Genomic DNA, 70,590 nt, shown 5'->3' with positions numbered 1-70,590 from the left:
TCTATACCAATGTAACTAATTACAACCTTAATTTTGTATCAATATACAAAGATCTATAAGAGTAGATTCAATAATCTATCCTTTTTTCCTATTGTTCGCATATTAGTTCTATATCCCCCTTTTTACATAATAAAAAGGAATGATACAGTAAAATCATTTACAAAAATTAAGTAATTTTTGCTAAGCTTTCTGCAATGTCCAGTTTGGTTGTACTTGACAGTCTTATGATTAAGTATTTTTGAGTTCAAAGTTTTGTAAAATGTTCACGTTAGTCTCACTTGAACTCAGCATTTTGAATGTCCTAAGCAGTCGGTAGTCTGAAGCTGATTTTTGGCAATCCTGACTAGGCAGAACATATCAGTCAATTCAAGGATGTCCACTGTTGTGCAGAACTAGGCAGCAGAAGAAACATGGAGTAGTTTTTTCTAATGGTTGCTGTTTCATCATTGGGGGCCCCATCATCCTCTTGGAACCCTAAAAGGTTATTGTTAGGAATGGTAGAACCTAAATACTTTAAATGCCATATTCATCAGATCTCAGAAAGGTTTGAGGACCACAATCTATTGAGTGCATATGAGGTATACACACTTTGTTTCTAGTTGCTTCAGATTCAAACCTGGAAACACTTACAGGAAGCTAGATGAAGCTTATTTCTAAAATTAATTAATAACTACTAGTATCACAACAGAGAGTTTATACATACACAGTATTTTTATAGGTTTTGAGATAATCTACCTTAAAAAATTAGAAAGTAAAATGAAAACCATAGGATTATGAAATCAGTGGCAATTGAACAACCCTTTATTTTTTTTGTTTTCCTCTCTCCCATACCAGGCGGCTCTTCTGATATGAGACAGAGATTTTAAATTTTCCTTAAACAAGCATGCATGGGTTTAGAGAAGAGAGAGACATGTTCCAACACCGAAGCCAGCTTTAATTATTAATTGAATTGGGACTACATAGAGACCATTTGCCACTATGTCTGCATAGGGCAGAAGAGACAAGATAGAGGTGGGCAATACCACTTGGCCAAATTACTCTTTTACTTGTCACAGAGACACCCTCTTTCAAAACAAACAAACAAACTTAAAAAGGAGAAAGCCCATGGATCACCAGAATTCATGGCTGTCTGCTTTGTGTCTGGGGACCATGTGACAGCTGCTTCACACTCCTGCCTTCCCCTCCATTTTTACCATATCTGACCACAAGCAAAAATAAATCTTTCCTCCTTTTTGGTGCTCCTCATCAAGTATGTGGTCACAAAGACAAGCAGAGTAACTACCCCAGTCCTTCTCTTGTCCAAGATGGCTACTGAGTTCACCACATTGTGGACATCAGAAAGCTATTTTGGGGAGCAAGGGCAGATGGGGACTGGGGCTGGATCTCTGTGTCAGGAGGGAGGGCCACCAGGAAGAACACATGAGCAGGGTCAAAAGAGGGGACCAGTGTAACTACTACAAACAGAATGACTACAAACAGCACTTTCTTAGAATCAGAACTCCACGTGAGTGGCTTTTATTGCAGGCTGATTACACAAGTGAGGAAGATTCACCAAGTTTAATAAGGATTCCTTTTCCCAGACTTGGAGAACTCAGCCCACATCCAACATTCTCTGGCCTTTCACAATACACAGTTGGATTCCCACATACAAACAAAAAACATAAAGTAGAATTTTTAAAAAGCCTTCGGTCACCTTCAAGAGGAGTAAAACATTAATCCATCTTCCAGAAGCCCCAGGGACTCCCACTGAAGGATCACAGTGCACTGGGCACCATGTCTTCTCTGTCCAAGCTGAGAAGTTCAGGAGGGGATGGAGAGAGATGCTTGGACACTTGGCCACAGAATTGTTAGAGGTGATTCTAATGATTCACTAGAACCTAGGTGGTTCTAATCATAGTGGCATGGGGGGATCTATAACAACACACACGCACACACACTTCAAATCTAAGCCACTTAGGAATGATCCCAAACACATAATCCTTTCCTTGCTGGAGTTTATCTGGAGATCATCTGCAGGGACCATTGTACAGAAGCAAAGAGGCCAACCATGCAGCTGGACAAAAGCAATGGAACCCACCTTCACCCAGTGCCTGGCTCCCAAGCCAAGGCCTCCTGTTTCCATTCTGTCTGCAGTTTCTGCCACAAAAAGGTTCCCTCTTTGGAAACAAGCAAAAATAAACAAACAAAAAGAAGTATGCACAATTTTACATATTCTTCTTAAAAATCTGTAAAAACAATCGTATCCAGAAGACCAAAGTCAGTATGATATTGTCCTTAATGATGCTCTCTCTAAACATTTTTCTCTCTTCAGATTTCCTTTCCAACAGGATGAGTTAAGTAGGGTGACCATATTGACTCAGAAGTTCTTGCTTTTAGTGTCACCTTCCCGTGATTCAAAATCAGCTGCTTTGCATCTAATGGGAGCATCGAATACATGTATCCACGTAACTTGACATCCAAAGAAGGAGTGAAAGAAGACCAGAAAAAGAAAGGGGGACAGATAATTTGACTTTATGATGATAATTACCTGGATACAAAGGCACTTATAAGAACATTCTATGCTGGATACTATCTAGAAAAAGTAACCTATGTTGCTGCCTCAATACATCTGAATACTAGAAACTGGCAGGGGAAAAAGTCTAGTCTATGAATAATGGCCTCTACAGCCCTGGAAGAGGGTTTCTTTTTCTTTTTCTTTTTTTTCTTTTTTCCTTTTTTTTATTAGAAAAGGCAAGTTTTTTTTTTTTTCTTAAGAAAGAAAGTCTCCAGCCTTTTCCAAAATGGTGCTAATGCGCCACAGAAACTTAATTTTATAATTTACTGGCAGTCAAGATGGCAGGAAATAAAATAATTTGCTATATTCTGCACAACAAACCCTGCTTTTCCTGGGAAGGGGTAATTATCCCCATGGGGAAAAAAAAGAAGAAGAAAAAAATACGCCATCTCATATTAAGCTAAAGTCTCATCAAGAAGAGAAAAAGTGCCTCATTACGTGTAATTACCAGAGAATTAGAAACATCATTTAACTAAATGAGCGAATAATGCTCAGGATATTGAAGAAACTTGCCTGCACTTCTGCAAAGCACTCTAAGTCCCATTACAAAAATTGCCCCTCTTTAATGGAATAATTTTAGGCCTTGTCTGCCTTGCTTTAAAAATAAAGAGCCTCCGAGAGGCAGAAAGAGGCTGGGACTGGCATAAACAACTGTTGGAAGGAACAGGAGAAGGCGCTGTCTCTCCTGGAGACCAAGACTCACAACGGCTCATAATCTACTGTAATCAGGAAAATTAAGCCTGAGGGCTGGGAGAGAGGAGCACCCCCTGTTTAATTGTACTTCCTCAAGACGGCGTCGTCCTTGGAGTGTGTATTAGGAATGGCAGATGAAAGCTTTTCAGTTTCGGGGAGAGCTTCCCCGCTCCAATACAAAAGCAGTTACAGGCATTCGATGTTCCCTTGAAAAAGAAAGATTATAACATACCTGCAGATTGCCGTTTATTGGGGCTTAATGCAATGATTTTTTTTTCCAGCCATTCAAAAGCTTCCAAGCTTAGGTTGGGATTTTTGCCTCCCCCCGCCCCAGCTTCTCTTTGCTTTTAAATTCTGTCAAGAGTTAGCATAAAAGCAATGGATTTACTTGTTTGTTTTTGCATGTGTGCATAGCTTCAGCACAGCCCATGCCACTTGCAGTAGAGCGTTCTCTCCTTCCGTCATGTGTGTGCCAGGATCAAATTCAGGTCATCAGGTGCCTTTAGCCACCTTACCAGGCCTAAAGGCAGTGGGATCAGTATCACTGTCCCAGTCTCCAGCAACAATAACCTGAGCCTTTATTCACCAGAGAACCAGGACAGGAAAGACATCAATACTGATCACTTTGTCATCTATCTATCTATCTATCTATCTATCTATCTATCTATCTATCTATCTATTTTATGTGTATGAAGGTCTTGCCTACATGCATGTCTGTGCACTCTCTGCATGCCTGTTACATGCAGAGGTCAGAAGAGAGCATCGGATCCCTGGAGCTGGAGTTACAAGTGGTTGTGAACTGCCATGTGGGAGATGGGAATTGAACCCGGGTCCTCTGAAAGACCAACAAGTGTTCTTAACTCCTAAGCCAACTCTCCAGCCACAAATATCACTTCTAGACTGTAGAGCAAGTAAAATTCAGAAAATCGGCAGTACTGGTCAGAAACTTAGCAGATGGTCAAAGAAAGGTGCACAAGGGTCACTCTCAGGAAGAGGCCAGAGGCAGGAAGGGACTGCAACATTATTTTGAGTATCCAGTCCTGAGACCAAACAGGGAGCTGCATTCAAGGTCCAGGCCTTTCTGGGGTCAACAGAAGGCTTTGGGCTGTTACCCACTGCAGGCACTCATCTCAGCAGAGAGGAAGCTAGGATAGACCTGGGCCACAGAGTTTCCTGTTCACAGCTGTGATGGTCAAGACTCTATTTGCATGTATAAATCACAGTCAACACTCAAAATACCGTGTCCCTCAGAGCTCTGCGGCCCAAGTGCATTCTCTCCTACTCTAGCACATGTGAATAACAGTACAAAGGGCAAATGACAATTTTACACAGATAAATCTGAAATCACATTTGGGTTTAGTGACCAGAAAAGTCATTCATTTAACTCTAAGATGGAACTTGGCACTGTGGAAGCTTCCAGAAGAAGGAGGTAAAGAAAACAAAACTCATCCTCCTATACTACACAAATAGGACAAAGAAAAAAAGGCTCCATAGAGACCCTCAGGAGATGAGTCAGGTGAAGGGATTCCCCGCCAAGGCCATACAGCTAGCAAGAGGTGTCCACCATCAGAACACAGATTCCCTGGCCGCAGACTGCTACCTTCTCCAGTGAGAGGCGGCCTGGAACTACCAAAAGGACCTCCCACCACAGGACAGTGCTTCCCAGTTCCCCGGGTCAGGGTGATCTCTCTAGACTCCCTCAGGATGAGTCTCCCTTTCACACCCAAACTTGAAATGGTCCACACAAAGTCATCCTGCCACCAGCTGCCAAGACCAACAACACCTTGTCCTTCCCTGGTGGTCATACTGAAAGCAGAGGTAGACACACGTTCTGAGAGGACCAGTGAGTTGGCTCCTCAGGTAAAGGAGATTGCTGCCAAGCCCCACACCCTAATTTCTATCCTCAGAACCACCTGGTAGAAGAGAAAAGACCCCTGAAAGTTGCCATCTAATCTCCATGTCTGAGCTGCAGCATTCTCTCTCACACACATAAATGTTTCTATGGCCTGAAATTTTGTGAACAACCCTTTGGCCCCTCTGGTTCATTTTCTTAATGTAGGTGAAAGGGAAGACTGAAAATATTTGAACCATTTCTGTCATTTTTCCAGTTGTTTCCAGCTAAGTCTATCTGTGCTATTAATAAAGCAAAATGTTTGGTTTTATTTTTTTAACATTTTGATTTTTTGTGATTTCACATTATGCACCCCCCAATTCCACTCTTCTCCTCATCCCTTCATACCTGCCCTCTGCCCTTGTAAACTCCCCCTCAAAAAAGAAAATAAAAAATAAAGATAATTACCAAAAAAATCTTGTTATGGAAGCTGCAGTGTGTCCACAGTATGCCCTTTTGTCCACACCTCCTTACTTAGAAATGTTCATTGCAATGAGTCATTGGTCTGGCTCGAGACCTCTGGCTTCTGCTACACTTTCAATACCAGATCCTCACAGATCTCCTCTCAGATGTCCTGTTGCTGCCCAGTGTCATGGAGTTCCCACAGCTTTGGATCTGAAGAAACATCCCCTTCACGTGCTTCAGTGAAGTTCATCAATGGGGTAGATGTTGGGGTGGGCCAACTCAAAGCCCTGGATCTGGGCCTGGGTGGTTGCTGAGTTGGTCAGCCCACCAGCTGTCATTCACCCACACCAGCAGGGCGAGCTCTCCAAGCACTGTCCAGGCTAGCTCACCAAATGGCACAGCCAGCCAGGGGCAGAACCAGGTCTCTTGCTAAAACAGCCGGTGAGGGGCAGGGCCAGCTCTGCTAAGCCCTTGGACATCAACATTGGCCCAAGTGGTAGCCCAGACCAGGGACAGTACCACCCACCCCTTCTGTTGCACGGCCATGGACCCAGACATGGCTCTCAGCAGCAGCAGCTCAGGCTGGGACCTCACTATGGCCTCAAGTGCCAGGGTAGGCTATTCACATCAGGCTACTCCTCTCCACCCTCCTGTCGTCAGTTCCACCTCTCTTCATAGTGCTCAAACCATTCTGCTTCCTTCTCTCCCGTGTTAGTACCACACACTTGCACATCCATCATGGCTGGAGATTTCTGGGACCAAAGACAGTAAAGAGCTGCAGGTATTTTAAACTGGACCTGTTAGGCAGGAAGAGGCAAATAAAGGGCATAGAGAAGAGCCAGCAACAGCAGCAAAGGACTAAAACAGATTGGAAAACTTCCACTCAAAATAAGTCTGCAGATCAAAAGCTACAATTGAAACGTGTATTTACAGATAGGCACGGTGGTACAGAACTGATCCCAGCCCTAAGGAGGCAGAGGCAGGAGGAAAGTTCCAAGCTAACCTGGATAACAAAGTGAGACTCTGTCTCAAAAAACATACAAGGGCTGGAGAGATGGTTCAGCAGTTAAGAGCACTGGTTGCTCTCCCAGAGGACCCAAGTTCAACTCCTAGTACATACCTGGCAGCTCACAAGCATCTATAACTCCAGTTCCAGGGGATCAGATGCCCTCTCTGACTTCTCTGGGCACTAGTTATGCATGTGGTGTTGCAGGATACACACATGCACATCAATGCACATCAAATATCTTTTTAAATTAAAAACAAACAACCAGAAAAGTAAAAATGTTTTTTATTACATATTGAATTTTTAGTTCTAGCCACCAAAGATTGTTTGAAGTGTTCAAAGAGGTAAATGAAGCAATCGGTGAAATGATGTAGCAAAACTCCATAGATACAAAACAAGAGACAGACTTAAAAAAAAAAAGCTGCAAGCTGGTGGGATGGCTCAGCAAATAAGGGTACCTACCATCAAGCCTGACAACCTGCACTCAGCACCCAGGAGACCCACACAGTGTAAGCCTATAACTGACTCCCCCAAGATGTCTGTGACTTTCCACACACATACACCCCAACCCTGGCACATAGATGATAGATAGATAGATAGATAGATAGATAGATAGATAGATAGATAGATGCAATCTAATTTTTTTAAAGTGGGCATGGTAGCTTACAACTTGAGAGAAAGAAAAAAAATGAAAAAAGAAAAGGAGAACAATTGGAAACCTAGAAATGAATAAAGAAAAACCTAAAAATAAATAAATTCTGGACTAGACACAGAGTTCATAAATTGCAAAACAGTTCTAAGAAACCCATCCAGAACACAGCATGGAGGGGAAAACAAAATGAATATGAAAAAATTAACAGACATGGAGGAGAAGGTATAAGGTTCCAAGAGTCATCAGTCAGGAGACAGGGGATGTATGGGCAGGTGGGAAGTGGACATTCAGGATTATTCCAGGAAATGCTGGACAAGTGGAGATTCACACCACCTCTGAGTACCGAGCAGGAATATATAAATCCAGAACTAGACACGCCAGGGAAGCTGGAGCAGACACAGTTAGCACATGTCTTTAATGCCCTCCAGAGTGTGGGAGCTAAGCGTGTGTCCTTCTCTTTTCTTTCTGAAAATATTTTAGGCAGGGATTCATCATGCAACTGGAACAGATCTGAAACTCACTGTGTAGACCAGGCTGGCCTTGAATTTACAGAAATCCACCTGCCTCCGCCTCCCAAGTGCTGAGATTGAAGGTGTGCACCACCACATCCAACGAGAATGTGACAGTTAACTTTACATTAACGTGGATAAGCTGTGATCCAGGAAACTGGTAGACTTCCAACAACGCAGATTGCTTTCCTATAATGTGGGTGTACTCTATCCAGTCAGCTGAAGAACTGAAGGGACCTGAAGAGGTTCCGCCTTCAGATTCCTCTGTAACTGGCTGTCCTGGCTCAGGAGCACATGCTTGGATCTGAATGACAGTTCTTCCCTTAGCCTTCAAACTGCCTGACAAGACAGTATGTTACAGGAGGAAAGAAGTCATTCTGGCTTACAGTTTGAGAGGATACAATCCATTATGGCAGATTGGCTGGGTGGGAAGAAGGCTGGGGAGGGTGGGATCTTAGATCTTCTATTGCTGTGAAGAGACACCATGACCAAAGCTACTCTTATAAAAGAAAGCATTTAACTGGGGGCTTACATACAGATTCTGAGGATTAGTCCATTAGGCGGGGAGAGTGGCAGCAGACAGGCAGGAATGGCCCTGAAGAAGTAGCTGAGAGCTTCACATCCCCAGCCACAGGCAGCAGGCAGGGACTGAGAGAGATTAGGCCTGGGTTGGTCTTTTGAAACCTCAAAGTTCAAAGCCCATCCCCTGTAATTCATCTCTTCCAATACAGTCACCCCTCACAATCCTTTCAAAACAGTTCCACCATCTGGGCATTCAAACTTAAGAGTCTATGGGGCCATTCTCATTCAAACTACAGTCCGGAAAGTAACAAGTGACAGCCAGAGTATGTGGCCAGAGTCCAGGCCTGGTCTCCGCACATCTCAGTGGAAGAGAGAGCAGAGACCAGATAGGAAGAAACGCTGGGCTAGGACACACCAAGGTTTACACAGAACAACCCCCTGCCTCTAGCAGGGTTCCGCCTCCTAAAGCAGTGGTTCTCCACCTTCCCAGTGCTGTAACCCTTTAGGACAGATCCTCATGTTGTGGTGACCCCCAACCCTAAAATGATTTCATTGCTACTTCATAGCTGTAATTTTGCTACTGTTACGAATCATAATGTAAATGTCTGATATGCAGGATCTCTGATAGTCTACCCCTGTGAAAGAACCCTTCAACCTGCAAAGGAGTCATGGCCTACAGGTTGAGGAACATTGTCCTAAAGGTTCTGTAACGTTCCCACAAGCACCACCAGTGGGGAAGCAAGCGTTCAAATATACTTCACATTTGTACATCAATCATGAGGGATAACAATGATTGTGGTTCTGTGCTTCTAAACAAGAATATAAGATGAGGGAGAGAGGAGAAATAAAAAATTTATCAATCAAACATAAAGAAGAAGAAAGATAAGAATTATAACTAAAATACTCAAATAAGCAGAATTAAAGAAATGCACTCATGGGACTCTTATGAAAGAAGAGGGAAACAGTAAGACCTGGAGAGGACAGGAGCTCCACAAGGAGAGCAACAGAACCAAAAAATCTGAGCACAGGGGTCTTTCCTGAGACTGATACTCCAACCAAGGACTATGCATGGAGATAACCTAGAACCCCTAAACAGATATAGCCCATGGCAGTTCAGTATCCAAGTGGGTTCCATAGTAATAGGAACAGGGACTGTCTCTGACATGAACTGATTGGCCTGCTCTTTAATTGCTCCCCCTGAAGTGGAAGCTGCATTACCAGGCCACAGAGGAAGACAATGCAGCCACTCCTGATGAGACCTAATTGACTAGGATCAGAAGGAAGGAAAAGAAGACCTCCCCTATCAGTGGACTTGGGGAGGGGCATGCATGCAGAGGGGGGAGGAAGGGAGGGATTGGGATGGGAGGAGGGAGGGAACCACAGGGGGGATACAAAGTGAATAAAGTGTAATTAATAAAGAAATGAACTCATATACCTGTCACTATATACTAAAATTTATAAAAGGACCAAAACCTAAAGGAGCTGTGCATGAAGTCCTACTACCCTTAGTGGAAGAGTCACCGACAACAGATGGCTGCCAGGAGAGAGGGCCAGTTTTCTTTAAGAGTGTGGCCCCTAGTAGGTGAACCATACTCCTGTGAATGGCTGCACATCCAAGAGCATATGGGTGACACAAATTTGACTTGATGGGGGAGGGGGACTGGATGAGTAGGGAGCAGGATACATCTGGAAGAAGTCAGATGAGTGCATATAATCAAAACTCACTGAGTGTTATTCTCAAAGAACTAATAAAAATTAGACTGTGCTTGCATTTGCTCTTTTGTTTGTTTTGTTTTGTTTTAAGATAGTTTCTTACTATGAATTAATGACTGGCCCGGGCCTCTTTGAGAAGGTAAACTAGGCTGGCCTTAAACTCACAGACATCTGCCTACCTGTGCCTGGCTGTACTTGCTTTGTTTTGTTTTCCTTTGCTTTGTTTTGAGACAGGGTCTCTCTATATAGCTCTGGTTTTCCTGGAACTCACTAACTCACTATGTAGACCAGCCTGGCCTCAAACTCACAGAGATCTGCCTGCCTCTGCCTCCCGAGTGTTGGGATTAAAAACCTGTGCCACCACACCTGGCCCTGTACATGCATTTTTTTTAATCTAGCTTAAAATAGATATGCCTAAAACTCACAAGGCTGAAAAATAGAATATAAATATATCCTATCCAAATGCTAACAAAGATAAATCAGAATATATCATACAGAATACAACACTGGATAAGATCATATCTAAAGCAAAAGGTGTTAGTAAAGATGAAAGCCATACTTTGTAATAATTAAGGAGGAAAATCCTTCTAGAAGACATAATCATAAACTCATGCACCTAATAGCATGGTCTCAAAATAAGGCAATACACAAAATGCATGGAAACAGAGAAGAAAAATAAATTACATAAAGTAAAAACAAAATTATAATCAGAAACTGATGAATCACTATAACAAGAGCCTGATACATCAGAAAATCTGCCCAGCTTTAATCCCAGCACTCAGAAGGCAGAGGCCAGAGGATCTCTGATTCAGGCCAGTCTAATCGACAGAGTAAGTTCCAGGACAGCAGAACCACACAGAGAAACCATCTCAGAAAAAAACAAAACAGACAATAACAACAAAATCAGAAAATCAATGATTATAGTTCAAAATTTCATAATAACATACTTGAACAACAAAACTAACAAGCTAATAAATGTAAAATTGAACAAATTATGTATTGTTATACCTAGTCATATATAGGATATATATTGTATCTATACATATAATAAATTACATACACTATTTTACATGATATATTTGCAACATATATTGTAATATATATATGTGAGAAAATTCTTTGCTGCTACATGTTCCTGATGGAAGCCAAAGGCACTGAATGGGCTGAATTTCTGTGACAGAAATATCCCTCACAATGAGCCTAAACACCTGAGGGTCTTTCACATTAGAGCGATGGAGGAAGAGAGGGGAATGAAAGCAAACTCACTGTGAGCAGGAGTCCTGAAGAAACGATGATGGGTCTGAAAAGTCAAGGTCTTGGGAAAAGACATCTCATTAAGTCCTAGAGATCTCGCAACCTGCAGAGGTTCTAGCACCTCCAACCACCCCCAGACACTTGCCCTCCACAACTTTAAAAGCAATGGCTTTGGATGGATGGACATCATTCTGCAAAAGACATCATGCTTGCCTCTAGTTATCTTGCTCCCGTGTCAGGGTTGACACTGGGGTGACCTCATACAGTTGTGTTGGGGATGGGGAAACAAGGAAAAAGGTCCAAAAGGATGCTGGAAGAAAGGGGACAGTCACTAGTCAGTCAGTCAGTCACTCACTCAGCCACTCAGAGGACTGTAACAGCGCTCTAGGGACAGGCTATCTAGGGAGAGGGTTAACTGATATCTTATGGGTCCGCAACAATGCATATGGTGACAGGCCTCTGGTATCAGGGCAGAAGAAGGAATGAAGGAGCCCCAAAAGTGCCCAACAAGTACCCATCCTTCAGTGCATCTGGCTGTGAAGAAACCCTTAGTTACAGCTCCCTGCTTCCCTGCAGCCTTCCCACTCCGTGCTATGTTCCCCTTCCAGCTATTTCTAACCTGGAACTATACAGGACGCTGAAGCAGGATGACCCAGCAGTCCACCAGACCCCTTTAATTAAATATAGAATAGTTAAAAGTGATTATTCACATCTTTGGGGAGACTGCACATTTTAATCATAATTACACGATAAATATTTCATGGTATATATCTTTGTCATATAATTAGGAATAAAAAATGTAATCTCAAAAAGTTGCTAAATAATTCAAGCTGCTGAGGATATAAAGCCATAGCTTAAATATGGTCAGAAGGTAACTCGGAATCATCACACATGATCTTCCATGTAACAACCCTCTTGAAGAGCCCCAGGCTGTCACCACAATTTACCATCTTTCTAGGAAGCCTCTAGCAGGGTAAACTTTGCTTCAAGAACAAGCTGACAGCATTATTTCAATATCTTCCTCCCTTCAAAATTACAGACTTAGAAAATGTAATATAACCCAAACCGCTATCTTTTTAAGGCGTTTAAAAAACAAAAACAAACAAACAAAAAAAAAGACAACAAAAAAAACCTACACTCACCTAAACCTGAGTGGGGCTTATTAGTGGGATAGCATCCTTTCAGCTTGGCGGAATCCCTTCACAGTGTTTTAGGGGTTTAATGCACTGTAAGGTTTTTTTTTCTTTATATAATTTCTATTTTTTAATAGTTTCCGTATTTTGACTTAAGTATTGTAGTGGGTTCATACACATTTTTATTCTTTTAAGATGCACTTATGTGTTTGAGTGTTTTGCCTGCATATCTGTGCTCCACGTGCCCACCTCATGCCCACAGAGGTCACAAGAGGTGTCAGACCCCCTAGATCTGGTCACAAGAGGATGTCAGACAGTTGTTAAAGAGCCACATGGGCACTAGGAACTGAACCCAGGTCCTCTACAAAAAAAAATAATAATAATAATAACAAGAGCTCTTAACTGCTGAGCCATCTTTCCAGGTCCTGTTCTGCAAGTTTTTTAAAAGGGCTGTCATTGTGCTTTCAAAAGGTCCAGTTACGTAATGGCATACACACGGCAGATCAAACTCAACCCAGACATTGGGGCAATAGAAAGCAGCTTTTTTATCCATGGATACCCCACCTGGTGTGATTCAAAAACTACCAGCCGATCTTTTGTTGTCCGTGAAAGCAAGGATAGAGGAACGGAGCAGGAAAGACGATCAGAATGCCCAAATCACCTGAGCCAGTAGCCAAGAGAAGACCTGTCACAGCACAACTGTCACCACAGTTGTCCAGCTGGGGATTATGAGACCCCTGTGGAAGACCCCGAATATTCTTTCCAGCAAGAAACTGTAAATAGTGGATGGTTCCATTAGAAGAATGGCCATAGCTCCATGTCATCATCATCTTCCTCTTCCTCTTCTTTTTCTTCTTTTCTCCCTCCTCCTCTTCTTTTAGTTTGTCTTGTTTTGTTTGAGACTGGGTCTCACTCACTGTGTAGCTCTGGCTGTCCTGGAATTCACTAAGTACACCGGGCTGGACTCAGCCTCACAGAAATCACCTGCCTTTGCCTCCTGAGTCTTGGGACTAAAGGTGTGTGCTACCACACCCATGGACTCTATTTTTCTATGAGGCCCTCAGCATTCAGTAAGAGACGAGGCCTTCTGGAGTTTTGTAGCATCCAGTTCTTTGAATGTCCTAGGAGTTAGGATAGCCCCGGGTCAGCAGGTTCCAACAGGTTCCTCAGTTGGGTGGCTTATTTAAAACTGACTTCAGTTTCCAACCTCTGACCTTAAAACTTCTGGATAGCCAATAAAAATAGGATTATGACCCTTCTCTCAAAAACAGTGGCAATTCCCTCCTAGCAAGCACTACAGGCTTGTACTCTGGCACGGTTGTCACCCTGCCAGCTCATCCTCCTCTCCTGCCAGATCATTCTCATGTTGCCAAGACCAGGGTTTTTTCCAAGTAAATTTGCCCCTTAAATTTCAAATCTCCAACAAGATGCTCACAGCAAGTCTTAGAAAATAACTTCCCTGTGCCAGAAAGATGGTTGAGCAGGCAAAGGCACCAGCTGCCAAGCCTGATGACTTGGATACCTGGGAGAAAAGCAAACCCTCCTACAAATCATCTTTGGACCTCCACATGTGTACCATGGCACGTGCTAGCACTCACACACAAGTTTTAAGTTTTCTTGAAAACTGTTTAAATAAATAGCTCTGGGCTGGAGATGGCTTAGTGGCTGAGAGCACTCTTTCCAAAGGACCGGCGTTCAGTTCCCAGCACCCACAGGGTGATTCACAACCATCTGTAACTCCAGTCAGTTCCAGGGCATCTGATGACCCCGTCTGGCTGCTGCAGACACTACATACACACACAGACAAAATAACTTTACCTGCTCTTATGTTTTGTGTCACCCTGCTAAGAAATCTTATTTGTTCTGGGGTCATTTCTTCCTTTTACCTTTTTTCTTTCTTTCTTTTTAATTTTAATTTTTTGAGACAAGGTTTCTCTGTGTAGCCCCAGCTGTCCAGGAATTCACTCTGTAGACCAGGCTGGCCTTGAAATCTGCCAGCTTCTGCCTCCCGACTGCTGGGGTTAAAGGCGCACCACCATGCCCAGCTTCCTCTACTTTTCTTGAGACAGGATTTCATTCTATAACCTGGGCTGACACTGTGTAAATCTGACTGGCAATGAACATGTAGCCAGTCCTACGCCCCCATCTGCTCCCCTTGGCTACAAGGTTTGTCTGTGTAGCCTTAGCTGTCCTTTGTAGACCAGGCTGGACTCGAACTCACAGAGATCCACTTGCCTCTGCCTCTGCCTCTGCCTCTGCCTCTGCCTCTGCCTCTGCCTCTGCCTCTGCCTCTGCCTCTGCCTCTGCCTCTGCCTCTGCCTCTGCCTCTGCCTCTGCCTCCCTGAATTCCTGTGCCACCAAACCCAGCTTTTGCCTTAGCTTTTTCAGTGCTGGGATTACAGGTGTGATCCAGCCTTGATTCACTGAGGATCATTTCTTTTTTTAAATTTGTTTTGTTGTTGTTGATAGTGTGTTTGCTTTTTATACAAGTTCTCACTCCTGGCTGGCCTAGGAGATACTATGTAGACCAAGTCATTCTTGAACTCACATAGATCTTCCTGTCTCTGCACCCCAAGTGCAGGGATTAAAGGCGTGTCCACACTGGGTTTGTGATTCAGTTAGTAAAAAAGCCTTTTTCTGAAATTTTAACTAGGTAATTAAAACTTTCAAATTTAAGTTTTGAGTCAGGCCTGATTTCCCAAGTCCTCCAAAGAGGATGACGTCTCTGCATTTCCATGGGGTTATCCTAGAGGTTTGGGGCCAATCTATTTTCAGCCAAAACCAAAACCAACCAAACAACAACAACAACAAAATAGCTGGATGTTGAGTCAGGCATGGTGGCATACACCTGCATTCCAAGCACTTAGACTAAGGCAGGAGGATCCCCTTGAATTCAAGGGTGTAACAAAACTTTCTTGGACCTGCCAGTGGTTAAATTAAGACACAGAGGCTTATGAATATTTAAAAGCTTAGGCCTTAGCTGGGCAGATTCTCAGCTAGCTCATCCCGACTATTTTAGCCCATGACCTGCCCACCACATGGCTAGTTCTTTACCTGTCTCTCAGCCCTGGTCTGTCTGTTCCTTCCCTCTCCTACATCTGATCTTCTCCCATTGTCCCTCCTTTGCCTGGAAGTTCTGCCCTCCGCTTCCTGCCAACCTATTGGCCCTCAGCTTTTTATTAAAGCCATTTAGATAAACTTTTAGATTGCCTTAGGCAGGTGAGAAAGGAACAAATATTTACAAAATACGAGACCCGGGAAAGGCCACAGTTCTCTGCCAATACAGTATGAAAGTGGACTATACAGAGACACGCCTTCCCACAGCACACCCCAACACGAGGACACACAGCAATACTCTGACTCACACTGTACACAAACAAACACATCCAATATTAAATGTTCGACTTTGGTCATAGGGGTAACTAGCCCAGTGTTTCCAGGGAGTAAATGTACCGCTCAAATATCGCTATTACTAACAGTGCGTCACTACCTACAAAGAATTCTCTATTTTAACAATTTATATGTCCCCCTCTGATTCCATTTACTTTTTACTCTGGTCAAGTCAATTTATCACAAATTCTAGTTGTTGTATTTTTTTTATGGATGGGGTGGGGGGATGTATGTATGTGGATATACACACACCCCATGGCCCACATGTGGAGGTCAGAGAGTAACTTTGTGGAGTCAGTTCTCTCCTTCTACCTTTATATGGGTCTCAGGGATCAAGTTCAGGCTACCAGACTTGCACATGCCAGCAGAAGCATGTTGAGGTCAGAGGGCAACCATGGAGTCAGTTCTTTCCACCTCTGTCTGGGTTCTACGAAAGAACACAGGTCATTCAGGCTTTCGTGGCAAGAGGGTAAGTGGGCAAGTGCTTCTAACTGCTGAGCTATCTCACTGGCCCAACTCTGTGTCACTGGAGTCCAAACCGATGACATTTCTCTCACTATCTGACAGTTTCAGATGATTTTTCTACTTCAAAGCAAAACCTGGGTAGTGACTGGCAGCACTGGTGTGTTACTGCAAAGCTACGTGAGACAAAGGCAAATCCAGTGGAGACTGGTACACATTCTGCCGGTATAGTTAAATGAAGCAGAGGGCCCAGCTAGGATGAATATGAGCATACGGAGCAGCAAGGCACAGCATCCCTAAGGATGCAGCAGTGGCACACACACCTCGGCGGTAACCAACAGCTCTGTAGTTGAACTTAAAGCCTGCTCAACAAGAGGGAAGTCATGCCTGGCAATAGAAATCTAGCCAATGACTTGGGGCTGGCAAAGTCATGGATCTTGAAGAGCCTAAGACCACCACTTTACTAAACCAGCATTGTCTGTAACTAAATCTTCAGCATGTATCCTTATACCCACAGGTAACTCTCTGCAACAGATGGAGGCCATTACAGAAAACTACACTGATAAAAATGCAGAGCTGTGGAGCCCAGTCCCGACTGACACGTCTACCACACAACTCCCACTCCTAAGGCTCTGTGCTCATTGCAGGGAGCAGCGGGGGTGGGGTGCGGTGGGGCAGAAAGATTGTAAGAGCCAAAGGAATGGAGTTTGATGTGACGTTACGTAGAAGAAGCTCACCAACATGGCTGCCTAAAGAGATCTGAACAATGCTAACGTGCAAGGGGGGATGCTCAAGAGACCTCAACCCTACACAAAGAACGACAAGCTAAGGAATGCTGAGAGCAGGAGAAACAGTCTTCTTCAGGGAAGAGCACACCAGCTGGTTATCCAGCCTCAAACAGTCAGCCCTGAAAACACACAAGTAACATTATATGGGCTGAGCAGGTTGTAGTCGTGTATTTAGGAATACACATACATGTAGCCAATTAAACAATTAAACAATTAAACAATTAAACAATTAAAGAAAAGTAGGCCACGAGTATGAAGGAGAGCAGAAGATGGAATACATACAAGGGGTTGTGGGGAGGGGAGAAATAGTGAAATTATATTATAATCTCAAACAAACAAACAAATAATGAACGGTCTGCCAAGAGACCAGTTACAAGCTACGGAAGACCAATGCTCCTCTAGACTACAGTGACTGAGGAGGTCAGAGACCAACCAGTGATGAGCAGTGAAGGACACATTGAGAAGCTAATTGCCAGTATGTGTGTCCTCTAGTTCCAGAATTACCTTTATGCTAGGGTCACATGGGGAGCTCTGTTTCTTCCTCATACCAGCATTCTCAATGAACTAACAGCAACCAGGAAGACAGCCAATTCCACACTCAGCTTGACGAAGCTGGGCACTGCCATGGCTATTCCTCCAAGCGGAAAATGACAGAAGCTGCGTGTCAGGGTAAGAACGGGACGTTTTTTGCCGGGCAACTCTGAGAACGTTGGTTCTTAGCAAAGGAGATATTGTAATACAACACTGAAGACAAATTGGGCTCTTTAAGAATACATGGCTGGTGCTAAGAAAATCTTCAGGAGCCAAGTATTTTGAGAATTATAAAGTGATGTTATAACAAGGTCAGGAGTCTAAGGTACAAGGGTTTTAAATTACTGCAATAGCCTGTAACAGAGTCCTATAAAGGGGATGAAGGTACTTCATTACAACACTGGCCAAGCAAAGCAGTAGATATGATTTGTACTGTTTCTTCAGTTTTGTGTTAACTGCACAGAACTGGTCAGGGGTGAACAAATGTTTCTTGAGAAATTAGTTAATGAAACAAACCGAAGGATGAACCACCAGTTACTTAAGTCTGACAGATGGTACACTGAGGGTCAAGGAGGCATTCCCTTTTCCTTTGGCAAGGCAGGTGATTTGGGGAGTATACTCAAGAAAAGCAAAGCAACAAAATGCAATCAATTGCTTTGCATTTAAAGTAAGTTCTGAAGACCAAATCACAAGTTATATTAAATGAACAGACCAACTTGTGTCATGACTTCCTAAATACAGACCTCTATAAACTACAGGCTATTTTTCACCTTCAGATTTTTCTTTCTCACATCAGCACACAAAACTAAAAAGTCACTGCCCTACAACAACCCCAGGCCAAGTTCTGTGGGCATCCTTGGAAAATGAAAGCACTGTTTCAGCGCGCGACTGATCAAGGGGAAAGTGCCTTTGTACTCAATGCCCCAATTGGTATTTGTGGCCACTGGGAGCAGCTGCTTTCATTTCTCTTAGTGCTAGTTCCAAAGCAATGCAGCCAGGTGCCATTCTGAAAGGAAACCTCTCTAACTACCCCTAATAGCTTAAGCCAGTACTTCCCCAAGTGAAAGATGGGGTGCCCTGCGACATTTCAGAGGCTAAGGTGGAGAAGTCAAAGGAGAACATCATCAGACCAGGGTTGCGTTTGCTTCCCCGATGACAACACAGATGTGCCATTTAATAGACCACCATTTGCTGGGTGTGTTAGCACGTGTACGTTTTCCTGGGGGAACCTTGGGTAGGCTATGAAGTTTTCACCTTTGAAAGCACCAACAAGTCAGGCAGCTGCCATTCCCCATAATGGGGCTGATTTCCTGAGAAGGGGGCACTTGACTCAGGCCCCCCCCCAACACAACCTCGCTGCAGCTCCCTGGCTGACCCATCCACCCCAGCTTCGGCCCCTTTCTGTCACACCTGAAGCCTAATGCTAGGCAGGGATGAGGTTACTCTGGAGAATACTTTAGCGTACAGGCAAACTGAAAGTCACCATGTGTACCGTGCATGGATCTGTGAGCACGAGTGTGAGGGGGTGCGGCACTTCAGAGAAGTGATGAGCAAAAAAATTCCACGAGGCTCTCTCTACACAGCCACTTCAATATCATGCGCTACTCAACGCCTTCAAAGCCAGATGATGGTTTATGGATGTGATCTGGGATTTTTTTTTTTTTTTTTCCAGAGCTGAGGATTGAACCCAGGGCCTTGTGCTTGCTAGGCAAGTGCTCTAACACTGAGCTAAATCCCACTGTGATCTGGGATTTCTTTTGCTACTTTAGTTTATGGTCTTTGTTTTTCGAGACGGGGTCTCTTTGTGTAGGCCAAACTGGCCTCAAACCCTGCTTCTGCCTCCCAAGTACTGGTATTAAAGGTGTGAGCCACTACTGCCCGGCTATTTTTCTTAAATGATTTATATATTCTTGTTTTTATGCCCATTGGCGTTTTGTCTGCATGTGTGAGGGTGTCAGTTCCATCGGAACTGGAGTTAGACAGTTGTGCGCTGCTGTGTGGGTGGTGGGAATTGAACACAGGTCTTCTGGAAGAGCAGTCAGTGCCCTTAATTGCTGAGCCATTTCTCCAGTCCCAGTTCATGTTTTTAAAGTACACAGGTATCCTTAATAACTAGAGCTCCAGTGATTACTTGAGAATCGCCTCATTACATAAAAGAATTAAAATAAGTCAGTTGGCCAATTAATTCTGTTTTGTTTTGTTTTTGTTTTTTTTTTTTTTAGTGCTGGAGATGAAACCCAAGTCTCATACACAGTAAGTGCCCCATCACTGAGCCACCTCCCAGCCTGGGTTGAATTTTTATCCAGGTAAAGGGGATTTGCATTCAGACTGTGGCTGGCATTTTCTACAAGCTCAGTGTTTCCTTCACAATAACAGATGGAGAGAGTATGACTGAGAAATTACTTTGTGTAGTAATGCAGGGAATTAGGTGCTAGAGCCAGAGTCAAAAGCTCAACTCCAAGACTCACACAGATTTGATTCTGTACAGTGAAGTCCAGGCCAGAGGCCATGAGGTCAGCTTTACAATACCCACTGAAGAAACAAAGCCAAAGGTCCTGACGAGCATACCACAGCGTCAACATTCCAAAACTGTAGTGGAAGTTATACTGACGGGGAACTGGCTCCATCATTCAGCAATGTTCAAGAGCAAAGAGGCCAGTGGGGCAGCTCGGTGAGCAACCGTGGCTGGGCCAAGCTGAACAACCTGAGTTCAATGCCCAGAGCTCAGATGATGAAAGAACTGACCTTCACAAGCTGACCTCCAGCCTCCCATGCGCCATGGAAACCCCTCACACAAGTGTGGTCCCTCAAAAACTCAAAAGAGCTTCAATCTCCCAGGTGGATTTACCATGACCTTGGCATTTTCTTTCTTTTCCTTTGAGATTTTCCTTATTTTATTTTACATGTTTAGGTGTTTTACATGAAGGTGGAAGCAGGGAGCACTTCAAATATACTTTGAAAAAAGACACCTAGGTGTGAGCCCCAAGGTGGGGGTGTCACAGAAGGAACCTAGAACCAGACCTTGCAGAGTTTATATTAAAACCTAAAAGAACAATTCAGAAAGAGTGGACTGCGATTTGTAAATTACAGTGAAACAAACAGCCCAGAGCTTGGTGTAGCAGACTCCAGTGCTTCCTGCTGATAGTAAGACAATCGATTCAGTTACAGGTATAAATAAAAGATAAGTGAATATATGGGTCAAAGGAACCTGAGGGCGCATGTGTGTAGAGACCCCCATTAAATCTTGGCATAAATGTGCATACTTTATAGGTTTCCATGTGACTTTGTTTTTTTGAACTCACTGTATATCAGGCTGGTGTCAAACTCAGCGATCAGAGATCTACCTGCCTCTGCCTCCCTGATGCTGGGATTACAGGCATGTAACACCACACCCAATTCCACATGGCTTTTTTAAAAGGCCTTTAAGCTGGGTATGGCAGTGTACACCTTTAGTCCCAGCCCTCAGAGTCAGTGCACCATCCTTTCATCTGTCTTATTTCCCGGGGAACAGGGGATGAGCAGCTTACGTAGTGGGATCAGCATCAAATGTTGACCTCATCTACTTACTAGGATTGATTCTAAGTGAAGGGCAGCCCCACCCTGTTCTCCTAAGAACACTTTATAGTTAACCAGGTCCATGTCTTCCATGACTACTGCTGGGAACCTGAAACACCATGAGACTCCAAGACAGCACATTGCAAGTGTCACTTTTTTTTGTTGTTTAATTTTGCAAGACATTGAACAGTTTCTGAAAATTACAGGTGACAATGTATTTATTGTAAAGTAACATCAAGATATCATAACCAGCACTTAACTTAGGGGACACATACACACCAAATACCCCACATATAGAAAGAGGAAATTTGACCAAGCTTTAGTCTGTCATAACCATTATGCTGACCTGCACTCTACTATCACACAAGTCATCATTCTAGGAGACAAAGGATTTAAGAAAAAAATTGGATGTGTAACATTCTGCCAAAGGATACTGAGAGAAGTTGGCAGAAAGACAGTGTGAAGAAACATTTATAATATGGGTAAGAAAAGCCATTGAAAATGTCAATGTTGGGTTGCAGAGATGGCTCGGGGGTTAAGAGCGCTGGCTGTTTATTCAGAGGATCCAGAGTTCAATTCCCAGCACCTACATGGTAGCTCTCAAGCATATTTAGTTCTAGTTCCAGGAAATCCAATGCCCTCTTATGGCTTCCCAGTGTACTGCACACTGCTGGTGCAGACACATGCAGAACACACGAACGAACACACGAACACACACACACACACACACACACACACACACGCCTCAAAGAGTAAAAAGAAAATGCCAAGGTAACTACACCTGGAAAATTGCAGGTAAAGGCATCTGTAATAAAACAGGCAAACTGAGAGGGTGAGCCAGACAAGCAGTACGCAGGGGAGGCAGGCAGACACATTTAGTTTTAAGGGACAGAGGGACATATAAGTGGAACCATCCGAACCTCTCATACCACTTCAAATACAAGTCCGTAACATGGCTTTAATTTGATCATTTTTAACAATGCCACATTCTCCTTTAAGCTACACAATGTGTGAAATTTATGCTCTGCTCCCAATCAGATCACACCATAGGAACAATACCCCTTGCCATCTCCTGGCTCTTACACCATTTACATCCCAAAGGCTTCACTGTGATGTAGCAATTGATGGCTAAGTCTAGAGGAGGCCCTCATTTGGTTCTGTATGCAGAGGACAATACTGTCAGCACAAGGAGGCATGAGCTCTACAGCACTGGCATTGCTAGCAGCCACCCCAGAGATGCTGAGAGGCTGCCAGCCTGTGGCCATCTGAGGGAAGCTGTAGAGCTGGCTCACAGGTCTGACTGATCCTCCAAAGGAACATGAGCAAAATGGCTGAACAGACATGTATATTACTCTATCTGGGGCTGGATTCCCAATGTACAAGACATAAATGAGACAAAGTACATTTCAAGGTCAAATGTCATCCTCAACTCACTCTCGACGAAGAGCACTTTGCCCAAGAGAAGCCTCGTTATGCATGCACTACATGAAACGAATTATCAAAATGTTTAAAAACACCCAAGTTTTAAAAGTTTCAAATCTCTTATTTATTGGACAGCAGAAAAATAGAACAGTTTTAGATTGTGCTACAAAGAGCCAGAACACAAACAGCAACGGGGCTTGCTTAGGAGCAGGAGGCCCGTCAGACTACTGCACAAGGGCACAAGGCCTCCACCCCGAACAAGTACAGAGAACAGAGTACAGAGAGACATTTCTGTTATGACAGGAAACATCTACACACTACACCGAGTGTCCAACGACTACAGGCAGCCCTTAGGGGGAAGCACGTGTTTGTAGGAAGCAGACAAAGCCTTCCACAGAGAAACCGCTTTCACCAAATGACTACGTGGACCTGCAATGAAAGAAACACAGTTAGATCTGCTTAAACTTCACACTAACTTCTCACTGAAAACCTTATAAAATAAAAATAAGACTTCTCTGTAACGAAAGAATTTTTAAAAAATACACTATGGGTAAAATAAACTTCATAAAGGTCTAAGTCCTATTCAGAGACACACATTTACAAATAATAGCATTAAAAATAACAAGTCTGACAACAGAAACACTGGAACTACTTAAGACAGGCCAAGCTAAGTTCGTGTTCTGCTACAAGACATTACATCAAAATGACTCTCATTCTCACTATAATTTCTTCTTTTTAACCTTTAATCACCAGCGGCTGGGCAACTGAAATGGACAAGAGAACTATATAAATGTCAGGGAAATATGTAAACCTCATTAATGTTTCCAAAAATTCATTTAGAGATAGAAACAGGTCCAGATAGATGCCTGTCTAAATGTACTGCAATTACGTTACAATGACTTTCCCAAATGCACAGATAGGCTCTGTCTTTTCTCAGCTCATTACTGACTCAAACAATTTGCCCTTCTGGGATCAATTGTTTGCTAATAAATAATTGTTTACAGTCACAAAATGATGTTAGGAGGTTTTCTTATTAGTTTTCCTTCTGCACCCTAATAAGATTGAAAACTAGCTGATTCCCAAGAGTCTAACCTTAACCTCGCTTTGTTTAACAGCCCAGGAAATGATGAACCATCTGCTTCAGAAAATAATGGACGGCCAAGAGGAAATATTGTTTAATTGTAGATTAACCTCCTCATGAGGCAGTCTGAAGCAGCATTCGAATTACCAACTACCACCAGCAGAGAAATCAATGGCTCAAAGCCTTTTCCTCTACCATTTAAGGTCCAGAAAGAACACAAAGGGACTTTTATTACTTCTATTTACAAACATTTATTTCCACAGCAGAAACAAAAACCAAGGTCAAAACTGATTCTCTCTGCCTCAAGTCTTATTTTCCCAAATACCTTTAATGTAGCAAACGATCGCACCATCTTGTGCACTTAAGAAAGTTTTCATTAGGGGAAAACAACAACAACAAAAAAAAAACCACACAAAACCTATAAAAACCTCTTTTCTGTTATTTTCAGGTTCTTAAAATATTAAAATTATTATTTCCCTGGTTTTTTGCTAATAGCAATAAATTCACCACGGGGGGGGGAAGAATTGTTTTATTATCATCAACGTGGCATTTAAGTAAATAAAATGTTGTCAAGAATACTGTGACCTACAAGTTCAAAAGAAAAAAAAAAAAATGACAGCATGAGGTCAAAATGGCCAGCCAGGACAAGAAATATAAAAGTGACAAATTAAATGCAAGCACAGCCCTTTATCCAACAGGCTCTATTCATTTAAAGTTCATTCTAAAATTCTACAGTCAAACTGTAAAAGTACATACATTTCTCCTTGTTAAATGTTCTGCTCCTACAGAGGCCCAAAAAATTTAGTAAGGGCACTTCAGAAAATTAAGAAGTCCCCCACAAATGTACCTATCCCACAAATATTCACGGAGGATTTCCTTCTAGGCCCTGAGGACAGGGTAAAAAGCAGGACAAGGCACATGAGGTAGGCACTGCACGGTGCCCGTCTGCCAAGCCCGTGCCCACTCACAGCCTGGAAGCGTCCACTGCTGCTAAAAGCTTTGTCCTGCTGCTGCCAAAACACGGAGATGCCCGCTTGCAAACAGCAGCTGGAACCTACAGCCAACCTATGAACATTTCAAAAGGAAGGAAATTTGCTAGGCTAGGCAAGACCACATTATTCCGGGTTTTCAGTAAGACCCAAAGGTCATTCACTTCTGTAAATACTACAGAAACAATGTCTGGAGAGGGAAGGTTTTTTTGGCAGTTCAAATTCTTAAATATCTTAAATAGAATTTACTAAAATAAATTATTCTTGAATTCCTCAACTTAATTTTGCAGCAATGAGCTAGCAGTAACTCCAGAGAGTCAGATAATAGAGCCTATTCAAGAAGAATGAGAGTTTGACATTCTTCTCTACAAAACAACTGGGCACAATTTTATCCATCAGACCGTCTATCAACCTACGGATATTGAAAGCTTGGGAGAACAAGATAAAATCAACTCCAACCCTGCAGTCAGCTGTAATATCGAGCAGGCATCAACAATGCTATTCATGAATTTAGAAAAATTAATAAGTCCTGGGTTGAATGCAAGAAAAGGCTTCAATCCAGGTGAAGCATACTCACTTGGGCTTTGTTTCTGCATCTGTCACTTGGCGAATGAAGATACCATCTTCAGGATGATCCGTGTCATCCATTTCATACATATATGACGATGCTATTGCAAGCGTGGTTCCGTCATTACTGAAGGCAAGGGAAGCGATGCTGGTGGGGTAGCGATGGAACTGGCACAGGCGCTTCTTGTTAAATGGGTCCCAAATATTTACAAATCCGTCAGAACCACCTGAAAATAATGTGAGTAGTTTAAAAAGGTTCTCTGTACCACTCTTCATGTTCTCAAAGCAAACAGGAACTCACAGGATTCTGTCTGAGCATCAACAGTACACAGTCTTAAAACAGCTCAGGCCCACGTGTCATACTTCACCTGTGGCAAACGTATTGTGGATATTGTGGAAGGAAATGGCGTTGACTGGGTAAATCTGCTCAATGTTGTTTTCCTTTAGCCTGTGACACTTGAAGGCATACTTCTTCTTCTGAACCTCAGGGCTTGGGTCCAAGTATTCTACGGCCACTCGGCCTTCAATGGAGCTCAACACGTAACCCTGCCAAGAGAGCAGAGGACCAAAATGGCAACATCTGCCTCAGAGAGCACACGAGGTCCCCAATTCAACCCATAAAGACTATTTCAGAAATCAGAGTTCAGCCAGGTTTCATAAAGGATCAGAGCTGCAGTGACAGACGTGACGCCTCTACGAACAGCTAGGAGCAGCAGCGCCTGCGCTGCAGGAACTGGAGCTGCCCGCCCTCCCTTCTCCACGCTCAGCACCTAGCACGGTGCGAACCAAATGATTTGTTTCGGCAGATCTAAGCAAGAATGTTTAAGTTTCAGTATCCTTCTCTCTCCTGCCCTGAAGGGGACTGCCATCTGTTTCCGCAGGAAAAACCCCCTCTCCATCTTTACTTCTAAGCAGTGGTCCTCCCTCCTGGTGAGCAATCCAGTTCCAGTTCAGCTGGCCAGCCCCGTATTTACTGCAATGAGCCAGGTTTGCATAAACCAGACTGTCGGGGAACCGTGAAGACTGCTTCTCAGTTTCAAACCATTTCTCATCTCCCCTTGAAAAACAACATGGCTTTTAAAAGACAATGCAATGAATATGAATTTACCCTTTTTATATATTCACATTTTGGTCAAGAAGTTTAAAAAAAAATTATTCCCAAAAAAAGTGCTTATAGAAAATGAACTGAAGCTGGGTGTGGTGGTACACACCTTCAATCCCACTACTGAAGCAGAAGCAGGTGGATCTCTGTGAGTTCAAGGCCAACCTGGTCGACAAAGGGAGTTCAGGATAGCCCAGGTTACACAGAGAAACCCTGTCTCAAATAAAATAAAGTAAAAACAAAAAGCAAACAACAAAAAATGAATTCAATAAAATTCAACTTTTGAATTTCTAAATCATCCCTATGCACGTGTGTATGTGCGCGCAGGCGTGTGGCGGCACATGACCACTCTCAGGGTCAGTTCTCTCCTTCTGCCACGTGGGTACCAGGGAGAGAACTCAGGTTCTCAGGCTTGGCAGCAAGCACCTCTGCTCACGGAGTCATATCCTTTTTTTTTTCTTTTAAATAAAATCCTGCTTTAAGCATCCATTATAAAAGCAAAGATAATCCTACAGAGAAAATGTAAATAAACACAAAAACATTTTTTGTAATACAAGCATGTTTAGTCACATTTAAACCTCTGTAAGTTTCATTAACTGCAGCTCCTTATCTTCAATACTTAACATTTCTTTAAAAGAACTGCGATGACCACTTGGGGATCAAGGGGAGACGAATGGCCAAGAGAACTGACTTCCTGTTTCATATTCCCCGGCAGCTGAAGGGCAGGCGTGAGGCCAAGTGCATTTACTGCTTTAAGTGAACTTTTCCTCTTAAAACTCCCTACAGCAGCTTACCTCACAACCAACTGCCCTTATGATTCTTGGGACGGCTTCTTACTTTGCAGACTATGACGGCCTTGAACTCACAATCTTCCTGCTTCAGCCTCCTAAGAGCTAAGATTTTGGAGTATACCACTAAGGCTAACCTCCCCATACAGCTTTACCGACTGCTAATGAGAGGGAGCTTACACATCTTTTTAGTAATGATGGAAGGAGACCCAGACAGTATATCATGAAGTTAGTCACGATGAGACATTGCCTCATCTCAGTGGCGTTCTCACAGAAAAAGAGATAAAAGAAAAAAATTCAAAGCTCTATTGTTAAGTGAGAGAAACAATTCTGCTAATATTACGATTAAAAAACACAAAGACGGGCATCCAAAGAAACAAATCTGCAGTCCTAGCATAGGAGAAGCTGAAGCAAAGGAGTGTACAAATGAGGCCAACCTGGGCTATATTTAAAAAAACAAAATAACAGCAAAAAATAAAATAAAAAGCAAATTCTATAAACCCATTTCCAAATTTAAGCTTTGACAGGTTTACAAATTGAAGTATGTTAAATTCTCTGATAATGCATACTTAATACTTAATAAGCATCCATTCCAAAATTAGCAATAACACCTATTCAAAGCACTTGACCTCTGCAACATCAACACCGTCCCCATAACGTGGGCTTAAGGTAGGCTCCTTTAACACACACCTGTCTTTAAGAGATTAGAGAGCAGACCTAAAAGCAAGTATTAAGTCACCACTACTTTGAAGTTCCAGAAGAGCAGAGTGGGGAGACCAGTACCTGCTTGTTCGGGAACGCGCGGATGCAGCGAGTCTGGTACTTCAGGCTGGACTCCCTGCGCTGCTGCACGTAGCCCATATTCCTCAAGTCCCACACCAGCACACGGCGGCCTGCTGTGCCCACAATCAGCCTGTCCCCGGACACTGACAGGGTGTACACCTTTTAGGAAGCATCAAAACTTGATTATTATCATCTATTTCCTGAAAAATAACAATTTGCTCCTTAAGGTCATCTAATCCTAAAACCATAAAACACTAGCTGAATGGGTTCCCAGAGCAGGCCTCAACTTCAAACCTTCAGTACAGAGACTTCCATGAACACCTAACTTAGATAAGCAACCCAGGACATCACAAAGCATAAAGGACACTCCAAATATGTTTGTAGACACTTCTAAAGAAGAAACACTCCTGATTATAACATTTTCCCCAAAACGTCTTGCTTTATTTAAGATAAACGTATTAAATCCACTCAGTACAGGACAATAAAGTCAAAAGACCTCTTAGGGAGCTTCTGGCTTTTCTAAAAGATTCATTCTTTTTTTTTTTTTTTCCTATGACCAGACCAGCTCTTCAAAAACTTCATTTGGACCTCTAAAACTCCCAGCATTTCCCAGCTGTTTCCCAGAGGGAAAGGTCTTCCTAGAAAGAATGAAGTAAGCATCACTAACAGGCTGTCTCGTGGCTGTGCAGTCACACAAACTCAAAACAAAAGGTAAAGAAAGCTGTCCCAATCACAGCAAAGCTATCCTTAGGCTCTGACGTCATGCTCAACATTCCAAATGGAAGCTCATCTTCAGGGAATGAAAAAAAAAAAGCATCTTATCCCCTAAAAGTATCTATTTTTCTCCCTCATAATATCTTTTCTTCAATATTTAAGCTTCCACAAAAATTCCTTTATAAAAAAAATCATAAATTTCTTGCAGGCAAAACATTTGTGGGCTCACTTGAAAATAAGAGCTTATATAGACACCAGAGGGAATGAACTCATGAAGAGGAGCAAAGAGTGCCTTCCTAGTCGGTCATTTCTCTAAAAGCCAGATTCAAGGTCTGTAACTGAGGTTCCTGTTGATTTTCAAATCCGCAGAATTGCTATCAGAAAATGTAGAGGACCCACGATAGGGTAGGACTCCCCTTTAAACTTAGTGACTAAGCCACATAGTTGATAATCACCAGCATATTAACTACAGGCCACCAGCAGAAGAACCAGGTTAGGTTACAATACAACACCCACAGAGCAGTCACTACAATTTGACTTTAAAGTTCAACTAATGCAACTGAGGGAAAAATGAGAACTTAAAAAATTGAAATATTAAGTGATTGCATATTTAAATATGAATGATGCAATGTTTATTCAGAAAGCCAATGTTTCCCCCCCCCAAAAAAAAAGAAGAAAGAGGAAAATTAATCTAAGATATATGAAGTACTAAACTTAAAAAAATAAACCAGAAAGAAGTCAATTTATAGTGGTACAATTGTATCAGGAATTTTACCTTAAATCTTTACTATACAGGTGACACACAAGCTTCTAAAACTGCTTTCTAACCCCGCTGATCATAAATCAAGGAAAACCACTGTCATGCTACTGACTAGGTATATACATTTATCAAAGAAAGTATTAAAAAAAAAAGTGACATAATGAACCTTGCTGAACCAATAAGCAGCTTGACTCACTGTGGCTGTCCATTATATGATATTCTGTCAGCAATTTATCACAGTTCTTAACATGTTACATACAACCATAAATCAAAACTAGAAACAATGCAATTATTTTATTCTGAACAAAGGTCTTGCCAGGAGTAGAGTCGACTGTGACGTGACAAAAATAATGGCTCTTTGGATTCACTGCTGTATGTGATGATGGCTAACAGGACTGAACCGTATATTTACACTAGGGAAATAGACTCTAGTGAAGAATACCTTTAAACTTCTATGACAATCCATCTTTTAAATTACCTACCACCTGATAAAAGCCTGGTGAGGATCAAACAAATCAACAAGTAAGAATGCACAAAGTTGGCTTTTAAAAGCTCCATTTGCAGGAGGGAAAATTAGTTTTCTCCAGGGACAAGATTAGGTCATCAAGTCCTAAGTGGTCAGCCATAAATGCATGTATAAATAAGAAACACCACATGGAGTCAGCAGCTTGTGTGTGCACATGTATAAAACAACAGTAATTATAGAAGAGGCCGTGAACCTGAGAATGAATGGAGAAGGTTGCAGGGGGAAGAGGGAGTGGTGGCAAAGATGTAAATACAGTGTACTCAGGTATGAAATTCTCAAAAAAATTAATTAAAGGAATCACAGATATAAACGGTTTTATAATTCAAAGGTAGAGATTGTCAAACTGAACTGAAAAAAACAAAACAAAACAAAAAAAAACAAAACAAACACCAAAAACTTAAGACCCAACCATGGTACTGTCTATGGGAAATAAAATTTAGATTCAAAAACTCCATTTACTACAAGCCTTCAAGGTACAGCTGTCAGTATTTAAATACACACACAGCAATAACAGCCAGAGAACACAGCTCTCTCACTAAAGCTGAAATGATAACCCTTTCCAGTCTCAACTGTCAATTCAAATGGCACCTCAAGTCGCAATTTAAAATGAATGCTGCTTCATTCCATTTTCTGGCTTGGGATGTCAAACCAAATTTAAGACAACCAGTCTCTGCAAATGGCTCCTGTGAAAAGGTAGTGAGTTATTTTTCAGACCTCAGACCTAAAGCATTAACTACACTTGGAGTGAGGAATTTTAAGCTTGTGCTCTCCAGCCCAAGTTTAACAACTGACAGAAAAAGATGACCAAAATTGAAAAGTCAATTCCCTTTGCATTAAAGCATTCCTATGTAGTTAGGTTTCTAAAACAGACTGCCAATTCTTAAGCTGTTCAACAGCATATTCATCAAACATACACCAAAACAAATTACCCCAATGAATGCAGCATCCCTGATGAATATAAAAAGCCTACCTTTTCCGGCTGAGAGAAGGTCCCAGCATTACAAGGAGTTCTGGGATCCCATAGTTTAACTGTCTGATCCCAACTTCCAGTAACCATCACGTTCACTTCTGGACAGTATTCAACACATCTGATGGGGGCATCGTGAGTTCCGACAAGATTTTCTATTGCAAAGAAAAATAAAGTAAAAACAATGCAGCTAGCTTACTATCTCATAGGACACCTCCAATGAACTAATGGAGGTGTCTCAGTCAACTCCACAGAAATGTCTGCCTGCAGAACAATCTTTCCACGACTGCAAAGTTAGCCCGTCCTCTAATTAACTCCATACTGCACAGGTTAATTCACTAGCGGGAATACAGCCCAGCTGCCTTCAATTTCAAACTGTCTTAAGATGGTGATTGCTTATTAACTTCATCCTAGATTTTAGGAAAGCTGGTTTAACTCTGTACCTTTGTATCTAGTGAAAGGTTTGGTACATTATAGGTGCTCAAGAAATACTTGTTGAATGAACAAATGAGTGAAGATCTTTGGTTTCCTGTACCCCAACAACACTTAACATCACATTAAGGCAACGCTAGTAAGAAATGGTTACAGGATTTGAAGGCTGAGGGTAGTCTTTCAGTTAATATTTTTGGTTCTTCTCATGATAGGGTCAAATTTCTACTACATAATTTCTTTCCTGTCAGCTCAGTTTCAACTTTCACAGTATCTCATTTTTTCATTCAGTTGACACCTCCTAAATATCTAGTATGTGTCAAAACCCGGGTGACATAAAGATACAAGGGTGGATCACAGGACTGGGGATGAGCTCAGGCAGAATGTATGCCTAGTATATACATATTACACGCAAAAAGTTAGTCTCCGACAGAGGCCTCTTCTGATGAAACACTGTTCTTTCTCCTCCAGAGACTCATGGAGTCAGTGCTGGTCTCAAACTGGCCATGTAGCTGAGGCTTGCCTTGAATTTGTAATCCTCCTACCTCCCCTACCCTCCCAAGTGCTGGGATTACAGGAACACCAACTCACGCAGGTCAGGCGTCCTCCCACAGTTCAACTCAGCAACTGAAATACATTCTCTTGCTAAGAATACAAAAGCATCACTAAGGCAAGTATGACAGGTTACTGTGCTGCACTCTTAAAGCGCATCTTTTCTTTAGTTTGTGAAGAGAACACCCTAAAATATCAAACAGTCCTGGGAAATCCTAACGAATCACAGACCACAGATCCAGTCCACTTTTAAAGACTTCTTAGAGGTGATGGCCAAATGTTTAAGGTGATGTTCAAACAGTGCTCGAGATGGGTTTTACTGCAAAATGTGTGCTCCATTTGTGATAACTTATTTTAAATGCCTATTATCACGGCCACTTTTCACCTTCACCTAAGCATCGAAAACAACTACTCTTCCTAAATAAGCATTTCTACACTAATACAACACTAGCAGAGAAAACTGGCAACATGTGGCCATATTATTACCTTGATCAGTATTCAAATCATGCATTTTCAGTTGATGATCTAATCCTCCACTCCAGGCATGGGTTGGATCCTACAAAGTAAAGTTCTGGTTTGGTTTGGGGTTTTTTGTTTGTTTGTTTTTCTGAGACAGGGTCTCACTATGTAGCCCTGGCTGGACTCAAAACTCAAGAGTTCCGCTTACCTCTGCCCCTGGGATTAAAGGCGTGGCCACCACACCAGCCCCCTTACCACTTAGAAGTTACAAAGCTAACTCAGCAAGCATGTCAAAACTGCTGTTTCTACAGGGAACTGTTTGGGTTAGGTCCAGGAACTAAGAAGTGAACAAAACGCAAGTAAGTGATCTCCAAAACGAAGCAAATAAAGGGCAGCTAAAACTAACTGGACGACATTCATTCCTTTTTAATAACTACGTTGGTCTTGCTGATAATTTCAAATACAATTGTTTACCCAAGCCTGAACTTGAAAAGGGATATTGAAATTGCCTTGAAAGGAAATATAAAAAAACAAACCACGGTAGTAGGCTCAATGTCAGGTTAAAGGAAAGCATTCCAGAACAGCAATGAACTGTCCAAACGGTGTATGGGATGCTACTGGCACAGCCTACGCTTTCTCAGTAAGGGGACAGGAGCAGAAACTGAATCCACCTACGTAGAAGGCGCAGTCCAGGACAGCGCCAGTGTGCTGGTACTTGAGCCTCATGGAATTGGCGGGCACATCGTAGAGGCGGACGGACGTATCCCAGGAGGAGACCAGGAGGAACTGGGAGGTGTTGGGGCTGAACTTGACCGAGGAGATGCCATCCTCGGGTGGCTGGTTCAGCTTGAATTCGTTCGAACCTGTCATCTGCAGAACAAACGCGAAGTCTGAGTCCCTTACCGGAGCAAGAGGCCGACCCGGAGCTGCGCCTGCGCAGAGCGGAGTCCGCCTTGCTCCAGACCGGCCGCCATCCCGCTCCCGCCGAGCTCCACCCGGCTTGGCCTGATTCCCGGCCCAAGTAACCCCCCCAGAACACACAAAGGATGCCACCCGGATCCCCCTGTGCACAGACCCGGCGGCTGCAAGCCCCGGACCCCGCGCCACCGCCCTCCCGCGGTCTCTACCTCGTGTCCGTCTAGGCAACGTTTCTGCACCGGCCACCAGCGCCCCGCTTCCCTCCCAGTACTCGCAGGCTGAAGGAGGCGTAGAGGAAGCTCCGGAGCAGGCCTATCATTGGCTGATTTTGAACGCCAACGGCTCGATCTCGGCAGCTAATTGGTCTGCTCTACTGCCGGCCGTCATTCTGTTCCGGCTCAAAGGGAAACTGCGTTGGTTGTTTTTTTTTTTTTTTTTTCCCCCTGTTCACTGGGTCTCTTTTAGTACCACCACGCAGAGGTTACGTCGCTGAAGCTGCGGAGAGAAAACTACAACTCCCATATATGCCCAGGCCAAGGAGGGGCTCACGCCCGCCCACTGTTGTATGCTGCATGTTGGGAGATGTAGTCTTGCTGCCTGTCTGACCAGCCACAAGACTAAGGAGCATGAAAGATTTTTTTTTATCTAACTCTGATTGTGGCACCCTTCTCTGAGATCTCTCAGACACAGAATTTCCATTTGGTTGATTCTACTATAGAACTTAATTAACATTTTCTTTCTGGGCATGCACATAGCCCCGGAATTAATCCAAACCGGACATACTGAAGGAAATAGGTTCTAGTCAAATGCACTATTTGCTTTCATTTTGCTAGGGTTTCCATCTGTGAACTAGTGTCTCGTTTCCCTTGAGTTCTAGTGATCCCATAGGGACGAGGCTTGATTTCTAATGTTTTATTTCTCCACAGTTGTCAAGTACCCTGAATGTCAGGCCTGGAAGATGCTCTGGGAATACGTGTTCAATCAAACTACTCCTTGTTTTAAAAGATCACCACGTCCGGAAGAGTGAACATAGTAGGACAAAGGTAATGTCTTAAAGCCCAAACAGAATATTTTAGGGTTCATCGTAGGTCCTAACATTGTGGCTGTCCTCTCCCCTTCTATCCTACCCTGCCGTACCATGGGAATTGCAGGCTCCCTTTGCTGCATTTTCTGTACCTAGAATCCTCCGGAAATATGAGAATCAAAAGGGTTGCTTCATTGACAAGAGGTTGTTTTGGTTCCGTGAAAGAAAAGCAGTATTTAACAAACAATATAGCGGCTGGCATACTGACATGCAAAATATTGCCAAGAGTTTCTATTTAACCCTTGCTACAACTTTTCCCTGTCATCTCTTTTTGAGATCGTCATTTTCATCTTGAAATTTTGCATGAAGTTGCAGGAAGTTGTCATTAGGATTAAACTGTTTAGCTTTCAAGGTATATTAATAGAAACAAATTGATCTTGTGTGTGCACACACTCTGAACTAAAATCACTTAAGATTTCGGATACACACACACACACACACACACACACACAGCAACCTTTCTTTTATTGTCCTGATAAAATATTCTGATCCTTGCCCCTCTCTGAATAGTTCTACTATGTGATTCTCTCTCTCTCTCTCTCTCTCTCTCTCTCTCTCTCCTTTCTCTTTTTCAAGAAATCAATGGCCAAGTCCAATTTTTTTAAATGCAGTTGGGTTGTTTTGCATTCTAACTTTAGCAAAATAATTTTACCTCTTGACTTATTTGGTTCTCTTTCCCAGTTGTTTATTTAATTCTATTAGTGTTTCCAGATTCTAAGCATAAATTACCTACTAATAAAATCTAAGCCTATTTCATTATCCCGTGTGTATGATGCAGGTCCCTCTGGCTGTGCAGTTGCAGCCCAACTCTATTTGAGTTTTAAGAAACGTCAATCTTTTAAATCGGGTTTAGAGCCTGAAAGGAGATGGACTGTTTTGCTGATTATTCAAATGAATTGATAGACTTGAGATAGGAAATCTGGCAACAGTAGAGTCTTGACCATTTTGCAACACAAATGTGAAGTGTGTGTGTGTGTGTGTGTGTGAATATTCAGTTACCTGTTGAAGAAAACTCCTAGAGATGAATTGCAGCGTTGGGTCACCCGTCCAAGCTAATACCTGGGTGACTAAAGAAAGTCAAATATATGTCATAGGACAACTGGAAAAATGGTCATTCCCTAAAATATGAAGGGCAAACCCAAGACATTAATTAAGGAAGTCACTCCCTATAGAGAAAGCCAGCCTCAAGCGAATACGGTGACCCAATGCTGCTAAATCCATCATCAAACTGTAATTTATCCGAATGGAATAATTCTTTACAAGATGTTCCCCTGAAGTAATTTGGTTGTTTCCGTGTGCAATGTTCAAAGAATGCTGTCGGTGAAAATGCAAAGAGGTTATCTAGATCGACAACTTCAGTGACATAAAATACACATATTCAATAAATGAGAAAGGAACGGATAGGCCTCTCCTGGTTCTCCCTTTGACCACCCCAAATTTAGTGTAGGTTCTCAGCATGTGTTAGTACCCCAACAAACACTTATTGACTAAACACAGCTAAAATGAAACAAATGCAAGTAAACCAACCTAGTACTGTCGGGTGCATTCTTGAGTGGCATCCGTCTGAAGTCACCTTGGAGTAGCTGCGGGTTTTATAAAATATAATGTGATTCGAAGAAAATGGGCAACATCAAAGCCAATCTCTCAGGCCAGGCATTTTACACGGAATGGTATGGGAACATTTACATTCTGTGTATTTCTACAACACGCAAGTCATTTCGACGCCTCTTGGCTCAAAAAGACAGGTTTTCTTCTGAAGAAAGAAAGAAATAGTGCCTTGGCGCTGCGGGCTCTTAGCTCCTTGGTCAACCACTGAAGGGAGGCAGGCGGACCTAATAACCCGAGGCCTCCTCCAAGCGTCTGCATCCATTTCTGGCCTTTAACAAGAAACAGGTGGCTGCTATCAAAATGGAGAGCTAGGCTGTGATCTGCGTGATCCTGGCGCTGGCGGTCCCTGGGTGCTGCGCCTCCCCAGCCCTGCCAGTCAGGAGGCAGGTGTGTGGGCACTGCAGTCTTCAGGGTTCAATTCAGAAACAGCCGGTGCGTGTTGGCTGAAGATCTTACCGTTTAGCCACTCACGGAGCAAATTGCAACAGCTACAAAGGGAGCCTCGGGAAGCGCCCGTGCCACCTGCTCCACGCATTCCTCCAACGAAACGTGGCCTTTAGGCATCTCTCCCCGCTCCGCGCAGAACACCCAAAGGCGTCAGCAGCCAGGGGACTGTGCGTGGTTGCAAGCGGGTCGCCTAGGGCTCTGAACCCCAGGGGGAGGCTTTCTCACACACTACGTCTTACTTGGCACAGGAGGACCCCAAGAGCACCTTCCGTCCACAACTGCACCGCCCCCCCCCCCCAACAACAACAACACATCCCAGTACCAGGGAGACGTTCAAATTCTTGCCTGGCTCATTCCCAGAGGCCACCGGGTCAGCAGCCAGGCTTTGTCTTTTCTCGGCGGGCGCGGGCTCGCGATTCCATCCAGGAGTGCACCCCAACCAGCACACCTGGGTCGTAGGAGCTGTGCTATTCCAATAAACAGCTGCAGTCACGTGCTGCCTGGGCAGCCCCACCAACCCAACCTTTAGCTTCCGAGCCCAACCCCACCCTCACGTGGTGATTGTAGGGCCTGGGGGGCGGGGGCCGGGGGCAACGACACAGAATCTTGCATGCCCTGGCGCTAAAAATTCAGACCCCTTCGTGCGCTGTCCCGCTGGACAATTAGTCCCACCAAAGTTAGCAACCGTGTTTAAAACGTTTTATTTTTTTTTCCTCTTTAAAAATATTTACAGATCTGTACTCTGCTCGTTTCACCCCTACCCATCATCAAGATGAAGGGAGCGAAGAGTAGTGATTAGTTCAATGGCCAAGGCCCTAGCTGGCTCTTGGCTAACGGTGTGTCCTTGTATATACAACACAAACACACACATATGTGCATATATACAGGTGTACAAATGGGAGAAAGACTATCCGGTTTCGTTGCTGTGTTTTCTGATGTTTTGTTTTTGTTTTGTTTTTTTTTTTTTTGCTACCAGCCAAAACTCTCTTTCCCACCACCGCCCGAGAATCTCCCTTTCCGAGACAGTTTTTCAAACGCGTCTTGCTTTGGGTTTTGGGTAGAGAGAGCCAGGTGTTCCGGCGTGAGGAACGCAGATAAATACCCGAGACGAACAGAAAAGCGGGGAAGAGGCCATAAATAGGACGTAACGAATACACATGGTGTATTTCTCAAACGTCTCCGGACGCGAGCGCCGCTCCGCTCGGCGCCCCGGAGAGGAGGCCGCCGGCGCCCGGCTCTCCCGGCGGCTGCAGGCGGCGGCCGGCGCCCGGGGAGCCCGCGGGCGGGCGGATGAGCGGGCGGGCGGGAGGGCGCGTCAGTAGTCGAGCTTGTTGTAGAGGTTGTAGAGCGGTAAGGCCGAGAGGTTGCTGCCGGGGTAGTAGAGCGGAGCCGGGAAGGCGAGCGAGCGCGGCACGGGCACCCGCAGCAGCGAACTGTCCCGGAACACCAGCGGCATGCCCACGAGAGTCTGCGCCGACGCGTGGGCCATGTTGGCCGCCTCCAGCTCGGCCGAGAGCTGCCGCTTCCACTTGTTGCGGCGGTTCTGGAACCAAGTCTTGACCTGGGTCTCGGTGAGCTGCAGGCTGGAGGCCAGGCAGGCGCGCTCCGAGCTGCTCAGGTAGCGCTTCATGTCGAAGGTGGACTCGAGCTGGTAGACCTGGCTGCGCGAGAAGACGGTGCGCGTCTTCTTCTTGGCCACCCCGGCCTGCCGCTCCGCGCCGCCGTCCCGCGGCCGCTCCGGGCCCGGAGAAGGCGAGCCGGCCGGCAGGAGCCTGTCCTTCTCCTCCTTAAAGTCCGGGTGGGAAGGAGAAAGGAAAGGCGCGCGCTCCGAGCCCGCAGGCCCCGCGCCGCCGCTGCCCTTGGGGGTACCTGGAGGGGAAGCACACGCGGAATGACCTAGGGGTTGGGGCGCCGCCTCGAAGACGCTCAGCCCTTCCCGGGACCCGAAGGTTGGCCGGGGCCTGCCTTCTTGGTCCCCTGTTTCCAACCCCTTCCTCCTCGTCTACCGCGTCCTGCCGGCGCCCAGAGTTCAGAGCCTCGGCCTTTCGGAGCAGCAGAAGAGGGTCCCACAGAATCAGGGCCCGGGAGTCCCTGCACCCAGTCACACGAACGAAAAGGCGGTAACAGGTTTAAGGTTTAATGGGGACATTAACACCGTTTTTTTTAAACGTGATTTTAAAAACTGAGCCTTATAAGGTGGCATCAGTTTTCCAGGCCCTTTTCCTTGGAAGAGCGGCTAAGGACTATCCTTGGCTCTCCCCCGTTAGCTGCGGTCAGGAGGAACCCTCTCGAATCGCACCGCTGTCAATCATTTTGGAGTACCAATAACTTGGAGGAGAGACCGAGCGGAGAGAAAAGACACAAAGAGACTGCGGGACAGACAGACCTGCAGAACTCCGGTCGGGACAGGGGGTAGCCGGCGTGCGAAAGCGTTCTGGCCCACGTCGCGTCTGTGCCTCCCGCAGAGCCCCTGGCCCGCTGCGGCTCTCGCTCTTTCCAGCCCATCCTTCCCCTAAACGCCCCCAGCAGCCCTCTACTCCTCCCTAACGCCGGCCCTTCCGAGGAGACACGGCTGGGACTTAGCACCCTCCCCTTAGCCTGGATCCCCAGCAGCCCGGCTGGGACCGGAGGGTGCTCCGTTCCCGAGCCTCCCAGACACACACACACACACACACACACACACACACACACACACACACACACCGCGTCGGCTCACGCCCGGGGGCCAGATTCCCGACGGGCGATCCTTACCCAGGCAAGGGAAAGGGATGGGGGGATGGTGCTTAGGGCTTGGCTCCTTGGGGCCGTGCGGACCTGGGCAGAAGCAAGCCGGAGCCTTCCAGCCTTCCTCCGGCTCCTCCTCCTCCGAGGACACAGACAGGCTGCGTTTCCTAGCTGGCCACCCGGCGGACTCGCGCGGTGCCTCGGAGGGGCCCCCGCCCAGGATGGACTGGATGGTGAAGCTGGAGACGCCACCGGCCGCCGGACATCCCTTCCCCACATCTTCCTTGCTGCCCATCCTGGGTTCATAAGAAATCGGAGGAAACCAAGAACTCCCTTTAGAGCGGGTCTGGGTGGAAGGTGGCGCGGGCAGGCAGGCGGGGGGGAGGGGCGGGAGGGGAGGCGAGGGGGAGGGGGCCACGAGGCTGGCGAGGCGTCCCTTCGGCGCCGGGACGCGCAGGCACCGGGCCGCTGCGCGCGGGTCCCCGTCGGCCCGGCTCTGGGGGAGCCCGCCAGCTGCGGTGCCAGTGTCCCTTCCTGCCTTGCCAACTCCACCGGGCTCGGGCGCCGCGGAGGCTGCGCGGCCTCATTTGCATAGAGGTTACCCGGCCGCGGCCAATCGCAGCGCCGCGGAGCGGCCCCGGAATTTTTTAAAAAGCTGGGGCCGAGCACGCAGCCCCGGGAAGCTCCGGGAGCACGCCTGGTGCCGCGGCCGCGGCCGCTCTGTCCAGCCTGGGGCATCGGGGCCCGAAAGCGGCTTAGACTGCAGCCGGATCCCTGGCCTCTCCACCCCGACTCTCCGCACCCCTGTCTGTCCAGAAACGGGGGCAGCGCAGGGCTTCGAGCTGGTGGGGCTCTCTCCCATCCGAGATGCTCCCCCGTAGGCTACCCTGAACCCCTGCCAGCCTCCGGGGAACAGGCAGGGAGCTATGGGTCTCCCGCCGCGTTAGGGTAGGGGAGATAAACAGCTTGGGGCCTCAGAAAGATGCCCTTCTCTGGGTTCTCTGTGTCTCCTAGGAGGCACGAAGCAGAGAACTTCTGCGGCCCTCCACCTGCAGACCCCCACTGGCCACAGGGACCACAGAATTTTGGAAACGGGAGAGCCCTACCTCTGCTAAAGTTCCGGTTCACGTCCCAACGCCACCGTTTGCGCCGTGCTAGCTTGAACAAATCTGGTCCCAGCAGAAGCATCTCTGCCCTCTGGCAAACTCCTTAGTGTCCTCCACCCCAGCCCCTTTCTCCTGTTTTGAAGAGGTGTCAGCTAGAGGTGGAGAGCGCCAGAAACCCATACCCTCGGAGTGCAGAACAGTTAGTCGAATTCCTCGGTCGAATTCCACCCAGCTCTCCTTCCCACGGTGCGACTAAACTCATTTTTATTTTGTGGGTAAATACTGGTGCTCTCAAAGTTGCCACAAATGGAAGGAAGAGAAGCAGGTAGCTATGGGGACGTTTTTTAATCGGGCGGGACCCTGTCAAGCATGGACAGGATGTCTTTGGGCAAGATCTGTAGACTTTTCCCTAAAAATTGTTTGATGTGATGTTTTCCTTTCAGAGGTCAAGGAGGAGCTCAATAAAACCTGGTTCTCTCCTTCCATGTCCTCCCTCTGAGCCCTGACTCCTGCTTGTTTAATCCCCGAGCACCTGTTACCTGATCTAGAGTCATCCCAGCGCAAGCAAAGGGATTTGAGGCGACAGTTATTTACACAAGCTTTATGGAACAGAGCGAGGCCCAAGGCGCCCAGCCAAACCCACTCTTTGTGGCTGCAGCCTTGAGGTCCCGGGAACCCTGTTCCTTAGACACACCCCAGGTGAGCCAAGAGCAAAGACAGAGTGTAGAGCGAGTCCCCACGTCCAGACTGCACCGAGGCGGCGCAGTTCCTCGCCTGCACCGCTCCCGGGTTATTGAGTAAAGCGCTTATAATATCATTAGCCTCGGTGAGTTACCGACTGCGGCCCTGCCCGTGGCGGAACTCTCCCTACTTAACTCCTCAAAGGGCTCGTTAATGGGCTAATTGATTAGGGGTCGGTGGCGCAGCCGGGACAGGGCCAGGGGAGGGAGCGGAGGGCCAGGAGGCTACGCGCCCAGACCCGGGAGGCTGGCGAGGGGCAGGTGCCGGCCTCCGTCACCGCATTAACCTCTTCAGGGCTCTGCGGCGGGGTCGAGACACATTACAAATGGTCAGCTTTAATCATGGTGTCAGCTCATTAACCCGGAAGGACCCGGCGCTGAAATACAATTTGTGCGTCCTGCTCTGCGCGGCCCTGGCACAGGCTCCCAGGCCTCATCTCAGCGGGTCCAGCGCGCTCCCGCGGAGGTAAAGAGGGAGATTCCAGAAAGAAATGTTCAACTCATTCACTAACCCTCGGCTTCTCAAAAGCATGCTCATCTGGGCGATGTCATCGGGGCTAGAGCCAAATCAATACCACAAGAGGACCCCGTGGCCAACTTGAGGGTCGGAGCCAGCTACACGGATGGGAAAATAATCGTAGAGCGGAGGAGCAAGAGTTCTTTGAACCTTTCTGAGCTAGAAAGTATCGGGTGCTGTGAACGTGATGGGGCAGTTCGTGACACTTCGTTTTAACCTCAGCAAACGTTGACTCGGATCTTTACCGCCATTGTACAGATGTGAAAACTGAGGCTCTGGAAAATACGAATCTAGGCCGAGTAGTGCAATCAAGATTGGTGCGCAGGGTTGTTTCTCGGTCACTACTGCGCTCTTGGAAGAGGATTAAAGGAGAGAAGCCGGGCTGCAGTCGGCTTGGAGAACAGCCCGGAAGGAAGAGTGAAAGGTCCTCCTGAGGGCCCGCGCGCCGGAGGAGTTAACTCCTCTAATGAGGGGCTATTGGAGATGACTTCCGAGCAAAGACCTCAGGACCAGAGAGCTATGAAACCTCACGACGACCAAACTTCTCACAGGCGGTTTTGGAAAGCAAAAGGGAGCTAGCTAGCTATCTGGCCTGCCTCGATCCTCTATTCAAACCCAGGGTGTCGTCCACGGAGGGCGGCTTTCTTCAAACCCAGACCTTTAAGCTACATGGACACTCGTTCGCCCACGCATATCGATGCAGTATATCGCACACAGAGAGACAAAGGGACACCTGCTCTCACACACAGCACAGAGAATACACTAAGCTAGTCATATAAGTGGACGTGATGGACACAGGGAGGCTTCAAGGCCTTCCTCCGGCTGGTCACTTGTGACGTCCCCTCCCCCCAGCACTACTCAGTCAAGGGAGAAACGGGAAAGACTAACATAGGAACATTCCAGCACCTCTTTCAGGCTTGGGGAGGGGGGGCGTAGACTTCACCAAGTGGGTAAAGGCCAGAAGCCTTCACACACAGTCTCACATTGCTGTGAAGCCCACTCCAAGAAACCCTCAACTACAGCTCTTTTCACCAAGCTGAGCAGTTCCTCAAACTAGGCCGCCCCCATCTGGCACCACCCTTTGAGTCTCTGGGTCGCTGGCCCTTCCCTGCTTCTCTGTTTAACGGACACCCTAGGAAGTTGCTTTTCAGAATCTTCAGGGGCTTCCCTCTCCTCCCCACAGGAATCAGGCAGAAGCCCGGTTCCAAGGAATGATAAACTTTCCCAGACTGAGAGAACGCTTAAAGTTTAGGTCCCAAGATTATGTGGCTGCTCAATATTAAAGCGGCCCAGAGCAAACTTGCGGAGGAGCCTAATAAAAATTGATCCTCCCTGCTCTGCGGCAGTTGGGAAATAGGCCGGCTGAGCCTGGTAATAGTGGAAGAGGGCTCCCTCCGAAATGACAGATGAAGTCATAAACAAGTTTGATCTTGGAATCAAGCTTCGATAAATATTAAACACAGTCTACCCCCGCCCCTTTTCCGCGACTGGATTATGATATATGGCGCGTCCAAACTTTAAAATAAGGAAATACCAGAGAAAATGATCTCAATAAATTTTCTAAGTATAAACGTTGATTATGTTTCGATTTTCATTCAAGGGCCTCTGCTGTTCGTTCTTTGGTGCAAATGACATCTCACAATAGGCTTTTGGGGAAAAGGGCTCCCTACTTGAAAAAGAGAGCCCCAGAGGTGTGCAATTTATGTAATCTGTGGCTGGAAAATGAATTGTGTAATTTATTGGAAAACAGAAAGTCATGAAGATTGGATCAGCATAGCCTAGTCCCGACCCCCCCCCCCCCACATCCATCAAGTTCCAATTAGAAGCCTAACCAGAGAGCTTTAATGGGTTTCCAATCTAGTAGCCTGATAGACTCATCAATTCCTCTGGGAGAAATTAAGAAAATCGACCGCCCCTTGGCGACGGAGTGTCATTCCTTTCTGCAACTATATGTCAAATTAAAAACACAATTAAAATTTAAACTGTTTCAATCAAGGGGTGCCCTGCAACCTATGTTTCACTTAATAGAACTTGGATGAAAATCTGATGCTGGCACTCCATCACCAAGGGGGGCGAGGGTGGTGAAGGAACTCGGGAGGGGATTCTTTACATTTCTTTAAGACATTAGCGCTGGGGTGAGGGACACTGGGTGACTCCACCTCACTGCTATGGGAGCCACTCTTCTCCTACACCTTTCTCTCAGCTCGCTCTTCCAGGCACCGAAACCAGAAAGGACTCTTTGGCAACGCCAGCATCCCAGACTGCACAGTTTCCCCCAGAGACTCGGTCCTTGGGATAGTAGCATGGGCTAACCGGTGAGCACCTCCTTCCTGGAGGCGTGAGGTAGCGGTTTGCTCCCCAGTCCCCGGTGGGAGAGTCAGGAGGAGTCTCAGGCAAATCTACAGACCCGGTTGGGACTAAGGTTGTAGCCTGTGACCCTACCCCAGCAGCTGCTCCCTACTAGTTTTCCTTAGGGTACTTTCAAAGAGAAGGGGATCTGTGGGAGAAGCTCAAACCTCAATCCTAGATCCCAGCAGCAGTGACCCCAGCACTTAAAACAGAGTTGTTGTGGGAGGGTGTGTCTTTCACCCTTCTCCCTATTTGTACGTCAAAAGGTCAACACACAGCTGCTCTATGAAGGGAAAGGCCAGGTGTGTACTCAAATGGGTACTCTCCCAGGCTTTCCAATGTGTACATGATGGCGCAGTGGGTGTTTCACACTCAGGGAGGGAGGGCCAGCCATCCAGGGACCGCACAGCAGCTTGTAGTGAGCAGGAGAAAAATAGGAGGGCCTAGGCAGATGGCTCCCTTAAGGCCACTGTAAAGGCCCGTGTGGGCATAGCCCCCCCCCCAGGGGGGGAGTCTACCTGGCTGCCTCAGGGATTTCTGTGGGTCTGACCACCCTAGTCAGACTTTGCAGAGTTTGAGTTTGGGTCACTAAAAGAGGACAGTCACTGGGCTTTGAGAACCGTGCAAGCTAAAATGGGGTCTTTGAGGTTGCCAAGAGCCCAGCCAGTAAAGGCTAACCCCACCCCCACCCCCCACACCCAAGGACTCCGGAAGGCACTTCCAATCTCCCATGGGCTCAGAGCGATGGAAACAGGGGTACTGGCACTACAGTTGGATGCTAGGTCTCTGGGAATATCAGAAGGACCCAGACTGAGCAGCCCTAGAGACCCATGGCACCTCCCTTCTCCCCTCAGTTGCCCAGTCAGGATAGCTTCAGAAAGGAGACAGAGCTCACCCACCTTTTCACCTCCTTCTCTTCCTCCTCCCCAGCTCCACTTCTAGTTTTCCGGGCAAGGAGAGGTGGGTGCGCTGGGGCTCCCCCCTCGTGGTCTCTGACTCTGACCTACCAAGGGGACCTTGCCCCTTAGAAATGAGCACAGTGGCGGGGGTGCACTTTATATGTCTTGCCGTTGTTTGAGGTACACACATCCGCTCTATTTACTACCAAATAAAAGAAATACATCTGTGTTGCCAACAGAAACAGTCTGCAGGCTGGCTCTGAGCTCTCCCAGGGCCTGAAGGGACTCAGAGCCTTGTGGGGACTCCCACAGCCTTGGCACACAGGAGTGTGAGGGTCCCCGGTTGGGGAGTGGTGAGGTTAGGCTACTTTGATCACGTGACCTGTGATGAAACTCTAGGACCAACCTGCCACATGGGAATTTTTCAGGTTATGCAACTGAGGTGGGAACACAGATGGCCTGCTCCCTGCCCATCCATGTTCTTCATTCACCTTCGCCAGGGACCACTGGGGAGAACTAGTCACCTGGAGTCACTTTGAGCAACACACATGGCTGTGCATATGCTAAAGAGCATGAACTGTGAGCGCGTGTGTGAGAAACCTCAGGCTGCTTGTGTCGCTGAGAAATAGAAAGGAGAGGTACCGTGTGTGCTTTGTCAAGTGAGTGTGTTTTGTGTGCTTTGCACTCCTCCATCCGTCTGGTGGCCACTGTGGAAGGTGAGATCATTTTCAATGAGCAGAGCATTGACTGGTGTGAAGATCGGGCTCTGAGCTGTAGGTAGACACAGAGAAAGCTAGGATCCACAACCCGAAGTAGGAAAAGTATGAAATAAGAGGTGAGCGCTCAGAATCTTGGAACAGGAGATCCCGGTTGCCCTGGCTTTCCTTAGGGACCATCTAAAGGAATTTGAGGAGGTCCTCGTTGGTGGCTGGTTCTTGAAGCTTGTGGGAATCTTTGCAGAAGCTGGGGGAGGAGATGAGGATGAGGAGACAGCCTGCTCTGCAGTCCTGTACTGGGTTTCTTCTGACAGGAAGGTCTCAGAAAGACCCACTGCGTCCTCTCAGAGCACCTCCACCATCCCATAATGTATTCCATAATGTATGTCACAGGCTCCCTCCACCACCACCACCAGGACCCCACTGGGCAGGAAGGCAGCATGAGCACCACCCTCTTCCCCCAGGGCTGCACCTTGGCCTTGGGGTGAGAGGTACCAGCCCAGAGCACCAGAGCTCCCAGGCAAAAAGGAAAGTGAGGCCAAGGAGCTTGGACAAAAGATAAACTGTGCTCTTGGAGAACCAGTTATGTCTTGACTTTCAAAAGACTGGGTCAGTCAAGAACCGTTTTCTAGAATCCAAACAAATAAAGAAGTATTTTCTTGGCATTTGATAACATCATGCTCTGGCTGTAAAATCCGAGGACATGTTTGCTATTGCAACATTATTTTTAATGAGCTGTTACTGGCCTGTCCCGCAGTTAGTATTGCCAACAGTAAAAGGCATCACTCTGTTTGCAGGTAACACAAGGAACAACATATTTTGACCCCGATATTCTGTTTATTTTTCATTTACGACACATGCCCTCGTTTTTATTCCAAACCAGAGGAAAATAAAGGCAGATCTATCTTCACTGGGGTCCAGGCTAAGATTTTGCCACAAATAGGCACACTGGTTTATCTGAGGCTAGTTTTCCATCAACAGAAAACGATAGTCGCATTTCAGCCACAGTAGAATCAATTGCTTCGATTGAGTTGGAAGAGCTTGGCAACACAGTAGGAGAAAAGAGAGCGCAGGCAGACAGGCGCTCCCCAGTGGTTGTGTCCTGCTGGTGGCAATGCTCTCTGCCTTACGGTTCCGGTTCCGTGGCCCCTGCTTCTGGCTCCCCAGCTCCAACTGGACACCACCAGGAGTGTGCTCAGCACACACACACACACACACACACACACACACACGCCTCACACAACTTGAAGGCAGGCAGGCCAGGGACACCCATATACCTACTCCCCTGGTAGAGCAGTTTTCTCGGAATGCCTTGCCTCTGTGCTGAGGAGGAAGAGCTCAGCAGCCCGAGGAAAACACAGGCTTCTCAGCGGTGGCCAGGACAGGTGGATCCACACGGGTTAGCTACCCTTGAGGCAGCTTTGGGTACTGATGATGGGTACTGAGAGCCTGGCTGGGAGAACAGTCAGCTCCAATCCCGCCCCAGCCAGTAGCACATCCTCCACAGCGCTGACATTCTCCCAGCTCGGCTGAAACCTCCCTGCCCTGGAAATGGTAACTCCTTGTCCGTCTGCTAGGATTAACCACCTGCCTGCCTCCAGACTCAGCTGAACTCCAAGCTTGGTGCTCCCTTCTTTCCTCCAACACCCCGGGGACAACCTCAAGCACCACCGTGTTAGACAGGCTTCTTAGGGAGGCTCTGTTCGGAAGCTCTTGAAGGAACCCTGGCTTGGGAGAAGGCAAGCCCTGGTCTTTCCTTGAGAAAGACCATCTGCCTTTAAGCCCGAGGCTGTCATTTCACTCGGTTTGCAAGCCAGATATAAACCCAGATTTTTATACTCTTCCCATCCCTCATTCTTCCCTGCTCTGACAGGAGCCTTTCAAAGCAGCAGCAGAAGGTACCGGGGAAAGAACGCCCTTAGTCCTGAACAAAGCGGCCTCTATCTCCTCTGCCGGCTGGATTAAGGGGCGTAAGTGCAGGTAGGGCTGAGAGAGCACAGAGGCAGTCAGAGAGGGCAAGAAGAGTTTCCCTGGACACCTGCTCTGGGGGGTGGGGGGTGGGGATCATGCAAAGTTACACACTCTGGCAACGTGAAAGGCTTATTTTTTCTTTTTAATTAATTCGATTCCACAACACATTAAGTGTAACAATATTTTGTGGAGGTTTTTTTTTGTTTTGTTTTGTTTGTTTTCTTAAAAAGGGACTGAACTGGGGAGGGGGAGGACAGGGATGGGAGGGGGAGGACGGGGCAGGGAGGGGGAAACAGACTACTCAGAACAACAGGTGTAGCCAACAGGGAACCAGAGCAAGGGGCCCTGTGGACGGAAGGGTGGATTTTTACAAGAAAACTGTACATTTATCAAATAAGTTAAGATTCTCCTATGTTGATTGTCCTTCACTTAAAGCGCTGCACTCTGCCCAGCTTGCTCTTCCTTGAGCACCGCTACCTGCCTTGCTTTCTTCCTTCCCCCTCTCTCCTGCTTAACCTTCCCTCTACTTAATGATTAGGCTGTGGCGTGGTGGTCTTCACTCCCACAGAGGAAGGGACAGGGCCCTAGGGAAAATTTGTACAATATTGCACAGGTCAAAGCACAATAGTTGCTGCAAAGTAAGAATGGGACAGGATAAAATGTAATTTTTTTTCTACCAAAAAAAAAAAAAAATACTGAGACCAGTCTCTCAAGCAGGTAACAGAGTAGTAATAGTGATATTAAATAACAATTTACTGACCAGTGAAATACCACTAAATATATGCTAGTGATAAATAAGACCGCTGGAACCCAGCCAGATGTGGTGGAGCTGGTCTGATTTAGAGGTCTGATTTGGGGCTTTTGTCTTTACCCTTTAAGCATTTTGGTTACAGAATCCTTCAGTCACGGACTGAGACAAATGACGCTAACTACCACAGATTGGCCGAGTGGGGTGGGGGTCTTCCTAGAGGCCACTTAGATTTTGAAAGCGTGGTTTTAACTGACTGCGGGCGGGGAGAAGAACCACACCCGGAAATCCAGACTGTCATAATTAATATGAATTCAAAATAGGAATTCTCTCTTGGGATTTTTGAAAATAGTTCTATAGAAAATGAATAAACTAAAAGAAGTTGAGCTTTTCGCTTGTTTTCCTTCTGTAAAAATACTCTCCGCCTCCAAGCCACAGCACAATGGAAATTTAAGGGGAGATCTGAACATTTTACAAAAAAAAAAAAAAAAAAAAAAAAAAGCAACAACAACAAAAACAACTTTCAGTTGGAAGTTTTGACCTGGGAATTTTGTCTTTATCCCCCCCCAACACCCCACCCCGTTTTCTCTCAATGGTAAGCAAAACCAAAAATAAGAGGAGAAGCGCCTCAAATTCATAGGAATGAATTGCACGAAAAAAAAAATGCATTGCAAATACTTACAAAATGCTATGGGGTGGGGGGAGGTTGGGAGGCAAGGCAGTGAACCCAAGGCCGCTGGCCACAGCCCGGCGCCCCCTCGGCCCGGCCCAGTCAGCTCCGGGGTCCCCGCAAGGCGGCCGGGGGCGCTCACCCCCTCTCCCCTCTCCCGTCTTACACCGGCCGGAGCAGCGGCACGGACGAGACCACGGGGTGCGAGTAGTAGACGGGGTGCGGGAAGGTGAGCAGCGGCTGGCTGACCGGCACTGGGGCCCCGGCGGCCGCCGCGCCCTCGGCCGCGGAGTTCTCGTGGTAGAGGATGGGCACGCGCACGATGCGCTGAGCCGCGGCGTGGCTCAGGTTGGCCGCCTCCAGCTCGGCCGCCAGCTGCCGCTTCCACTTGTTGCGGCGGTTCTGGAACCAGATCTTGACCTGGGTCTCGGTGAGGTGGAGCGACGCCGCCAGCCCGGCGCGCTCCGAGCTGCTCAGGTAGCGCTTCATGTCGAAGGTGGACTCGAGCTGGAAGACCTGGCTGCGCGAGAAGACGGTGCGCGTCTTCTTCTTGCGGCACGCCGGCTTCTTCTCCGGGCTCTCGGCGCCCGCCTTCCAGTCCTCCGAGCCCGGGGTCGCCGCCGTCGCCCCCACGGTCGTCCCGGCCGCGCCCGCCACCGCCTCGCCCTCTTTCTTGCCTTCCTCCGAGTCGCTCTCTTCCAGAATGATCTCGTCCGGGCTCTTGGAGTCCAGCTCCTTGTGGTCGGGGTCCGCCTTGAGCAGGGGCTCCGGGGAGTCGCGGTCGGTGCCGGACGCAGGGGAGGAGTCTCGCAGGAGGGCCTTTTCCGAGGCTAGGGAGACAGACAGACAGACGGACAGACGGACGGACGGACACACAAGCACAGCGACACAACCTTGAGCGAGGCGGGAACGTGGGGGCGGCGGGAGCACCCCGCCCACTGGCCTCCCGGCGTGGGCCTCAGCCTCCCAGTGGTTCTGCTCCGTCCCCCCCGGGCCGCAGCGGGGTCCCCATCGCCTCCCCAGGGCCGGCAGCAGGGACGCGGCGTTTGTCCCACCGCTCCCGTGCCGGGGGCCGGCGGAGAGGTTCCCCAGGTTAGGGGGGAAGTAGGGTGCAGCCCTGCCTTCCAGGCCTACTATCCCCCCAGGCCATCCCAAGCCACCCCTTCCTGCTGGGAGCCACTTTTCCCGGGAAGCTCAGCGCCCGGGCCTCCAACTCCACCTCTTTTCTCAGCAAGTGGGATTGGAGCCCCGGGCCTCGCAAGGCGGGCGCGCGCAGGGGAGATGCCGGCTTAGAGGCGGAGGGAAGGAAGTTGGCCAAACTGGGACTGGCAGGTGTCGGGGCATCCTACAGCTGCGGTGGCAGCTCGGGTGGGGATAGGATCGGGCCCGTAGAGGGGAAGGAAAGGGAGAACGAAAGTTCCAAAGAGAGGTCGGTACCTTCTGGGCGCGGGAGGTGGCCGCCGGCGGGGATGTAGGGGTACCACCAGGCCGGGGAGCGCTCCAGGTAGTGCGCGGGCAGGGCAAACCTCTGCGCTGGGATCTCAAAGCGGGGGAAAGCCAGGTCGCCCACCTGCGAGAGCGCGAAGCCCGCGGCGCCCTCCAGGGCACCCTTGGCAGCGGCGGCGGCGGCGGCCGCGGCGGCGGCGGCCGAGGCCGGAGCGAAAAGCGTCCGTGGGGGCGGCTGAGGCTTCGGGGGAGGCCGGTGGCGGTCTCCGTTGAGCAGGTTCCTGATGGAGAACGGGGATTCCTTGGGCGCGGGAGGCTGGGGCGGCGGCTGCGGGGGTGGCGCGCTGGCAGTGCCCGAGGCGTCCGGCCCGGGCTCCGGCATGGTCCCCGAGTCCTCCGGGTCCCGCGGAGGGAGGGAACGGGACAGGCGGGCGGCGGGGCGAGCAGGCTAGGGGCCGGAAATCAGGACCATAAAGGGAACCCGACTACGGGGCTCCGAGTCCGGGGCCGCCCCGGGCGCGAATCGAGCCGCGGGAGGGCGGGGTGGGGACCGGGCCGGGGCGGGCTCGCATGGGGGGGAGGGGTCCGGAGGGGCGGGGAGCGGCCCAGCCTCCGCGCCGAGGGAGCGAGGGGGCCGGCCGGGAGCTGCGGGCTCCTGGGGAGGAGGCTGCGAGAGCGGTCCCCGGCTTGGGGATGCGTCAATCCGGCGCCGGATGCTAATGATGAAATCAAAATGTCATCCAAGTTAAACGCGGGGAGTATACGGCGATTGGGCGCGTACAATGGCAAATGGGATTAGGCCGGCCAAGGCGCAGCCGAGCCCGGGCCCCGCGGCCGCCTCCGCCACCGCCCCCTCCTCGCCTTCCCTCGGATTTTGGCGCTTTGGCTTCGGGGCTAGGAGAGCCCGCCTGTTATTGGCTTTATATAGTCCAATTAGGCAGCAAATGAGGACAGACCTATTAGCACAAAAGGATATTGGCGCTCTCGCTAAAGAGGCACTCGGAGAGCTCTCCCACCAAAGCCAGAAGAGCGCCGGGTACCCCGAGAAGGAGACGCCCCCGGCGGGCTGGAGCCAAACGATCCGCGAGGATCCGGAGCCCGCGCCTCCCTCTACCCCCTGCGGCTCGGCCTCCTGCGGGCTGCTGTCCCGCCTGCCGGAGGGAGAGGGGGAGGGGCGGGCAGGCCGGCCCGGGTCACCTCGGGGTTACCGGCGCCCGCCCGCAGCCGCAGCTCCCCCACCCCTCCCGGCGTGTCAAAGTCCAGCTGCCCCCCACGCAGCTGGGGAGCTTCGGTCGTGCGGAGCCCAGGAAGTAGGGGGCCTCCACGGGCCCGGGACCAACTCAGTGCTCTCTTTCCCCAAACCTGCTAATAGGGGTGCGGCCAAGAAGAGGGGAATTAGGGTTCCCCGGCCAGGGCGTCGTCTGGCCAAAAGAGAATTCTTGTTCCTGCGGCCTCGGGGATCCGCGTAGCCTTGGCCTTCGGTCCTGAGAATCCAAGAGTCAATGTGAATCTGGTGGGAATGGGTGTGGGTGCGCGCGGCTCTGTGCGCTCCAGGGAGAGAACAGAACCCTGCGACGCCCGCGCTTCCCCTGTGCGACTGTCGGGGTTCCGGGGTCCCCGCGCGGACCGCTGCACTCCACAGGATCCCCCGCTCTTTCTTGGATGACGGTGCCCGCGCCTCAAGGACCAACTTCAAGCCTGCGATCCGAACACGGCGCTTCCCCTCCCGCCCCCCAAAGCGCCCAGGTGGCGCTTAGAACGGTCTAATGCTTTAATGTAGGCGCCGGGACCCAAAGGCGGGGCGGAAATACCTTCCTGCGCTGTGCCCGGGGTAGTGACACCTGCAGCACGTCCCAAGGACCCCTAAGTCCCTGGAGAAACACGGCGGGCCTCTGAGCAATAGCTGGAAACCGCTCCCTGGCTTGGACGGGAAGCCCGAGGGATTTCAGCGACAAATAAAACAGGACTGTTGGTGGGGTCCCTTCCCCGGAGACAGTTCCGTGGCCCGAGAAGGATGTCAGTCTGTCCTCAGCCTTGGTGAAGCGCCCTTCACACCCGAGCCTTTCCCGCCTCACCCCTTTCTTTTTCTTTCGGCTGAACCCTGCCTAGTGCAGACTGGGCAGTTTCGGGGTCCCCAGATGGGAAAGCAGGCTTATTTTATTTTTCAATCCCAGGGCGTCAGAGCCTCCTCCACCAAATCTTGACTGTCGCGCTTAAAGTTTTGACAGCCACCTGCTGTAAGGAACCCTTCGTTTGCCTCCTAAGCGGCACTTCCGTAAACGATTACTACGGTTCCTTAGAGTTTGCACGAGGCTTTCCTGGAGTGCACAAGGGCGCACCAACCAAAATCCGTGTTGGAACCAATCACAAACCCCGGAGGCTCAAGCAGGGTCGGTAATACGCTCAAATTTTATAGAGAAAAGGGGTCTAGAGAGGAGACCGTATCTGAGGCACCCAACCAGTGTTGGACAGCCAGAGGCCATTTCCACCCAGAGGCAGAAATCGCTTTGCTCGTACAGGCGACGTGGGTTCGGAGCGCACTGCTTGCACACAGCGAAGCTGGTGGCCCGATAGGCGCAGAGACGGAGCCCAAAGAGTGTGTGCGCCCAGAGGGTGGGGAAAGGCAGCAGAGGCGTGCACACCCGCCAAAGTTCTGTCGCGGGGGAGGGGGCTACTTTAAACTAGGAAAACTGGAAACGCTTTCCGTTTCTCCGAGAGGGCGGTCGCTGTGAGTCAGTGCCCACCTTACTCTCTGCCTACCCTGTTCACCCAGTTTCAAAAAACAGAAACAGCAGCAGAGACAACAAACCACTGCCCACGAGCGCGCAGGCGTGGGAGACGTTCTGTCCCAGGAAGTGGGTTCTGACTGATCGTAGTTCCGGGCCTGGACCCAGAAATACGGACTCAAGAACAGCAGGAAGCAGCCTGCTTGGGCTGATCCAACGCTTGTCCCTTTCCTGATGGGCGCGCTAGTAGAGTCCCTGCCTGTGTGTTCACTGGAGGCGGGGGCGCGCGGAATGGGGGGGTGTCCCTTTACCGGGTGTCAGGATCCCCAGCTGGACCTGAGCCGCGGAAAGCATAGACTTGAGCTTTTCTTTCCGGTTCGAAAAAGCTCGCCTCTTGGGCTTGGGTTCCGCGATAGCACTTCACTCCCTACAGTCGAGCTAGTCAGTTCCACTTGCCGGCACCAATACGCCATATAAAGTCAGGCAAACAGCGCCCTCTATGGGGCATCCGTGAGCCTACAGGAGAGCCTGGAAAAAACACAGGACCAATGCGAAGTATTTAAAAGCCTAAACCTTCCTAGTCTCTGCCACCCTGAGAAAATAAGCACTTAGAAAACAAAAACAAACAAACAAACCGAGTTATGGGGGGAAAAACAAGGGAGAAATCACCCTCTAAAGAAAGCTCTAGATAAAGATCTAGCCACTTTTGAAAGCCTTCTTTCTTGCCTTTCACTCTGCTGACGGCTTTCTGCTTCCTTTTAGGAAGGCCGACTTTTAGTTTTCCCTTTGCAGCCTTTTCTTTACAAAGGGTCCCGACTGCCGTTGCCTGAGCTTCAGGATGCGTGCTGCATGAGGCAAGGTGCTGCCTTATTTATCTTTCTAGAAGTCTGTGGACAGTTGGCCAGCGAGGGGGTGTCTCAGCAAAGGCTAATGCTAGTGCCTGAGTTCTTGAAGTAGGTGATGGGTGGTTGAATACATGGATGAATGAGTGGATGGGTGGGTGGGTGAATTCACAGTTCCTACTGTGGAGGACTAGCCTGCTTGCTAAGAGCTCTTCAGACACCCGGTAACATCCACAAAGCACTCCTCCCAAGGCAGTGTGTGAAGTGTTTAATGAAAACCCAGGTTGTTGAGTTTGGGGCACACAGTCTCAGCCCAGGCTTCCCTGGAAGACACTCTGTAGCCTCCCTAGTGCTGGGACTACAGGCATGGGCAAGCACACTCAGATAATCCCAGGTCTTTTGATGATACATTTTACAGAACCTGAAGGCTTCCCCATGAACAGGACTACCAATGAGTGCCTCCCAGAAGGGTTTCAGCACACTGGGCTGTGCAGAGTCTGGTCTCCATACCACTGTCTACTGTGGCCAGTGGCCAACATGGCAAAGAAGGCCTAGAGAACACTAATGATTAACACCAAAGTTTTAACACAGAGAATGAGGTTTGGCAAAGGAATGCTTAGAATTGTTCTTTCACACACAAAAGTCAAACGTGTGTTTGCACACACTCAAGTTGGCAGGCAGGGTGTTCTCCAAGGGAGGGGAGTGTTTCCACGTTCTCTCAGACTTCAACTAAAGCCGCTTCCCTCTGCAGCCAGAGTCGATGAGTCCTGCCTGGATGCAATGCACTGACTTACAGAAAGGGTTGGAACCAGCTAAGGAGGCCCTCACAGCCAACAGTCAGGGTTTGCCTTGTTCCTGGTGGTGACATTTTACCACTGAACTCTCCCGACTTACAGGTTTTTGATTTGTAGGCAGAATGGGCTGTGATTTCCCCAGGGAAACTCTGACCCTGTCTCTTGGGAAGCCCCTGCCCACCTTTCCCCATGCTGCTTGGGATACTACCAAAGACCTCTGCTTTGGCTAATGAATGCCCCGGAGGAATATATAACCCTCAGGGATGGACTGTAGTCATGTTGTCCTTGATGACATGTGTTTTGACTCCCATACTAACTTAGAGTGACCAAATAACTAACGACTCCCTGAGAATAAGGGAGATTACCATGTAAAGCTAATCTTAGACATCAGTCATTGGTTGGGCCCTCACCGCATACTGGGCCCTAACCCAGGGTGAGGCAGGTGGTTATCATTTTTCCTACTTGAAAGATGAAGAGACTGAAGCACAAGATTACACAGCAAAAGGGAATGGATCTCACAGGGGAGCACAGCCTCACAGCATCGCTATGAAGATACTTGGGGTATGTAGTGAGTGCTGGCTATGGTTATGGCCAGTTCTCACTCGCTTTCTCTTGAAAAAGATCTATCTATCTATGTATAATCTATTTATTTGTTTGTTGTTTATTTTGAGACAGGGGCTCACTGTGAAGTTATGGTTGGCCTGAAACTCACATAGATACACTTGTCTCTGCCCCCCAAGTGCTGAGATTAAAGATGGCCATACTCTTGCCACTTCTGGTGTGTCTTCAAGTCACTCCTTCTAAATCGGAATCTTCCACACACAGTTATACACAGGTAGCTGTCTTTGGAGTGTTATTGTTGTTTTTGCTTTTTTTGGGGGGAGGTTATTTTGTTTTCAAAAGAGGGTTTCTCTGTGTAGCCCTCGATGTCCTGGAACTCACTCTGTAGACCAAGCTCGCCCTGAACTCAGAGTTTCTCCTGCCTCTACCTCCCAACTGTCCTTTTAAAACATTAGATTGATTTATTTAATTTTTATATGTGTGCATGTGTTTTGCCTGCATGCATGTCTGTCCACCATATGTGTTGCTTGTGCCTGCAGAGGCCAGAAGCAGGCGTTGGGTCTCTCAGGAACTGGAGTTACCAATGGCTATTAGCTGCCGTGTGGGTGCGAGGAAATGAACACAGGTCTTCTGCAAGAGCAGCCAGTGCTCTTTTCTGTTTTTATTTTTATTTTATATATTTACTTTACACCCTGACCATAATCCCTCCCTCCTCTCTTCTCAGTCCCTCCGTCCCCCCATCCCATCTCTCCCCATCCTTCCTTCCCTTGTCCTCAGAATAGGGTAGCCCCCTCCCACAATCCACCCCAGCACATTAAGTCCTATCAGGACTGAGCTCCTCCTCATCCACTAGGGCCAGGCAAGGCAGCCCAGCTAGGGTGAAGTGATGAGAAGCAGGCAACAGAGTACATGTCATAGACATCACCCGCTCAGCTTAACGAGGGGCAACCAGTGCTCTTAACTTCTGGGCCACCTCTCCAGCCTCTTTAGAGGTCCTGTGAGGTTGGGAAGAACTTCAAATGTTTGTGTTTCTCTCCGTAGGACTTGACTTTCTAAGAGTGTCTCATGGCTGGTGAGATAGCTCAGCAGTTAAAAGCACTTCCGGCCAGGTCTACTGACCTTCAATTCCCAGGACCTACATGGAAGGAGAGAACACACTCCCTCAAGTTGTTCTCACACTTCTACGCATACTATAGCATGTGTGCAAGCCTCCCATCACTCAAACATAATACAAATGAAAGTGTCTGTTATTTGGGGGTCTATGGCTGATGATTTGCTGATATCTCAGTCCTTTAATTCTGAAAATCACTAGAACCCACAGGAGCAAAGCAGGACACCTTTAGGAAAGTCTTTTCAGAAAGAGGTTGTGTGAGATCCCCAACGAGTCTTAGAAACAATCCCCTCCCAAGGCTCACCGGTTGGGAAATGATGTGATCACTCCGAAGCCACACAGGGTCCCCTCATAGGCACAGCTCTTCAGCTTCTTTTATATTACCTGGAACTTCTGATCCTCTTCCCTCAAACTCATACTTTTTGGGATTACAGGCTACCACTTTACTCATCTGGAAGCTTTTTTTTTTTTTTTTAAGATTTATTTATTACTTACACAGTATTCTGTCTGCATTTGTACCTGCAGGCCAGAAGAGGGCACTAGATTAAATTATAGATTGTTAGGAGCCACCATGTGGCTGCTGGGACTTGAACTCAGGACCTTTAGAAGAATGACCAACATCTGTTTTAATACCCTACTGCGAAGAGTCTTTCAGAGGCCTTCTGTGGTAAGCTCCTGTTGTGTTCCTTGTTTTCACTATCTTAGCCAAACTTTGGACAGAGTGCAGAGAATCTCATGAAAGAAGGGGGAGATAGAAAGACCTATAAAGGTCTGGAGCTCCACAAGGAGAACAACAGAACCTAAAAATCTGGGCTTAGGGGTCTTTTCTGAGACTGATACTCCAACCAAGGACTATTCACAGAGATAATCTAGAACCTCTGCACAGAGGTAGCCCATGGCAGCTCAGTCTCCAAATGGGCTCCCTAGTAAGGGGAACAGGGCTGTCTCTGACATGAACTCAGTGGCTGGCTCTTTGCTCACCTCCCTTTGATGGGGGAGCAGCCTTACCAGTCCACAGAGGAAGACTATGAAAGACAGTCCTGATGGGACCAGATAGGCTGGGGTCAGATGGAAGGGGAGGAGGACCTCCCCTATCAGTGGACTGGGAAAGGGACATGGGAGAAGATGAAGAAGAGAGGGAGGGAAGGAGTGATTAGGAGGAGATGAGGGTAGGGCTACAGCTGGGATACAAAGTGAATAAATTATAACAAATTATATTTAAAAAAAGAACAGCCAGGGCTCTTAACCTCTGAACCATCTCTCTAGCCCTCATCTGGAAGCTTTTTAAAGACACGTGCCCACACAAAAAGTCCAAGTAAAAGCCATTTTGAAACAAAGACCAATGGTCATGGAGTCTTCTTTGTAGTGACTGGCATTAGCTCATTGGAGTCAGACTGTCTCAGTCACTGTTCCTTTGCTGTGAGCAGACACCATGACCAAGGAGACTTTTAGAGGAAAGCATTTAACTGGGGATTGGTTGCATTCCAGAGGGTTAGTCCATGGCTCTCCTGGTGGGAAGCATGGTGGCAGCAAACAGGTATGGAGCTGCAGCAGTAGCTGAGAGCTGACAACTGGTCTAGAAAAAGAGGCAGAGAGAGGGAGGTAACTGGGAATAGATTGGGCACACGAAACCTCATCCACTGACATACCTCCTCCAGCAAGGTCACACCTCCTAGCCGTTACTTCTCAAACAGTTTCACCAACCAGGAACCAACTATTCAAATGTCTCAGCTTATGGGACCAGCCTTACTCAAAGCATCCCACAGATATTGGGCAAGCATTCCTGTGCAGACGGTTTCCTGTAAAACTGTGCTACCGATGGTTTACTTGAATAGTATATATCACAAGGTATCTGTGCGGGAGCTTTTTGTGGCAACCTGATATAGGCCTATGTGCCTACAGCTCCTCTTCCATGGCTCCATGGCTCTTCTCTCTTCTCTCTCTCTCTTTGGATTCAACATAAATGACTCCATATTGACACCAGTAACTTCTATGTAGTCAATGCTTTAGTGTAATTTACTGTGCAGCAGGATTCACACATCTTGAGGACACATAACTCAAGAAAGTTGACAGATGCATACACATGAGTGTACACCTCCCAAAATCATCTCTGGCCATTTGCAGGCAATTCCTGCAAGCATTGTCCTGAGAAACCACTGGGCTGATATTGTTGTTAAAGGTCAATTTTTCTGGCTCTAGAACTTCACATAAACAACACATCTACTCTCTTCTCCTTCTTCTTCATGGGCTCAGAATGTGTGTGTCATTCATCCCTGTCACTCTGGGTAGCATCCTCACGGCAGAGTTTCTTGTGAAGAAACATGACTTATATTTAAACATCAATTTTGGATTCATTAAGTTTCAATGGGAAACTGATTTTAAAAAAAGCAGGTGTTATGAATGGATTTTTAAAAATGTGGTATGCCAGGCTTGTTGGCACATACCTTTAATCTTTCAGCTCTGGAGGCAGAGGCAGGTGGATCTCTGTGAGGTCGAGTTTGAAGCCAGCCTGGTTTACACAGCAATTTCCAGGTCAGCCAGAGCTATACAACAAGGCTCCTGTGATAGTTAGGGTTTCTGTTGCTGTGAAGAGACACCATGACCACAGTAACTCTTGTAAGGAAACATTTAATTGGGCTGGCTTGCAGTTGAGAGGTTTAGACCATTATTGTCACAGTGGGAAGCATGGTAGCATGCAGACCAGGCAGACATGATGCTAGAGAAGTAGCTGAGAGTTAACATCTGGATCCGCAGGCAGCAGGAAGAGTGAGACACTGGGCCTGGCTTGATTGTCTGAGACCTCAAAGCCGACCCCCAGTGACATACTTTCTCTAACAGGGCCACACCTATTCCAACAAGGCCACAGCTCCTAAAAGTGCCACTTCCTATGAGCCTATGAGGGCCATCTTCATTCAAACCACCCCCCCCAAAAGAAAAATGTGGCACATCCATTTAATGGCATATGACTCAGCAATAAAGTACTGGACTGAGAGTGTAGCATGGCTATAAAGTGTTTGCTGAGCAAGCATGGAGACCTGTGTTCAATCCACAGAACCCATGTGACAAGCCAGACATGGTGGCATGCTGGAGAAGTGGAGACAGGAAGTTCCCTGGGGCTCCCTAGGCAGCCAGCATCATCATATCGGTTAGTCCCACTTCTCAAGGAGTCTCTATTTCCAAAAACCAAGATTAACTGAAGAAAAACACCTGTGACTGATCCCTAGCTTCCCCATGCATGTACACATGTGACCCCCCCCCCCCCAATGTACACACACACACACACACACACACACACACACACACACAGCGCGCGCTCGCACGCACAGTAAAGGAAAGGAAGTAAATCCAAGCCGGGCTGTGGTGGTGCACTGGAGAGGTAGAGGCAGGTGGATCTCTGTGGGTTCAAGGCCAGCCTGGTCTATAGAGCAAGTTCCAGGATAAGCAAGGCTACACACAGAAACTCTGTCTTGAAAAAAACAAACAAACAATAGTGGAAGGAGTGGTGATAAAGCAGTGGTTCTCAACCTTCCTAACGCTGCGACCCTTTAATACAGTTCCGCATGATGTGGTGATCCCCTAACCATAAAATTATTTTCGTTGCTACTTTATAACTGTAATTTTGTTTCTGTTATGAGTCTTAATGGCCTTAGGAGACCCCAGTGAGAAAGTTCTTCAACCCCCAAAGGGATCACAACCCACGGGCTGAGAACGTCTGTCGTAAGGGAAAACATGGTGTGATTCTGGCTGTGTGACTGCCCAGCTCAGCCCGTGAAGGTGGAGGGAGACAGGGGCTCCTCCTGCGGTGGGGGCAGAGAATGGGCTTGGTGTTTCATTTTGCAGGTTTTGGTGATGTTCTGAAGTTGGTTGCGGCCTGGCAAGGTGTCTCCGTGAGTCAAGGCAATTACTGACTTGACTGAGGACCCGAGTTGCATCCCCAGAGCCCGGCCCACCTGGTAGAAGGCCAAAACTCACTCTCAGAAGTTGTTCTCTGACCGGCACGTGTGTGCTGAGACACGCACCCATATTCATGCACACACAAGAAATAAAAAGTAATTTATAATAATAATAATAATAATAATAATAATAATAATAATAATATCAGTTGTGAGAATGGTGGTCTAAGATTTCGACTACTAAAAGACAGTAAACTGTCTATTTTAAATACGCGGATCATCTAACTCCCAAATGCTATCTCAGGGAAGCTTGTGTTTGAAGAAATCTACCTCCTAGTCACCATGTATCAGGCTAGCCTATCTGATGTTCCTTGTCTTAATTATCCAGTTAGGTCTAATGACCTAACTAGGGCTCTTTTACCTTTCCCAACCTCCTCCTCTTCCTCTAACTTTGTGTGTGTGTGTGTGTGTGTGTGTGTGTGTGTGTGTGTGTGTGTAGGGGTGAGGGCAGCTTTTTGAGACATGGTTTCTCTTCGTAGCCTTTGTTATCCTGGAACTTACTCTGTCGACCAGGCTGGCCTCAAACTCAGAGATCTGCCAGCCTCTGCCTCCTGAGTGCTGGGATTAAAGGCATGTGCCACCATGCCTGGATGCTACCTTGTTCTTTCTGCTGATGGCTGGACACGGAGAAAGGATGCAGGGACAGTCAGCTCAGCCTTCTTGCCTAATCCAGGGAAGTCACCTTGATGGGGTCATGTAAGCCATTACCAGAGCAGGACCTCTGCCACTCGGGTGCCCACACGGCTCATGAAGAGCCATTATCCTGATGTCTCCCTTCTAGCTGCAGCGTTCTTTGGTCCTGTTCTGCTTACTTCAGCAGCTGAGGAATAACGTACTCTCCCCAACCACCCATTCTCTCCTGCCTTATGGACATGGTACAATCAGAACAATTGATGGTCATGTGAGCTAAATCAGGATAGCTGCTGAGGTCACCTCTCAGCATAGTCTGAGGCTGAGATGAGTCTGTGTGTGAGGAGAGCTGGCATGGCACTGGGGTCTAGTTGCTCAGTAAATGGTAGTTGATCAAAACCAGAAGGTGTCTTTGTCACTTTGGGATGGTGTAACAAAAATACTATAGTTTGATCTGCTTAAATAGTGACATTTACTTTTTACAGACCTGGAGGCTGAAAGTCTGAGATTAGATGGCAGGCTCACTTGTGTCTGATGAGAGGTCATTTCCTGGTTTACAGCAACCATCTTCTTACAGTGGATCAGAGAGCCCTTTGGGATCTCTCCAACAAGGTCACTCATTTCCTGTATTAGGGTGCCATCCTCATGACCTAATTACCTGTCAGGGCCTCACCTTCTTATGATGTCACATCAGGGCAGGGATCCCAAACATAGGGGCTGGAGCAATGGCTTAGTGGTTAAGAGTATTGGCTACTCTCAGGGCACCCGGTTCAGTCACTAGCACCCACATATCAACACACAAGTGTCTGGAACTCCAGTCCGAGAGGACCAACACCCTCTTCTGGTCCTTGAGGGCATTGCACACAGGTAGCTGGTGCATACATATATATATATATATATATACACACAAATTTGGGATGGGGACACAAACATCTGGACCAGTGTGCCAGGGATGTGACCATGGAGAGGGGCTTAGTCCCTCTTCACCTCAGCGTCAAGGTCTGTCTTCTGGTGGCGTAGAACAGGTCATGATGATATGTGGAGGGAGCTAATTCGGAAGTTTCTGGTGCAGCCGTCATAAGTGTCAGTCATCTGCATCAGGTGCAAACAGTGCTACTGTTTCCTCTAGTCCATAAAGAATGGCTCCAAGACACAGAAAAGGGAAGACTTGAGCCAACAGCACTGAGGTAAGCAGTGGCAGTCCTGAGTCAGGTTCCCAAAGCAGATGCTAGGCTAAGGGTGCATTTATTAAGGGGTACTCCAAAGCAGACAGGAGAGTATGGGGAAGCAGGATGGGAAGAGAAGGAAAGGCGAGCAGGGTACTGTCCCTGGCCAGGATTCTGCAGAGGGCAGATGCGTTCCGACCTCACAGGGCAATTGCTATGGTTGATCTAGAGTTGTTCCGGTGTAAGGCAAAGGTGTTTGCTCTTCCATAGTCTGCTTCTCCAGGCTAGCAGTTGGCTAGTGCAAACTCCAAGGCACTTCTGGGTCTTGTTTGGGTAGAATGGCTCCACAAACCCTCTAGAGGGGGGACCTGCCGTGGGAAGCAGATCGCAGTGTGGTCCAGTGCTGGGATGGGATGGCTGTGAGGGGTATTCCAGGGATTATGTGGGGATGTTAACGTGGTCCTACTGATGTGGGAACAGGGCCCATTCTATCACTTCTGGATCAAGTTCACTTCCACATCCAGCTCCTTCATCCCTTAAATGGCCTAATCAGGCAAGATGGGCAGGCCACAAATTGGCACAGTCATCATGCATCTGCTCTTGTGGGGCCAACAGATGTGACTTTCCCTTTTGGTGGCAATATTGAAACAAGGGAGAACTCTCTCACCCAGAACAAAAGGCAGCCCCCTCCTCAGTCTGCTCCTTGTCTTTGGAAATTTGTGGCAACTGTTTCCATTTAAGCATATGACAATTAAATCGTTGAGGGTTCCGATGCCGAATTAATTACCCAGTAGAAAAAAGATCAATTGTGTAAATATATCATTTATGTAATGAGTTCTGGCTGTGATTTAGATGTCCAGATTGGTTTTTCCTCCAGCTTCTGTCCTGAAAACAAGTCTAGCCTTTGAGCCAGGGCCAAACAAACAGCCTCTATTAGGTCTGAATCCAGGGCATTAAGTGGCCCAAATAGACGGGGGAGGGGGGCAGGTGATACAGGGGGCTGAGATTGTGGGAAAATTGGAGCAATTTGCCAAAATGAGCCAAGTTCCTCCTATTATTCTCCCTGTCTCTGCAGAAAATTACTCTTCAGAAACAGGGAGTGGAAGTTAAACACCCCCTTAAAGGACGCTTCAGGCTCAGCCCATTTCACACACACACCCCCACCAGACACCAGAGTCCAGTTGTGACGGTTCTTTCTAGAAAAAGAAAAAACGGAAAGAAAAGAAAAGAAAAACTAAAAGAACAGAAAGAGCCTCCGCTAGGTTCCAGGAGGCAGCAGAGGCCCGCAAACATTTAACATTCCTGGCATTGCTGGAGCTGCCCTTCAGGCCTTGTGGCCTGCCTGCCCAGCTCAGGGGGCTGGTCTGTAGGCCGGCTTGCTGCCGGCAGCCACTGCTGTGTTGAGGCACTCCCGTGGGTGAAGTGTTTTAACTTCCTAGCACTCTTCATTGAGTGCACGCTTGCATTACTTACTGCACAGCTCCTTTCCCAGACTCCCCAGGCCGAGAGAACCCCGCTCCTCCCCGCTTTGTCACTGCCCTGTGGGCTCTCAGGGCACGGAACACGTGGCCAGCCTCTCTACAAGCCCCAGGCACACGGTGTCTCAGTCACTGTGGAGGAAAGCATCAGCTCACTGGGCATCAGGGGCTAGGAGTGGAGAAGGGCAAGGCCTCCTCGGCCTGTGCGTGCTCTGTGCACTGTCCCCAGACCTTCAGAGGCTACTGTTTCCTGAGCTACAGCCTGAGCCTCGCCCCAGACTTCCTCTAAGCCTGTCTGCTCCACCTCGTCTTCTCTATAAGAAATAGACGCTCCATTCTTAGCTCGAAACGGAAAGAGAGCTGATCTGAGTCTCCACTCTGGTTCATCTAGAACAGAAGTTTACGTTATGATCCGCAACAGTAGCCAAATTACAGTCATGAAGCAGCAAGAAAATAACTTTATGGTTTTTAAGGGTCTAAGCACTAGGAGGGCTGAGAACGCTGCTCCGGAACCAGGGTGGGATGAGGTTAGGGGAGTCGCGCGAGGCCTTTGCCTTGAGACTCAGTTTCCCCATCTTAATTTTAACCCCACTAACTTTTGATTACACTAGCTGCCAGCTCAGCCTCTTGGGTGTGGAGTGTATCTAAGTGGCCCAGGGGAAAGAGATGGAGTCTATTTTCGAGGGAGAAAGTGGAAACATAAATGGTCCAGGAAGCCTTGGCCCTGGGGAAAATGAGCTCGGAGGGGGTAATTACACATCAGATGCCATATATTTGTCAGGAATTCATTGCTTAATTGATGTTTTATTACTTCTACTGACACATGTGATTGAAATGAAATTGCACCTACAAGGGAGGAAGTGGAATTGATTTCTGCTTGTATCTTAATGTGGGGGGGAGAAAGTGTCAATTAAACAATGAAGATGGCATATATTTGATATATGACCTGAAGACGTAATACTATTAACTAAAATATTATTCTACAGTTTACAGTGATGAGCACCTGGCAGTAGAGGAGAGAGGCATGGTTCACACACTTTTCATGACTTAAAACACACACACACACACACACACACACACACACATACACACACACAAACACACACGTGATGTCATTACTAGATAATGCAAGGAGAGTTTGCCTGTCATCATACGGAGTAAGACTTCAGCATAGCAACCATCTGTCAAGATACCCAGGGGAGGAATAGATAGGGAGCAAAGGAGTGGGAAGCAGCAGGGTAGAGAAAGGCTCCTGTTTTCCCTGAGCCTTAAAATGAGATGGAAAAGAGACTTGGGAGACCAAAGTCACGAGGCACTGCTAGCAATCTAGATGGTTTGCTGGCCTTGGCCCTTTGACCAATGGTCTCTTCTCTGCAAAAGAAGAAACTAGGGCTCAGAGGCCGCCCTCCAGACCACGCTGCAAATATACAGCTAAGTCAAGATTTGAACCCAGCTCAATCCGATCATGAGGGGCCTCTTTGGTTTCCTGTCCCAGATCAGAAGGGAACCAGAAAATATTTATTCAGTCAAGCCAGGGAAAGCTGAGGTAGTGCTACGGAAAAAGGCTTTCCATATGCAGAGTCTGGGGAGAGACAGGCAGGTAGCACACAGCAGCAAAGGCCACAAGAGTGAGCAGAGAGACAGGAAATGAAAACCAGACAGAAGTACACAGAGGGAGGTCAGCTGGACAGATAGCCAAGCTGCGTGCTGCTCGCATCCATGGTCTTCAGCTCAGGAATTAATTTATAGAGGAGCTTTGGTCAGCCAAACTTGTAGCTAGCTTGTGGAAAAACAATAGACTTTGTAGTGTCTCTACAGCAAGGCCTGATACTTTGCCTTTACTTCTTAATTGTGAAATTGGAAGCTTTTTTTTTTAAATGACATTGTAGATATTATTATTTGAGGGAGGAGAGGAGTTGTGTGTCAAGGCATGGGATACCCATGGAAGTCAGAGGACAGTAGGAGTCAGCGCTCTCCTTCCACCACGTGGGCCCTGGATTTGAACCCAGTTCATCAGGCTTGAGGGCAAGTGCCTTTGTTCACTGAGCTACTTTGCCAATCGTGGTTTTTGTTTGTTTGTTTGTTTTTGTTTTTGTTTTTCAGTGCTGGGGATTGAACTTGAGGCCTTGGCCATGGTGCAACCTCGGCCCCCAAAAAGCTTATTTTGTTGTTGTTGTCTTAAGAATCAAATACTGTGTATTGAGCCTGGGCTTATAGCTCGTTTGGTAGAGCTTGAATGAATGGTGCCCTTGATGCAAACCTTACCCCAGTATCTTACATATACTCAAGTTTCAAAACGCTCCCCAGAACTTACGTGCTCTGCACATGACTGAAATATGCTTATGAACGCAGAGAAATCCCCTGACACAAAGGACAAAGACTTAATATGCTCCATGATAAAAAGTGTATATAAGTTATTACAAAAATGCTTGACAGGTAAAGAAACTCGGGCAAAAATGAAATCAGCTGTTGGGGTGTACTGACAGGCAGGCTCCTTACACGGCACACTGCACCCTGAAGCGTCTCTTTGGAAGTTCCAACATGGGGTAGAGTTTACACAGCATTTGCTTTCAAGACACTGTGTGACTACGTGGGGGTATGTGAGGAAGAGTTTCTCTTGGGGAAAAACACCTTTGAACAATCTAACAAAAGTTTCAAAAAAGTGTTAAGCAATGGTAAAATGGATAATTTTATTTCTATTTTCATGCTTTCAAATAACTCTTCAAATTCTCCACCGTAAGCAAATGAGTTTTTAACCAGGAAAAGAAAATCATGTTTGAAAATAGTAAAGCACATTTGAAATAAAATATTCAAAGGAAAGACGTCAAGGATAAGGAATTAATACTATTTGTAACAAATCGCAGAATGGGAACAAAAGGACTCGTGGGTTTCTATTAAGCATCAATTTGCTTTGAAATCTAAGGGTAACATTACCAAACTTTATTTGAACAAATAATGCTAGATTGGAAAGTCACTTAATGATGAAGCTGGTGGTTGAAAGTAAATTAAACTCCTGCCCTGAAGGGGTCCAGCAGCTCAGCCAAATCATAGGTGCGCACCCCCACCCGCAGCGGCCATCTATAACAGAATAACCTGTGTTTCGTCATTCTAAGTCAACAATTGATCTCTTTTTAAACGAGGTCATAGGGATGGAGTCCCCCCCCCCCGCCCATGGGCTGGTTGGAGCCAAGATAAGAAGAGAGACTGAGGCAGAAACTGAAGAAGCTGTTTTCACCTGAACTGTGAGAGGCCCTGGGCCCAGGCGGCATGGCAAGAGACAAGGGTGTTTAAACAATAACAAGCGTAAGGGCCACCAGATGAACTTTCTGGAAGAGCATGGGAGTTGTGGAAAGCCCAAACACAGGAGATGGACCTCTAGGCACATCTGTGGGGGGTTATCATCTTGATTACATTAACTGAGATGGGAATATTGCCCGCTTCAAGTGGCATTATTCCCTAGGCAGGGGGCGGGAGAGCCCCAAGGGGATAAAAGTGGAGAAAGTGAGCTGAGCACTTGCCCGCATCCATCCCTTGCTCCCCACTTCTTCACCGAAGGTGAATAGACCCTGTGACTTCCCCTGGAATGAAGCAGTCAGCTAAAATAAACCCTTTCTCCCTTGAGTTGCTTTTGTCAGAGTGTTTTATCACAGCAGCGGAAGAAACTAAGACAAGGAAGACGGCCTTCTCAATGATAGGGTTTCTCTGTAACGGGCTGCTGTTCCCATCTGAAAATATGGTAAATTTCCACAGCAAATAGAACCCAAACACATAAGTCCACTCTGATCTAGGATAGAACATTTATTACTATTTGAATAATTACCGCACATGAGACCTAGATTTGGCCAATTGGATGAGGCCCTGGGGACTCCGATTCTCCAGAGATTCAGGGCAGATTTTGTTCCTAGACAATAGGAGAGGGTACTATTTAGTGGCTTCCCCGAGCGACAAATCTTGCATGGAAAACATTTCATTCAGATGGAGAAACAATCTAACCACAAAGATCTGATCAATAACCAACACTGATAAAGGAGTACTTTTCTTCGTAGAGTTACTGTGTGGAGATTTATATTTCCAGACCAACTGGCATGAAGAATTCTTTGGAGCAGAGGCCCTGCATCCTTTCTCCTCTTTCTTGTAAGCAGAGTCCAGTTTTAGGAATGCATGCATATCGCTGTATGGACTAAAGGAAGGTGTCCACAGCCTTTCGTGGCTGTAGTGGCCCTGCTGCCAGATTTTAGTCACCCCTAGGTACACACCGGGAAGCCGTAAATGCTTCTGCTTAAGGTTTCAGCTCTACATGGCCAGAGTCTAGCACAGCCTCAGCCTCAGCACCTCCATTTAATGCTTGAGGGAGCTGGGACTCAGGGGGCTGGAGCAACATATTTGAATGTCACACGGAGAAGTGGTAAGATTGCTGCACTGATGAGGTCAGGTCCTTTCTCTGTGTGAGCCACTCATTCCCATACACCATGCTGGTCCACCTTAAAAAGAAATCAATATGACCGTGGTAGAACTTGAATACCGCAAGCCGCCAGTTTTTAGCATAAAGTGTAGCAAGTCCTGTCAAATCCGTGCGCCCTTCAAGCACCCCGAATCAAGGCAGAGAGCATTTCCGTTACCCTCATCCCTCAGCCTCAGGCAAACACTGACCTGCTTTCTGCTGTAATAGATCAGCTTTGCTTCTTGTAGAGTTACACATAAATGGACTCATTCGGTGTCTGCTTTTCAGTGTCTGGCTTCTCTTGCACAGCATAATGTTTCTGGAATTGTTCCAGGTTGCTGCTGCCATCCATCCCCTCCTTTTGTATTGCTGACTAGTATACCAGCGTGAAGATGTGCCACTATGTGTTCCTCCAGTCACCCATGGAGACGCATCTGGCTTGGCCCCCATTTGAATTAGGGGTTAACATGTGGGGTTAGGGTTAGGTTTAGGGTTGGGGGTTAGGGTTAGTATTATGGTTAAGGTTAGGTTTTGGTTAGTTTTAGGTTTAGGGTTAAGGTTATAGTTAGGGTCAGGGTTTTGGTTTTGGTAAGATTTAGGTTTAGGGTTAGGGTAGGGTGAGTGTTAGGGTGAGGCTGAGGGTGAGGGTTAGGTTTAGGGGGTTAGGGTTAGGTCAGAGTTAGGGTTAGGGGTTAGGGGTTAGGGTTAGGTTTTGGGTTAGGTTATTATTAGGGTTAGGGTTAGAGTTATGGTTGGGGTTGCAGTTAGGGGTTAGGGTTAGGGGGGCTAGGTTTAGGGTTAGGATTTGGGTTAGGGGGTTAGGTTTCTGGTTAGGGTTAGAGTTAGGGGTCAAAGTTATGGTCAGAATTTTAGTGTGAGTGTTTGTGTTATTTTTAGGGTTAGGGTTAGAGGTTAGAGATTAGGGTTATGGGTAGGGTTGTGGTTAAGGTTTTAGGGTTAGGTTTAGGGTTATTGTTAAGGTTTTAACTTACTAACATGTTAGTGTTAGTTTTAGAATTAGAATTAAGGTTAGGGTTAGATTTAGGTTTAGGGATAAGGTTTAGTGTGAGCATTACGGTTAGGGTGTTAGTGTTAATGTTAGGGTTAGGAATTAGGGATTAGGGTTAGGGTTAGTGCTAGGGTTTGTGTTTTAGGGTTAGGGTTAGGGCCCCCAGTTTAGAACTGCTATGAGCATTTTTGTGTCTTTGTGTACACACATATTTAATTTTTTTTTCTTGAGCAAATCCATAGGAATGAAATTGCCAAGCCACAGCATAGGGTTCTACTTAAATTTATATGAATCTGAAAGGTTTCCCACAGGCTCATGCTTTGAACCCTGGGTCCACAGCTAATGGTGCTGTTTTGGGGATCTCTGGAGACTTAGGGAGGTTGGATCTAGCTGGAGGGTGTGGGATATTGGAACAGGCCTTTGGGGGTTCTATCACTCCCATCCACTTCCTGCCTGCCACTCCACTTCTTGGCCTGCTATGCCCTCTATGTCATGATGGTCAGAGCCCTCTGAAACTGTGAGCCAAAATAAGCTCCTGCAAATTGTTCTGCCACATACTTTGTCACAGCAACGTAAAAGTAACTGGTAACCATTAAGCAGCTTTTGCAAGTATTTCCTAGTATTTCGTCCTTTTTGAAACAAAAGTCTGGTTTCAAGTTTATAGGTATGTGTACGTACACTTTTTTTTTTTTAAGTGAGGTATGGCCTAGGCTCTTGGGTAGCCTGCCATGTCTGCGGTCTTCATTGAGCCCCTAAATAGCACATGTACATGCGTTTTGAAGAGAAGGCTAACCCTCAGAAAGATTCAGCTCCTTCAACTGTAACAAGGGCAGTACGTTGCTCGCGAACGATCCTAACTTACAAGCCCGAAATCTGAAACTTGTTGAGTGATCGAATAATGGAAATTCCATGCCTGACCCCACGTGATGGGTCACAGTCAAAATGCAGGTGCACTGAAAATGGCTACAAGTACTCAACTGTATACAAATCACCTTCAGGATGTGCGTGCATGTGTGTGTGTATGCGCTTATGCTTATATATATACATATATATATATATAACGAATACATGAAATGTCAGTGGATTTTGGGTTCAGACTTTTATACCAAACCCAGAATGTCTTGTTATGTTTATACAAATACTCTATAAAGCTTTTTAAAAAATATATATTTCTAAACTCTTGAATGCTTTTGATCCCACCCATTTTGATAAAGGACACTCTAGCTGCCATTGTTCGGATTAAGGAGGGCCTGATTTTAAGCGATGCCTGGCACGGCACATTGTAGCTGCTTGTTATCTCGATGTTAGCTTTATGATGAGGGGATCTGACTAGGGGATAAGGCGTCTTTTGTACCCTGCGGTGGGAGAACTATCTATCATCACGATTTATAAGTTACAGCAGTGTGCACATTTGCTTCAACAGTTCATATTAGAATCGTTGACACTTCTTGGAGTCACCACAGTCTAGATGGTTTCGTGGGGCTCAGCAGGTGGGAAGATGGCTGACAATATTAATTGTTTCATAAACAGTGTCAAGATGGGATTCCCCATAACGCCTACCCCTGGCTGAAACCAAGTTACTGAAAAACCGATACCACGCCAGGTGTTTTTACTTTTCTTGGCACATAAACCAGCTGTTTTACAGACAGGGATGGGTAATAAAAGGCAGGCATCACTGGAGTCACACGTCTGATTCTCCATCAAAGAAAAACAGCCATAACCGTGCCAATTTCACTGAA

The 70,590-nt window shown here is 47.2% G+C and overlaps 3 protein-coding genes across 5 annotated transcripts; all 3 read right to left on the bottom strand.

Annotated features, from left to right (window-relative positions):
* Positions 1 to 22,580: 22,580 nt before the first annotated feature.
* On the bottom strand, positions 22,581 to 33,473 carry Bub3 (BUB3 mitotic checkpoint protein). 2 transcript variants are annotated; one of them, XM_021662201.2, is made up of 8 exons: positions 33,325 to 33,473; positions 32,873 to 33,067; positions 32,225 to 32,294; positions 30,761 to 30,912; positions 27,791 to 27,949; positions 25,486 to 25,663; positions 25,128 to 25,344; positions 22,581 to 22,909 (listed from the first exon to the last, which is right to left on the bottom strand). In XM_021662201.2, exons 2-8 carry the CDS (start codon positions 33,065 to 33,067, stop codon positions 22,900 to 22,902), a joined length of 981 nt encoding a protein of 326 aa, XP_021517876.1. In that variant the 5' UTR covers positions 33,325 to 33,473; the 3' UTR covers positions 22,581 to 22,899. The 2 variants fall into 2 exon arrangements, with proteins under 2 accessions (XP_021517876.1, XP_021517878.1); XM_021662203.2 differs by lacking the exon at positions 22,581 to 22,909 and having other exon boundaries at positions 25,124 to 25,344.
* Positions 33,474 to 36,931: 3,458 nt separating this feature from the next.
* Hmx2 (H6 family homeobox 2) lies at positions 36,932 to 44,722 on the bottom strand. 2 transcript variants are annotated; one of them, XM_021662199.2, is made up of 3 exons: positions 44,590 to 44,722; positions 39,006 to 39,274; positions 36,932 to 38,123 (listed from the first exon to the last, which is right to left on the bottom strand). In XM_021662199.2, exons 2-3 carry the CDS (start codon positions 39,271 to 39,273, stop codon positions 37,570 to 37,572), a joined length of 822 nt encoding a protein of 273 aa, XP_021517874.1. In that variant the 5' UTR covers position 39,274; positions 44,590 to 44,722; the 3' UTR covers positions 36,932 to 37,569. The 2 variants fall into 2 exon arrangements, with proteins under 2 accessions (XP_021517874.1, XP_060237235.1); XM_060381252.1 differs by having other exon boundaries at positions 39,069 to 39,274; positions 44,590 to 44,713.
* Positions 44,723 to 47,259: 2,537 nt separating this feature from the next.
* On the bottom strand, positions 47,260 to 50,659 carry Hmx3 (H6 family homeobox 3). The gene is made up of 2 exons (XM_021662198.2): positions 50,132 to 50,659; positions 47,260 to 49,524 (listed from the first exon to the last, which is right to left on the bottom strand). Exons 1-2 carry the CDS (start codon positions 50,520 to 50,522, stop codon positions 48,857 to 48,859), a joined length of 1,059 nt encoding a protein of 352 aa, XP_021517873.1. The 5' UTR covers positions 50,523 to 50,659; the 3' UTR covers positions 47,260 to 48,856.
* Positions 50,660 to 70,590: the final 19,931 nt, after the last annotated feature.

This window comes from Meriones unguiculatus, chromosome 1 (assembly GCF_030254825.1).
Source record: "Meriones unguiculatus strain TT.TT164.6M chromosome 1, Bangor_MerUng_6.1, whole genome shotgun sequence".
Taxonomy (NCBI): domain Eukaryota; kingdom Metazoa; phylum Chordata; class Mammalia; order Rodentia; family Muridae; genus Meriones; species Meriones unguiculatus.
Note: the sequence above shows the minus strand (reverse complement) of the source record. Positions and strands in the feature narration are given on the sequence as shown.

Excerpts from the sequence above, each read along its gene's own strand:
- Hmx3 (XM_021662198.2), bottom strand. The coding sequence starts at position 50,522 with ATGCCGGAGCCCGGGCCGGACGCCTCGGGCACTGCCAGCGCGCCACCC. Across the intron at positions 49,525-50,131 it reads CCACCTCCCGCGCCCAGAAG|CCTCGGAAAAGGCCCTCCTG; the intron begins GTACCGACCTCT and ends CTGTCTCCCTAG.
- Bub3 (XM_021662201.2), bottom strand. The coding sequence starts at position 33,067 with ATGACAGGTTCGAACGAATTCAAGCTGAACCAGCCACCCGAGGATGGC. Across the intron at positions 27,950-30,760 it reads CCTTCTCTCAGCCGGAAAAG|GTGTACACCCTGTCAGTGTC; the intron begins GTAGGCTTTTTA and ends GCTTCCTAAAAG. Across the intron at positions 25,345-25,485 it reads CCACAATACGTTTGCCACAG|GTGGTTCTGACGGATTTGTA; the intron begins GTGAAGTATGAC and ends CATTATTTTCAG.
- Hmx2 (XM_021662199.2), bottom strand. The coding sequence starts at position 39,273 with ATGGGCAGCAAGGAAGATGTGGGGAAGGGATGTCCGGCGGCCGGTGGC. Across the intron at positions 38,124-39,005 it reads CATCCCTTTCCCTTGCCTGG|GTACCCCCAAGGGCAGCGGC; the intron begins GTAAGGATCGCC and ends CTTCCCCTCCAG.